Source organism: Mesoplodon bidens, assembly GCF_964165515.1.
Source record: "Mesoplodon bidens genome assembly, chromosome: 7".
Lineage (NCBI taxonomy): Eukaryota > Metazoa > Chordata > Mammalia > Artiodactyla > Ziphiidae > Mesoplodon > Mesoplodon bidens.
Genome location: NC_138164.1, coordinates 8220728 through 8283871, shown reverse-complemented (window position 1 = coordinate 8283871; position 63144 = coordinate 8220728). Strand labels below are relative to the sequence as shown.

The following is a 63144-nucleotide window of genomic DNA, read 5'->3' as shown; positions in this document are numbered from 1 at the left end:
GTTGGCTAGGTATAGGGTTCCAGGTTGGGATTAACTTTTCCTTAGAATTATTTTTGAAGGCATTGGCCCATTGTTTTCTGTCTTCTGAATGCTGAGAAATGCAATGATATTCTGATTCTTATTTTTTTTGTATGTGTCCATTCCCTCTCCCTCCCTCCCCAGACCTCTTAGTATCTTCTCTTTGTATGTAATATTTTGAAATTTTCCCAATGATGTGTTCAGAAGCTGGATACTTTAAACTTGGAAAAGTCAAGTTTGGAAAAGTATGGGAAGTATGGAAAAAGCATGGAAGGTCAAGTTCTTTTGTCTGGGAAATTTTCTTGAGTTATTTGTGGATTCCCCCGACTCCCTTTCTTGTTGTGAAGAATAAGTTACTTGGATTTTGGACTTCCTAGATTAGTCTCCCAATATTCTTATATTTAATCCTGTTTCCCATCTTTATTCTTCCTTCTGGAGATTTCCTAAACTTTTTGCTCCTAACCTATCTATTTTGTTTACTTTTTCTCTACTATCATGTATTTTTTTAAATATCCAAGAGCTCTTTGTTTGAATATTCCTTTGTTTGGACATCTTTCATATTAAAGGCCTTTTCAAAGTCTTGCTTGTTTGCTCTTATTAAAGAGTGGGACCCTAAAAAGCTGACTGGAAGGTCTGTTTGGTTTGGGGTGGGGTGGGGCTTATTGAATGTGGGCTTCATTCTCCTGTGATCTGGCTGCGTTGTTACATTATGAAATCCCTGATATTAGTATCTTTAGATCTTTTCTTCTATATAGGTAAGATTCCCTTGAGAAGGCTTTTATGTCCTCTGAAGGATACAAGCCAGGCTGCCAGATTTCTGGGAGTAAAGTGAGGAAAGAAGGCTCACAGGTTCAACCTTCAGTGCATCAACAATCCTTTTGGTTTCAGTTAGGTACCTAACCCTTAACTGTGCCTGATGCTCTCCAGTTCAGATAAGCATGCATTTACCCTCTCAAGTCTAGTACCAGCTTCAGGGAGGGGCCGTTCCTTGTATACACAGAGGAGAGAGGGGACCCAAGGATCTATTCACTTCATACATAGTCTTTCACCCTCTTTTAGCCCCACTTTCACCTCATTCAGTACCTGTTGTCACTAATTCAACTTGAGCCTTTAGGGAGTTCTGTGATGTAAACCAAATTGCTTTTCTGCTTTCCCATTGCTGGCTTTAGGATTCATCTTTCTTTCATCTAAATTACCATTCATCTATAGACTTTTCACTTTGCAAAAATTTTGTTTTTCATGTTCTGTGTTTGTGGGTTATTGCCTTTTAAACATTTACTATTTTAAAATAGTAAATTTAATATTTCATTATTAATTTATTTTAATATTCTTAAAATTTATTATTTTAGTAAGGTTTCAGAAGGGAACAGGTTTTTGTGAGCATCTATTCTTTAACTGATACTCTGCCTGAGATGTGTATGCCTTATTTTTTTCAGGTTAAGATACCCTTATTCTATCTAGACACAAAGGAACTGTGCCGGTCCAGTCCTCCTCTTCCTTTCTTCATATTCTTTGTTTGCAGCATGCAGTGCAGAAACTAGAGAAAATGGAGTAAACGATCTGGAAAACTTATACGAAACCTAAACAGTGATGTCACGGTTAAAAACTTCTCACATAAGCATTTCGAAGTGTTTTGGTCTTGTTTTTTGTCTTTTAAACAAATGTATGCATTTTTGTGTAACATATTTTACACTTATTTTACCAGTATCACAATCAAGAGCTAGTTATGCTTATTGTATGTGGCCCAGTTTTAAGAATTGGAGAATAGATGATCTTGCCTGCGCCTTGAGTTCCCAGTCTAGTTTACTGTTGAGAGGGAGTATCTATTTCAGTTTTTCCACATTGTTTTGTTCTCTAGCCAGTCCCTTTTTCAGAATTTACTTTCGCACCTAAACTGGTTATTCTGCTTTTAAAATTTGCATTGTAAAATGCAGCGTTTTTGCTTCTACCTGCCCGTTTCTTACACATTAAAGAGAGAGCAGGTAGAACTAAGCTATGCAGTTGCACTTCCTTCAAAAAGGTTGAGTGGAGGTATTGTTTTGGTGCCTGTTCGGACAAGACACGGTAAAACTGGTTATCCTGACATTACCTCCAGCTACAAAAGAGTAGCTTTCTTCATCCCGATGCCTTCCTACTCCCCATTACAGTGCAGCCAGTATTTGATGCTTCTCGCTCCCATCACAAAGTTCCTTTCATTCTAAACACGATCAATGCTCAACAGCCGTCCCTGGCTTCTCGGCTCCAGTTTTATCTGGGCCGCGCTTTAAAGTTACAGAGACAGCACTTATGGAGTGTGATCCTCGCTACCCTGCCACGCAGCGGGGCGAGGTGCTCGGGGGTCCGGGGCGGCGGCAGCTAGCCCCGCGGTGCTGCTCTCCCCGGGAGCGCGAGGACGGCCGGCCGGCCGGCCGAGGTCACACGCGGGGTCCCACTTCGCGTTTGGGCCCGGAGGTCATTCACACCGATGCACTCGGCAGTTCTTAAACCTCTTCAGCCAGGATCTCGTCCTGGTTTGCAAGTAACCCAGCCCCGGCCAGCGTGAGCCTGCGGGGATTGCAGGCGCTAGGCCCTGGCCGGCCCAATCTGCAGAGCAGCCGGCCCAGGAATGCGCGCCTCCTTGCTTTCCGGCAAGGGAGCGCGCGTTTGCGACAATGTGACGCCAGCAAGTTTTGGCGGGAAAAGCCCTGCATTTGGATTCCTGTGGTGGAGGGCAAAGGACGGCCTGGTGAGGAAGGGCAGCCGGTAGAGGGGGGGAAAGCGCCTGGAGCTGGCGTTCGGGGGCTACATGATTTAGGAGGGGCACGGCGAGAGAAAGTTCTCATCGCCGAGCCTAGAGGATCGGAGAGACTCCTGCGGAGGGGCGGTTTCGGAGGGTGGAGGAGTGGGGTGTCAGGCGGATCCCGTTGTACGGGGACTGGAGAGAAGACGTCCTCTGCTGGCCGAGAGCACCCGAGGTTGGGCCCCAACCGTCCGCGTGTCACCCAGCCCTTCCTTCCGCTTCTTGGGACAGTTTGGCTCCGCCCCGGGCTCCTCCTGGCCTTGGGGACGGGGCGGGGGTGGGAACTGGGAGTGAGCGGGTCGGGAGGAGCGGCTGCGGTCCTCGTAGCGATTATTTCCTCCTCTACTAGCCCGCATCCCCTTACTCTAGCCCGACGCTTCACCTCTCACCCCCTTCCCCAGTCCCCCACCGTAAAGCACTGGTCCCCCAACTCCTCCGCGCCACTGGTACGTTTCCTCGGCCGCCTGGAAGGCGGCGTTTCAGCCTTCGGTTTGCGTGGGAACGGGGCTTGTGAGTTACCAACGAAATGCCAGAGTTTAGAATACTTGCTTGTGCTTTAAAGACTTGGGTAAAATATGGATGAGGTGTAAGGGGAAACCAGGAGCTGTGATTCACCTTGAAGAATCACGGCAAGAGGCGGAGCTCAGTGGCTTTACAGATGATTGAAGCGTGTCCTCAACCACCGTCTTTTCTGGGTTCCTGCTTTTACAGCCGCGGGACTTAGTGGAGTCATGGCAGTGCCCTTTGTGGAAGACTGGGACTTGGTGCAAACCCTGGGAGAAGGTGCCTATGGAGAGTGAGTTTGAGTCCTTTTACCCTGACTTCACACTTGCTTTAGTTTTCTGTCTATTGTCTCCTTTGAGTACAAGTTGGTTGTTTTGGAGAACAGATCTTTGCATTTGAAATCTAAAACTTTGGGGAACTGAAGCTACACAATCTTTTGTAAGGGTTAATTTTTTTCTTCCTTTTAACAACAAAACAAAAACATTCTCTTCCTAAAGAGCTAGAGGAGACTTCTGAAGTCACTTTCTCCTCCCACATACTCCTTCCTGGGGTTCAAACATAGTGGTTAAATGAGCAAATGAACAGACTCTAGAGTCACGTTACTGGTCATTGTTTTGTGTTCTTAGGCAGGCTTCTTAATGTCCTTGTGTGCCTTTGTAAAATGGCATATCCCACAGGTACTTAGAACAGTTGCTGTAGACACATATAGCATCGGATTAATAAATGCTAGGTAATGTTATTACAATTAAATGAATAGAGCAAGAATGAAATCTTGCCGTTTGGGACATCATGGATGGACCTAGAGGGTATTATGCTAAGTTTAAATACGTCAGACAGAGAAAGACAAACACTGTATGATTTCACTTAATAGGTTGAATCTACAAAAGTAAACAAATGAACAAACAACAGAGAGACACAGAGTTAGATACAGAGAACAAACAGGTAGTTGCCAGAGGGGAGGATGGTACTGGGGAGGAGAGAAATACCTGTTGTACAAACTTCCAGTTGCAAAATAAATGAGTCTCCTGTATGAAATGTACAGTGTGGGGAGTATAGTCAAGAACTATGTAATATCTTTGTATGGTGACATATCCTAACTAGACTTATCGTGGTCATTTTGAAATGTATAGAAATATCGAGTCACTATGTTGTAACAGGAACTAACATAGTGTTGTAGGTCAATTATGCTTCGAAAACAAACAAACAAACTCATAGAAAAAGAGATCAGATTTATGGTTACCAGAAGCAGGGTGTGGGGGAGCAGAAGTTGGATGAAGGCGGTCCAAAGGTACAAACTTCCAGTTAAAAGATAAATAAGTACTAGGGATGTAATGTACAACATGATAAGTATAATTATCACTGCTGTATGTTATATATGAAAGTTAAAAGAATGAATACTAAGAGTTCTCATCACAAGGGAAAATATGTATTTTTTCGATTTTTAAAATTTTGTATCTATATGAAATGATGGTTGTTCACTAAACTTGTGATAATCGTTTCAGTGCTTTATGTCAACTATAGCTCAGTAAAAGTGGAAGAAAAACAAGTTAAATGAATAGAGCATGTGTATATGTGATGTGGCCTAGAATTGCTATTATCCCATTTTAGTTTATTAAGAATTTATTAAATGACTTGGATGTACAGCATAATGACTTCTTTGGAACACTAGCTATCATACTTCACATTTCAGAAAGGAGTAGTATCTGTTGAGAACATGGCAGAAACCATTCCCATGGTTTCTCCTGGGTGGAGAAACTAATAAAATAGTTTTGGATGAGTTATGTTTAACCTTTTGAAGTTTTAAAAGAAATATAATTCAAATGTCTGGAATATTATAACTCTTCCTTTTTCTTTTTAGAGTTCAACTTGCTGTGAATAGAAGAACTGAAGAAGCAGTTGCAGTGAAGATTGTGGACATGAAGCGTGCCATAGACTGTCCAGAAAATATTAAGAAAGAGATTTGTATCAATAAAATGTTAAATCATGAGAATGTAGTGAAATTCTATGGTCACAGGAGAGAAGGCAATATCCAGTATCTATTTCTGGAGTACTGTAGTGGGGGAGAACTTTTTGATAGAATAGGTATGGAAAAGATTGAAGATAATTCTTATGCTAAATAAGTTCTTAAATTTGTTTTTTAATTTTGGGACTGCTGCTTGTTCATTGTCCATTCAGACTTGCTTATGCAATAGTGAAATTGGAGTAAATTTTCTTGTTTTTGCAACTTAGGTAAACACTGAATACATATGTAGAATCATCAAAGAAACTGTTTTCCCAAGTTGTATAAGTGATTTGGGTTGGGATTGCTATTTTGTAGAGTTTAAGAATGATAAACTGTGGTCTTATGGTGAAGTATTATAATGTGATGTATTGTATGCATATGCAGAAAAAGTTTTTTTTCTTTGTAGACATTCTAGTCTCATGAAATCATTGCATACATTTACAGATCCAAAATAATAGCCAGTTGTTACATAAGTGAAATTGAGCATTTTCTACGATCGCTTTATATATATTAAGTAAATTCTGTGCTTGCTACTTAAATGTTCTGTGTAGATTCAAAGTCTTGATATTAAAGAACACTAAGAAGTACTTAAAATATATTCTGTGGATCTAAATTTATTATTTAGAGCTATTGTATTAGCAGTTAAAAAGTGATTATTAGAATCTTCAATATCTATCTCAGAAAAGAGTTGAGAATAAAAGAAATCAAAAGTTAATGAGGGAGATAAAAATATAAAAAGATAACTGACAACAGAACCTTTCTTAATAAAACTGTATTTCCTGAAGGAACTTCACAGGAATTCATGGTTTTGTAGTAGTGCGAGAAATTATATGAAGTTTAAATTTGTTGTTAAGTATTTAGTGAAATCAACTTAGATTTGTGTAGGCTTCCACTTTGGCAGTTACATTTCAGGAGTGGAAAAAATATTGGCATAGCATTTAGAAGAAATTAGGGGAGAATTTGAAAGATATCAAATAAATCATGGTTAGTATAAGCAGGGGCTTTCAAGCCATGGCTTGCATTCTTGATTTGGGTGATAGTTTGTTGTTGCTCTGTACTTTTCCCATGATGTTAATTTATTTTTGCCACTTAACACATGGGGAAATGTGAGTTATTAAGTACTATATGTACTAGTGGACTCCAGAATCTTTTCATTGTTAGCATTAGGTTCTCTTTGCTAAAGTACAATCACAAATGTTTAACTTTAGAATTAGGAGACTGTGTGGTCGATGACTGATTATATTTACCTGGTGAACTAACTTTCATAATTCTTATAGAGCCAGACATAGGCATGCCTGAACAAGATGCTCAGAGGTTCTTCCATCAACTCATGGCAGGGGTGGTAGGTACAGTTGTCTCTAACTTTTACTTAAAATTTGTCTTAGTGAAGTAAGTTACCCTATTCTGGTATGCTTTCCTCTGCTTCTCTTTTAGGTTTATCTGCATGGTATTGGAATAACTCACAGGGATATTAAGCCAGAAAATCTCCTATTGGATGAAAGGGGTAAGTTTAGCATTTTGTCGCTGCTACCTAATCATTTTAGTACAGCCGTACAAAGGCAGGGTCAAGGCTTTCCATTACCGAAATTTCAGGGCAAAAAATATGAAATTGAAATACCCTGGACCTTAGCCTTGACGTATTTGTTCCTTTTAATTTATGGCTTGGATAAAGATGCAGGGCTTTTAGTTATATTTTATGGGTGTCATAAAAACTGAGAGGGATGGATAGTGTTAGTGTTAGCTTATAGAATCAGGATCAAAAAAAGGTGACAAATATCCACTGCCTATGAGGCAGTGATTTTTGTCTGTTTTGTTTAATGTGTTAGAATAGTGCCTGTCAAATAGTAGGTTTTCAAAAATGTTTACTAGATGAATGAATTTAGCAGACCAGAGAGGTGGGTCAGATTTAACACATACTGGATTGTTACTCAATTCAGTATTTGGATTGAAAAAAACTAACGAAATAAGTACAGTTTAATGGCATGTCTTTGGCAGCAAAGAAGGTTTAAAGACTTACTAGGCAGCAGACTTCATATTAGTCACCCGTGTAATTTGATCATTGGAAAATTAAGGTGATAAGGTGAGAATGAGGAAGGCAGCAGTCCAGCACTTCTCTGGAAGGCCACGGCGGGAATAGTAGGCGTTTGGGGCAGTACTGTGAAAGGCATGTAGACTACTGAAGTACTTTTATAGGTGAGTGACCAGAATGATGAAAGGGCTAGAAACTATGTAAAATAAGGCATAATTGAGGAACTCAAGGGAAATTTGCTAATTGTTAAATACAGTTCTTCACAGTATGTGGGTGAAAACTATGTGGAGGCAATTTGGATTAGTACAAGGATGACCCTCATTAATGGATCTGCCCCAAAACTTAATAGGTTGCTTTGTTGTAGGTTTTTTTTTAAATTTAATTAATTTATTTTTGGCTGCATTGGGTCTCCATTGCTGAGCACGGGCTCTCTCTAGTTGCGGCGAGCGGGGGCTACTCTTCGTTGTGGTGCACGGGCTTCTCATTGCGGTGGCTTCTCTTGTTGCGGAGCATGGGCTCTAGGCACGTGGGCTTCAGTAGTTGTGGCACGTGGGCTCAGCAGTTGTGGCTCACGGGCTCTAGAGCTCAGGTTCAGTAATTGTGGCGCACGGGCTTAGTTGCTCTGCAGCATGTGGGATCTTCCTGGACCAGGGATCAAACTCATGTCCCCCGAATTGGCAGATGGATTCTTGATCACTGCACCACCAGGGAAGTCCCTGTAGTAGGTTTTTAACAGGAGATTCAAACACTGGATTATTAATTATCAGGGATATTGTAAAGGGAATTTAAACATTGCTTGGCTGGTTGGACCAAAGTACTTTTCACATCTTGTCCAACCCTGAGGTTTAGTGTTTCTGGCATTATCGTGCCCCATCATAAGTACCAGTGTATGTTCTTATCAGCCTTGTTCTACCTCTTTCTGAACTCTATAATTGACCTTCCTACAAGGGGATAAATTAAGCCAGCTTATATAAATAATGGAGATGTGAGTATGTAATATCTGGAATGTGAAAACTTTGTTCCCAAACTAAAAATACTGTTTTTTTTCTCTTTATAAAGATAAAAGTAATCATGAAATAAGATCAAAAGTATAAAAAAGAAAGTAAAAAATCACCAGAAATTCACCAGTCAGTTATAACCAGTGTTAATATTTTGGTTAATATCTTTTAGGTATCTTTTTATTAACCCATCTACTAACCTAGCTACTTAAGACCCTTCTTTGGTTATTTAGCCTTCTGCAAGTTGTTCCATAAAGTATGTAGCAAAAGTTTAGATATTCAAAAAATTTGGTGTATTGGGAAAAGGAACTGTAGAATGGTCTGTTGATGAATCCCAAGAAATGAGAGCACAAGCTGGGAGACTTCCCTTTGCTTCTATTTTTCATTCTGTGTCCATTACTTTTTGAATACTAATAGCTTTGATGGTATTATAATCAATTCTTCCCATTCCTCATATACAAATTAAGTCCTTTTTTTATTAAATAGGCTTCAAGCTACATAAAATCTTCTAGAAAGGAAGGATTGCAGTTAGGGAAGGGAAGGATTTATAGGAGGTTTCAAAGGAAATAGAGTGTACTTAAACTAGGTGTTAGGTGAGTGGATGTTGATGATAATTATTTTTCATATCTTGCATATTATATAAATAATCTTTTGTTTCTATTCAATAATAATATTTTTAAAAAAAGAAATAGAACATTGTCAATATAGTTGAAGTCCTCCTCTGTATTCCTTCCAAATGTGTGCCCCTTTCTTTTTCTCAGAAGTAACCACACTCCTCAATTTAAAATTTATTATATACAGTTCTCTAAGTATCATGTCACAGACATAGTGAAACAACAGACTCTAAGGAATACTGTGGTCATCCATTAGTATTTTCAGTGATTACTGCTTATAGGTAACTTGGAACTCTTAATCTCAGTGATTTGTCAAGATTGTGTCATATATAGCTGTTAAAAGGATAATTACAGTAGCTACCTCCCAAGTCATAGAAGTAAACATCAGTGGCTTACATATTATATTGGGTGGATGTAATTGATTTTTAAAGAATCAGTCCCCTGTTTTGGGACATTTAAGTTGTTTCTAGCTTTAAAAAATATAAGGCAGTGATGACTATTCTATAAATTAATGCACAGGCCAATATAAAAATTAGGTCATGTTATAATGAACATTTGTTATGGCACTTGCCATTTTTTCCATTTATACCTGATTCCATGTCAGTACATATAGATATACCTTGTGTTTTTTTGTTTGTTTTTTGTTACCTACATAATCTCATTGTACATGTGTACTATAAGATTTAATAATTTCTTTATTGATGGACATTTAGGTTATTTACAAACAGTATTATTATGGTACGGATATCCTTATGTTTGTGAATTTGTGGAAGTATTTTTGTGGGTATGGTCCTAGAAGTGGGAATTCCTAGTTCAAAGAGCATGAGTATTTCAAATTTTGGCATCTTTTGCCAGATTGCTTTCTAAAAAGGTTGTACCAGTTGATTCCTGATAATAGGGGAGTCTCCCCTATCTCTGAAGACTAGGTTAGATTCCCTTTCTGTAAGATCTTGTAATGTTCTATATTTTCGTAACCTCGACAGCAGTTGTTATTGTTAGTCTTCAGTAATTTATCTACCTACATGGCTAGCACAGTGTCATTCAGTTACGGTAGATATTCACTAAGTGTAGTTAAGTTCTGCCGATAGCTTGTGTGTGCTGAAGATGGGAAGTTAGAGTGGAAATTTGCTCTTCTGGTTTGTTTTCTGTACAGAGTTCGTCCTCCTTTTCTAAACTTAGCCACCTTGACAAGAAGTTCTGGTGGTTTGTGGGTCTTTAGTTTCGGTCCAGCCAGCTGGGTTTCTCCGCTGCTGGAAAAGTTGTGCCTAGTATGTTATTGATGCCTCCCTCCTGCCCTCTGCACAACCCGATGAGGGCATAGCTCTCTTTTCAGTGTTTAAGTCTGGAGTGCTCTTTTCTAGAAGGCCCTTTTGACTCCAGGATCTTTCTTTAATCTGGTTCATACTGTTTGTGTATTGACAATATTTGTCTTATTTAATAGAAGCCATGAAGCCTTTTTCTAGTTTTAACTATATGATGATGTCTTTAATTTCTTCTTTTTTAAAATTTCTTTTTGGTCATAACACCAGTGGTTTTCCAATACAACTCAACTCCTTTAAGTATATCTATTTACAAAACATTTTTATCCAGTGCCATCCTCTTTTCCTTTGGTTTAGATAACCTCAAAATCTCTGACTTTGGCTTGGCAACAGTGTTTCGGCATAATAATCGTGAGCGTTTATTGAACAAGATGTGTGGTACTTTACCGTATGTTGCTCCAGAACTTCTAAAGAGAAAAGAATTTCATGCAGAACCAGTTGATGTTTGGTCCTGTGGAATAGTACTTACTGCAATGTTGGCTGGAGGTAAGAGCTTTTTATTTATTTATTTATTTTTCTGCGTAATTTTTTTCATCTTTATTGGAGTATTATAATTGCTTTGCAATGTTGTGTATGTTTCTGCTGTACAACAAAATGAATCAGCTATATGTATCCATATATCCCCATATCCCCTCCCTCTTGAGCCTTCCTCCCACCCTCCCTATCCCACTGCTCTAGGTCATCACAAAGCTGATCTCCCTGTGATGTGCAGCAGCTTTGAGTTTTTTAATCATGATAAAATTCCTGTCCTTAGGAAAGCCAGGTTTCTTATACCAAAATAAATGAAATGAATCAAGGGGATCCATATTTATGTGATAGTATTTTAATATTAACTTATAACTAAGTTGGAACTTTTAATCCCAAAGGTTTTTAAAAATGAAGTATGTACAGCTGTTAAATGAAATATCACAGTAGCTCTCTCTTTTAAAATTCATGTGAATACTTTTGGCAAAGAGTAAGGCAGGAAGTGGACTATGTATCTTAGAAGTGCCTCTAAAATTTCTTAGAGTTAGCATTCTTAGTTTGGAAACCATATTGAATTAATTTGGAGGAAACTTTTACTGGATTTGTGTCATTGATTATTTTCCCTTAAAATTGTATAATGATTTGAACACTCAGAAAACTGGGACTTGTTTCTTTTTTAGAATTGCCGTGGGACCAGCCTAGTGATAGTTGTCAGGAATATTGTGATTGGAAAGAAAAAAAAACATACCTCAACCCTTGGAAAAAAATCGATTCTGCTCCTCTAGGTAACTGGGTTATTTTGATGTAAAGTACTGATTTCTTGGATAATGAAGCCTAGTGCTGTTTGAATTTTTTTCTTACATTTTTTTTCTTTTTAACTTTTAAATCATTATGTAAATAATCCATGATCTTTATAGATGAAGTAGAAGAATAATAAATTAAAAAATTGTAAAATCCAACCCTATAATCCCAGCACTCAGGAATAGCTTTTTTTTTTTTTTAACATCTTTATTGGAGTATAATTGCTTTACAATGGTGTGTTAGTTTCTGCTTTATAACAAAGTGAATCAGTTATATATATACATATGTTCCCATATCTCTTCCCTCTTGCGTCTCCCTCCCTCCCACGGAATAGCTTCTTTTAATGTTTTGATATGTGCTTCTATATTTTGTAGTAAAACTATGTATTTTTTATATATGTATATTATTTATAAGTATGTGTGTTTTCACAAAAAATGACATCCCACTATACATGTTATTTTGTAACCAGTTTTTTTTGTGTGTGTTAATGCTTTGTGAACATTTTTTCATGATGATAATTGTAGGTCTACATCACTGTTTTTAAAGACTGTGATGGTATTCTGCTATATGGACATGGCTTACTATACTTATCCAGTTCACCTTTTTAGAGATTCAGGATTTTTTCTAATTTTTCACTGCTGTGAAAGAGATATGATGATCATCCATATAACTTAATCTTTGCACATACCTTTAAATTATTTAATTAAAGTAAAACCCCAGAAGTGGAATTGCAGGGTCAAAGATGTATACAGTTTTTAATTATTATTGTTTACTTTGCCAAATTGTTTTCCGGAAAGTTTGTACCATTTCATCACAGTCTAACTAGTTTACATTTAAACTTTTTTTTTCGGCCATGCTGTGCGGGATGAAGGATCTTAGTTCCCTGACCAGGGATGGAACCCGTGCCCCCTGCAGTGGAAGCGCGGAGTCTTAACCACTGGACTGCCAAGGAAGTCCCTTAAACTTTTTTTTTGACTAATCTAATAGGCCTACATATAATAAATGTATTCTGTTTTTTATTTTTATTTTAAATTTAGTACCAATGAAGTTTTATATTCATTGTATATTTATTAGCTTTTAGTCTATTTTTGTGAACGTGTCTATTTTGCTCATTTTTGGTAGGAAGTTTTCTTTTTACTTTATATGAGGTTTTTGAAAAACATTAATGTCATTAGATCTTTGCATTTGTTACAGATATTTCTGACAATTTATCATGTATTTTTATTTTGTTTATGCTATTTCGACATGCAGAAGTTTTATATATATTTTTTAAACTTAACTTTTTTTTAAAGTAGTTATTTATTTATTTACTTACTTATTTAGGCTGCACCGGGTCTTAGTTGCGGCATGCTGGCTTCTTAGTTGTGGCATGTGAACTCTTAGTTGTGGCATGCATGCGAGATCTCGTTCCCTGACCGGGGATCAAACCTGGGTTCCCTGTGTTGGGAGCATGGAGTCTTACCCACTGGACCACGAGGGAAGTCCCCAGAAGTTTTACATTTTTATTTATTTAAATCTAGTACCTGTCCTTTGTGGTTTCTGACTATATTATCATATTTGGAAAGGTCTTTTCTACCCTCAGCATTAGAAAAAAATTACCTATGTTTTCATTTATGTTTTTAAGGCCTTATTTTTTTCATTTAAATCTTCGGTCCATTAGAAAATTATTTTGGTGTTGGGAGATGAATGAATTCTTTATCAGTATAATTAAGGTACCTTAGGATGATGGTTGCTTTTATTACCGACTCTTAAAAAGTTATTGGAGGGACTTCCCTGGTGGTCCAGTGGCTAAGGCTCTGTGCTCCCAATGCAGGGGGCCTGGGTTCGATCCCTGGTCAGGGAACTAGATCCCACATGCATGCTGCAACTAAGAGTTCACATGCTGCAACTAAAGATCCCGCATGCAGCAGTGAAGATCCCGTATGCAGCAGCAAAGATCCCGTGTGCCGCAACTAAGACCCAGCACAGCCAAATAAATAAATAAATAAATATTTTTAAAAAAGTTATTGGAAAGTAAATTTCCCTTATAAAATTGTGTGAATGAGGACTTAATATGACATATTGGAACAGTGAAGTTTGGTATTGAAAATGGATAAGAGGGGTTTTTTTTGCTATCTTTGTATAAATATCATCAAGTGAAGAGAAACATTCCCACCTAGCTCTTGTTCTATTTATTTGCAAACAACTGAGAGTCAGCTCTGGGAAGAATATTCAAAGATATAGACAGTAGCAAAGAATGACTGCATGAAATTAAAGCAAAAATTCAGTAGCTTTATTCTTTCTCTTCCCCAGAAATAATATTTGGACATAAGGAAAGCAATAGAGGATGTGTGTTCTACGCCACAAGCTGTAGGCTTTTCTAATCTATTTGAGTCTTTTATAAATGTTGTCTTAATGTTTTGTTTTCAGCTCTGCTGCATAAAATCCTAGTTGAGAATCCATCAGTAAGGATTACCATCCCAGACATCAAGAAAGATAGATGGTATAACAAACCACTCAAGAAAGGTAATATCCTTAAAATACAAGTATTTTTTTTTCTGTGAAAAAAAGGTACTTGTAAAGTCAGTATAAGTCAACAACACAAAAGAGCTGTGGTCTCTGTCCTCATGAAGATTATAATGTCTAGTACAAAAACCAGAAAGAGAAAAAATAATTTTAAGCTCATTAATAATTATAAAGTGGAAAGTCAGGGTAGTACAGCTAAGAATTTGACCAAGTCTTAAGTGACAAAGAACACTTACCTTGCTGAGGAAATCACGTTAAATCTAAGATTTGAAGATTAAAGGGGAGCTAGCTAGAAGAGTAGTAGCAAGATGAGTGGCAGATTCTGAACATGGAAGCAGCATCTGGGATGTCTTGGAGGTTAGAAAGTGGTGCATTTGAGGAACTAGAGAGAAGGCCAGTATGGCATGGACCATGTCTGGCTTGTTCATCATTGCATCACCTGTGCTTAGCATAGTGTGTGGTCCTTCATAGGCATTCAGTAAATGTTTGCTGAGGAAATAAGTGAATGGAGAAGGGAGAGAGGGAGAGAGGTTTGAGATGAGGTTGGAGAGGTAGATAGCAACCAAACCATGGAAGACCTTGTAAGCCATGTTAAGGATCTTGGGCTTTAACCGAAGGCTGTTGGGAAAACCTTTTGAGCGACTTTAAGCAAGGAAATGACATGCTTATGTGTTTGGTTTTGAAAGATCTTTCTAGCTACTTTTTTTCACTGTTTTTGATCCTAGATGTGAGAAGATGGTAGGCTGGACTAGGTTAGTGATAGCGGGATTGGAAAGAAGAAGTTGATTCCAGAGAGATTTAAGAACTAGAGTTGATAATACTGGTGACTGTTTATATGTGGAAAATGAAGGAGAGTGAGGAGTCAAAGTATGTCTGCTTTCTGGTTTGAACAGCTGTGTAAACGGTGAAACCATTTACTTGGATGTAGCTCAAAAGGAAAAACATTTGCAGGGAAATTTTATTTGATTTTGGACATTTTATTTGAATTTGAGAAGTTAAGTAAAACTGTCTCTCATAGGAGTGTGTGTGTGTGTGTGTGTGCACGCGCGCATGTGCGTGCTTGTGTACATGCATGTGTGTAACTCAGGAAACAGGGCTAAGCTGGAGATGTTGATTTAGGTGCTTTCTGTAAATAGATGGTGATTTAAGCTGTGGTAGTAGATTAAATTGAGTATATGAAATCTTAAGGAATGCCAGTGTTTAAGTGGTGGGTGGAGGCCAGAGAAACAGAAAAGTAGCCAGAGAGGTGGGACATCAGAAGAATGTGGAGTAAATTTGTCCTGTGGATTCCATGATATGGCAGTTATTCATGATCTTGGCAGGAACAGTTTTGGTGGAGAGTTAAGAATAAACTCTAGGGCTTCCCTGGTGGCACAGTGGTTGAGAGTCTGCCTGCCGATGCAGGGGACACAGGTTCGTGCCCTGGTCCGGGGAGATCCCACATGCCGTGGAGCGGCTGGGCCCGTGAGCCATGGCCGCTGAGCCTGCGCGTCCGGAGCCTGTGCTCTGCAACGGGAGAGGCCACAACGGTGAGAGGCCCGCGTACTGCAAAAAAAAAAAAAAAAAAAAAGAATAAACTCTATTGTATAGGGATTCTAGTGTAAAAGAGAGTTAAGCAGAGTGTACACAGCTCAGTAAAGAAGTTTGGCTGAGAGAACAATAGCTAGAGGTGAATGAGGAATTTTAAACTCTTCCCTGAATGTTTCTTTTACCTTTCACCTTATTCTAATTGAAATCCAGCTCTCCCCTGAGGACATTGCTTCTTCTCAGGTGGTAGGTGTTTTCTTTCTTGCACCCTCATACCCTTGATCTGGGAGTGGAGCAGGCATCCTCCTTGTTCTTTGTTCACATTCCTCCGCCCTTCATTTTGAATCCTATTATCAGACTCTACCACCCACTATTCCCTCGTAATAATCACCTTCTGAACCTCAAATTAAAATTCCTGCCACATTGTCACTCTCTCCAACACAGCTCTTGACGTAATTTTTGTCTTGGTTCTTGGTAATTTAAATATTCATTTAGATGGTCCTTCCACTGTCATCACCTCATATTTCCTTGACTTTCTCTCCTCTAGCGATCTTGTCTTCAAGCATCCTGCTTGGACCACCAGTATATTTTTTTCTGGTTTCCTCCCTCTAGTACCCTGACTCCAGCAACACTTTGACCCCACCTGGACTTGCAGTCCATTAATTCTACTACTTTTTCACTATCTTTTATCTGCTCCCTTTTTGGTCCCAAGTTCCATCCTCACTATTTTAAATCTCAAGGTTAGTCACTGTAACGACTTCTTTACATTTATCTTCAACTTCCTTGCCCATTCTCTCTTTTTAAAAAAAATTTATTTATTTTATTGATTTATTTTTGGCTGTGTTGGGTCTTTGTTGCTGCGCACGGGCTTTCTCTAGTTGCAGCGAGTGGAGGCTACTCTTCATTGAGGTGCGCAGGCTTCTCATTGCAGTGGCTTCTCTTGTTGCGGAGCATGAGCTCTAGGCGTGTGGGCTTCAGTAATTGTGGCACGTGGGCTTAGCAGTTGTGGCTTGTGGGCTCTAGAGCACAGGTTCAGTAGTTGTGGCGCATGGGCTTAGTTGCTTTGCGGCACATGGGATCTTCCCAGACCAGGGCTTGAACCCGCGTCCCCTGCATTGGCAGATGAATTCTTTTTTTTTTTTTTTTTTTTTGCGGTATGCGGGCCTCTCACTGCTGTGGCTTCTCCTGTTGCGGAGCACAGGCTCCGGACGCGCAGGCTCAGTGGCCATGGCTCACAGGCCTAGCCGCTCCGCGTCATGTGGGATCTTCCCGGACTGGGGCACGAACCCGTGTCCCCTGCATCGGCAGGCGGACTCTCAACCACTGCGCCACCAGGGAGGTCCATTGCCCATTCTCTCTTCATCATACTTACTGAGCAAGTCTACGTAACCTAAGTTTAATACTGTTTTGTACCCACTCTACACTTATACCTCCACAGCTGATTGCAGCTGGAGAAAAATATGCAGCACTGTCTGCTTTAAATTCAAGATCACTGATCTCAAGTGGGCCCTTAATCCTTCCAGGCAATCATAATGCATTTCCCCACTTCTTTCACAATGCTACTGTCCTAAATCACATTTTTATACCTTTCATTTTCTCTTCAACTTCTGATACCTCCTTCTCCATCCTCACTCTCAGTTGGTGGCAATACTTCCTATTTCGCTGGGAAATAGAAGCAGTAACAAAGGAATTCTCACAAACTCCTACCACCATCTCTACCCACCTGATTAACTGCCTCTGTGCTCGTATACTCTGCTTTCTCCCGTTGCTCTGGGTAAATTGCTCCAGATATAAACCAGCCCTTTCTCTTGTGCACTAGACGCAGTTCTCTTTTGCTTACTCAGTCTAGCAATTCTTCTCTGTTTCTGCTTCGTTATTAACTCTTCCCTCTTTACTGGATCTTTCTTACCAGCATAAGAACATGCCGTTTCTCCCATCTTACTGCCTGATAACATAGTAGGCTTAATAAAATATTTGAATGAATGGATTAATAAATAAAAAGGTTGGTTAAACTTAAGCATGTTTAAATGGTTTGGGGGTAGATCCAGTTGAGAGGAAGAAGCTCAAAGTCTAAGAGAGAGGGAATAAAAGAGTATCAAGGTCCCTGAGGAGAAAGGAGGGTACGGGCTCAACTACAAGTAGAGGGATGGACATTTGATGGGAGGATAGAAGGGGAGAGGATGGGTAGGAATGCAAGTAAGTTAGCAGATTTGGTAGTGGCAAGTTGAGGGAGTTTCTAGTGACTTTATTTTCTTTGTGAAATGGGAGATGGTGTCATATGCTAAGTAATGAGGTCCTGAAGGGTGGTCTTGGTTAATCTGACAGGAGTATAGAAGTTTTGAAAGAATCATTGTGGAAAGGGAGAGGAAACTGACTAGAGAAATGTAGGACTAACTGTCTGGGTTGAGGATCCAGCTGAGGGTAGTAGCCATGAATTTATAGTAGCATCATATTCTATATAATGATTATTTTAGGTAAAGCTTTTCTAGAGGAGCAAAGAAGATTGGGTAGAGCAGATTCATAATGTTCATTGTCATCATCACAAATTATTTTTTATTTTAAAAAGTTTTGATGCTTTAGCTGGGTCTCTCAGTCTTCATCGAACATTGTTCTGTTACTGTAAATGGTACCATTAAAATTATGGCCTGCACTTGGAACATACTTACAGGTCAGGATTTATGAAATGTGTAGTTTGTACAATTTGGCAAGTGAGTCCTACTAAGTTCCTAACGGCCACGTTTCTCATAAAATCATGTAGGAAGAGCCACTATTTGTCGTATAAGTATTTTGTGTTAAATAAATGAATTTAGATATGGTTTTACTTCTTCAAGTTGTCAGCTGGGTTAATTTAAAAATATCTGCATAGAAAACTTGAAAGCGTTTTTATTTATGTTTTCTTTTTTAGGGGCAAAGAGGCCCCGAGTCACTTCAGGTGGTGTATCAGAGTCTCCTGGTGGATTCTCTAAGCATATTCAATCGAATTTGGACTTCTCTCCAGTAAACAGTGCTTCTAGGTAAGACTGATGAATAAAAGATCAAGTAGTTGTTGGATATAATAGTCCCCATGAAAAATAATACATGTATATATTGTTTTCTTATGATGAATATAATGTTTTTCAGTGTGAGAATGGTAATGTGATATAAGAAAGGCCTGATGAATTTTATTTAAAATATACTTTTCTCCATATCTTAATGCTGCAGTGAAGAAAATGTGAAGTACTCCAGTTCTCAGCCAGAACCACGGACAGGTCTTTCCTTATGGGACACCAGCCCTTCATACATTGATAAACTGGTACAAGGGATCAGTTTTTCCCAGCCCACATGTCCTGATCATATGCTTCTGAATAGTCAGTTGCTTGGCACCCCAGGATCCTCACAGGTAAGGTTTTTCAAATAAATAATGGCAGCCCTTTATTTTTTATTGTCTTAAAGTCTTTTTTTTCTTTTAATATATAAATCTAAGAAATATAATATTAAAACTTGATACAGATTTTTTTTGTTTTTTGTTTGTTTTTTTGGCCACATCATGGCACATGGGATCTTAATTCCCCGACCAGGGATAAAACCCATGCCCCCTGCAGTGGAAGCATGGGGTCCTAACCACTGGACCAGCAGGGAATTCCTAGGGGAGACTCTGATGTATAAGAATCTTAAGTCAGAGAAAAAAATTTTCAGACCAAATAGCTATGATATAACTGCTTTTGGTGATAAATCTGATGATTTATTCAGCTTTCCTCTATTTGACATGTAGAACCCCTGGCAGCGCTTGGTCAAAAGAATGACACGGTTTTTTACCAAATTGGATGCTGACAAATCTTATCAATGCCTGAAAGAGACTTGTGAGAAATTGGGCTATCAGTGGAAGAAAAGTTGTATGAATCAGGTATGTTTCATTGATTTTCGTTATATTTTTTTCCTGAAGAAAAATTTAAATATTTGAATAAAAAACTATAATTGTCAGTATATTTTAAAAATATACAGTAATTAGTTTAATTTGAAAAAGAAACAGTTGAAACTGAAGAAATTTAAGTAAAATGTTCTTTATCTTAAGAAATAATATATCTTAAAAGACTTCTGTAAGGTTATTAAAGACACTAAGAGACTCAAGTCATTTTCTTTAAAACTATGTACTATACTTAAATTGTAACAGTTAACAATCAACTCCCTTCTATGAAAGATGTATCCATGAACAATCCCACATTTCCTCCATCTTCCTGCTCACATCTACCAATTTTTGTTGTTTATGTTATTATAGCATTTTTATAACATTGACATTCTAACCTGTCTTTAGGCTTTTCACAAATCTTAATATCATGAAAAACAAAGAGAGGAATATTTTGTATTAAAGGAGACCAAAGAGGCTTGATAAATAATGCCATGCATGATCTTTCATTAGATCGTGGATTTAAAGAAAAAAAGCTATAAAGGATGTTATTGGAACAGTTGGGGAAATTTGAATATGGGTTTTATATTAGATAATGTTCTTGAATCAGTGTCAGATTTTTGGTGTGATGATAATATTGTGGTTTGTAGGAGAATGTCTTTGCAGGAGGCACATGGTGAAGTGTGTGCCGTTGATAACTTAGTTTAAAAGCTAAAAAAAAAAAGACAATCACATAAAAAAAGTCAACATGCTATCTAGGTTGATGAGGCCAATAAAGGGTTTGTGGTTATTTATTGCACAATTCTTCCAGTTTTTCTGTAGATTTGTAAGCTTTCAAAATTAAAAGTTAGGGGAAAATATTATAGTGCAGAAATCTGAGGCCAGCCTGATTTTCCTCTCACCTGTATAGATAATTCACTCTTTTTTTTTTTTTTTTTTTCTTTCTTTTTTGGCGGTATGCGGGCCTCTCACTGTTGTGGCCTCTCCCGCTGCGGAGCACAGGCTCCGGACGCGCAGGCCCAGCGGCCATGGCTCACGGGCCCAGCCGCTCCGCGGCACATGGGATCCTCCCAGACCGGGGCACGAACCCGTATCCCCTGCATCGGCAGGCGGACTCCCAACCACTGCGCCACCAGGGAGGCCCCCCACTCTTTTTTTTTTTAGGTAGATTTATTGAGATAAAACTCATATACTATAAAAAATTATCACTTTAACCATTTTAAAGTGTACAATTTAGTAGTTTTAAGTATATTCACAAGATTATGCAACTATCACCATTTAAATATAGAACCTTCCACTGCCCCCCAAATAAACTCCATACCAATTGGCAGTCATTCCTCATACCTTCCTCCCTGGCAACCACTAATATACTTTCTGTGAACTACCTATTCTGGACATTTCATATAAATGGAATTGTATAGTATGTGACCCTTTGCATTTGTCTTCTTTTACTTAACATAATATTTTCAAGGTTAATTCATGTTGTAGCACTTATTAATACTTTATTCCTTTCAATGGGTGAATGATAGTCCATCGTGTGGATAGACTACATTTTGTTTATCCATTTACCCATTGATGGACATCTGGGATATGTCTACTTTTTGGCTAAACTTTTCTCCTTTGTTAATAAGGTATATTACATTAATTGATTTTTGTATTTTGAGCCATCTTGCATTCCTGGGATAAATCCCACTTGATCATGGTGCATAATTCTTTTAGTGTGTTCGATAGATTCAGTTTGCTAGTATTTGTTGAAAGTTTTTTTGTGTTCATAAGGGATTTGATCTGTAGTTTTCTTGTGATGTCTGGCTTTTGTATCAGGGAAATACTGACCTCGTAGCACAAGTTAGGAAGTATTCCCTTCTCTTCTATTTTTTGGAGAATTTAAGAAGGATTGATATTAATTCTTCAAAGGTTTGGTAGAATTCCCAGTGAAGCTATCTGGTCCTGGACTTTCCTTTGTTGGAAATTTTTTGATTGCTGACTCAATGTCTTCACTTGTTATAGATCTATTTCCTCTTGAGTCATTTGTGGGAGTTTGTGTGTTTCTAGGAGTTTGTCCATTTCATCTTGGTTATGCAATTTGTTGGCATACCATTTTTTGTAGTATTATAGTCCTTTTAGTTTCTGTAAAGTTTGTAGTAACATCCTACTTTTATTCCTGATTTTAGTAATTTGAATCTTTTTTTTCTTTTTTTTTTGGTCAGTCTGCTAAAGGTTTGCCAATTTATCTCTCTCTTCTCCTTACTATGTTTATCATTTCCTTCTTTTGGATTTACCTTGCTCTTTTTTTTCCTAGTTTTTTAAGGTGGAAGGCTAAGTTGTTGATTGGATATCATTCTTTTTTAGTGTAAGTGCTTATAGGTATAAATGCATGTCTGGGCACTGCTTTTGCTGCTTCCCATAAGTTTTGATGTTTTCAGTTTTTTTCATATCAAAGTATTTTCTAATTTCCCTTGTGATTTCCTTTTTGGTTATTTAGGTATGCCGTTTCATTTCCACATATTTGTGAATTTTTCAAAATTCTTTCTGTTGTTGGTTTCTAATTGCATTCCAGTGTGGTCAAAGAAGATATTTAGTATTATTTTAATTATCTAAAATGTACTGAGACTTGTTTTGTTGCCTAACATATTGTCTCTACTGGAGAATGTTCCAGGTGTGATTGAGAAGAATGTAGATTCTGTTGTTGTTGGGTGAGGTGTTCTGGGCATATTTGTTAGGTCTAGTTGCATTATAGTGTTGTTCATGTCTTTTATTTCTTTGTTTTTCTTTTTTTTAAATTTATTTATTTTTGGCTGTGTTGGGTCTTCGTTGCTGCGCGCAGGCTTTCCCCAGCTGTGGCGAGTGGGGGCTACTCTTTGTTGAAGTGCGCAGGATTCTCATTGTGGTGGCTTCTCTTTTGTGGAGCACGGGCTCTAGGCATGTGGGCTTCAGTAGTTGTGGCATGCGGGTTCAGTAGTTGTGGCTTGTAGGCTCTAGAGCGCAGGCTCAGTAGTTGTGGCGCATGGGCTTAGCTGCTCCGTGGCATGTGGGATCTTCCCAGACCAGGGCTTGAACCCATGTCCCCTGCATTGGCAGGCAGATTCTTAACCACTGCACCACCAGGAAAGCCCTATTTCTTTGTTTATCTTTGTCTAATTTTTATATCCATTATTGAGAGTGGAATGTTGTACTCTTCAGCTGTTATTGCTGAATTCTATTTCTTACTTTAACCCTGTTAGTTTTTGCCTCATAAATTTTGGAGTTTGGATTCTAGATAAATATATGATTATAATTGCTATATCTTCTTGATCATCTTAACATTATATAATGTCCTTATTTGTCTCTTGAAAAAATTTTTGTTACAGTCTTTTGGTAGATGTTAGTATAGCCACTTTAGTTCTGTTTTGATTATAGTTTGCATTGTGTACCCAACAACATGGATTTATAATTATTGCCTTCTGTGGCTGTCTTTTTAAATCAGGTAGGGAAAAAATAGGTGTTACAAGCAACAAAACTGATTATTATTGTCATTTGTATTTACCTATGTAAATTACCTTTACCAATATTTTTTATTTCTCCATGTGGATTTGAGTTGCTATCTAGCATTCTTTCATTTCAGCCTGAAGGACTTCCTTTACTCTTTCTTTTTTGGGCAGGTCTGGTAGTTTCAAACTCTATCAAACTTTAATTATGAATGTCTTCATTTCTTCATTTATGATGGATAGTTTTGCCAGATACGGACTTCTTGACAGTTTTTTCCTTTTAGCTCTTTGTGTCATTCCACTGCCTTCTGGCTTCCGTGGTTTCTGATGAGAAATCAGCTGTTAATATTATTGAGGATCTCTGTACATGATGTGTCACTTTCTCTTGCTGCTTTCAAGATTCTCTCATTGTCACTGTCTTTCAACAGTTTGAATATGATGTATCTTGGTGTGGATCTCTTTCATTTTATCCTAGTTGAAGTTCATTCAGCTTCCTGGATGGGATTGTTTTTCATCAAATTTGGGAAGTTTTTGGCCATTATTTTTTCAAATGTTTATTCTGCCCCATTCTCTCCTCTCTCTCTGAGACTTACATTGTGCATATTCTGATACACTTGATGATGTCCCACAGGTCTCTTAGACTCTGTTCATTTTTCTTCATTCTTCTTTCTGTTATTTAGGAACAGTCTCTACTGACTTCTTTTTTCCTCTGTGGGGGCCATATTTTCTCATTTTTCTGTATGCTTTATCCTTTTTTATTGAAAATTGGACATTTTGAATATTATAATGTGACAACTCTGGAAATAGATTTTTCCCTCTTCCCAGGGTTTGTTATCATTGACAATTGATGTAGTTTTTGATTGTTTAGTGATGTTTCTGATCAAATATTATAGTGTCTGCCTTCTTTGTTGTGTGTGATCTGTGAAATCTTTGTTCTGTTAGCTCAATGGTCAGCTAATGATTAAACATTAAATTCCTGGAACCAAAAGCTAGTTTTTGCAGAGGGGTTCTGTGTGCGTATTGGGGCATGCCATCAATACCCAGCCAGGCAGTTTACAGCTCTGCGTTAGCCTTCACTTCCTGCTTGTGTGGTGCCCCATGGTCAGCCAGAGGCAGAGCTTAGAGCCTTCTCAGACCTTTCTTGAGCATGTACAGTGCCCTGGGCATAAGTATAGGCTTTACAGTCCCAGGAATATGTGAGAGATTTTCGGAACTCTTATCCCTCAAAAACATCTCACTCCTAAACCTTTCCTTTCAGCCTTTTTAGGTAATCTGTTTGTCCCAACTCTTCTGCATTACCCCAGTAAGCAAGGGTTAAAGCATTTGCCTGTAGGTACTTTTGACAGATGCTCCCCAGGTGGCAACTTTAACACAAGTCCTGTGTAGTTAGGCAGGCAAAATAAAGACAAGTGTGTTGAGCAGGTCTTCCAGGAAGGTAGAACAGCTTAAGACAGTTTATGAATGAGGTTTATTCTTGCATTTGTACCTCAACCTGGAATGTGGATGGTTATTTTCAAGGCTACTACTGAGCTGAGGAGTGGAAGTTGGGAATAAGGTAGTTACAGTGTGAGAAAGCTCATCTGTTTTATATGAGTGCCCCTGTGTTGCTGCAAGCTTTTTGTTAGTTTTCAGTGTTCTGAAAAAGTTGATTCTGGGCTTCCCTGGTGGCGCAGTGGTTGAGAGTCCGCCTGCCGATGCAGGGGACACGGGTTCGTGCCCCGGTCTGGGAAGATCCCACATGCCGCAGAGCGGCTAGGCCCGTGAGCCATGGCTGCTGAGCCTGCGCATCCGGAGCCTGTGCTCTGCAAGCAGAGAGGCCACAACAGTGAGAGGCCCGCCTACCGCAAAAAAAAAAAAAAAAAAAAAAAAAAGTTGATTCTGACAGTTTTTGCCAGATTTTTCATGGCTTTTGTGGAGTTAATGGGCTTTTGAAGTTTCCTAATCTGCCATTTTTACCAACATTACTCCTCAATTAATTCTTTCTGCCTGAATCTTTGGAGAATTTTCTTTGTCTTTGAAATTTAATAACCTACTTCAGATGCGCTGAGTGTCTTGTGTTTTCCCAGAACATAATGTTGTTCCAGTGTTGCACTGTTGTGGTACACCTGTTTCTTTAATAGTCATTTCTTGAAGTTAGAATTATTAAAAATGTTGTTGTAATTTGGGCTGGGCTCAGCTAGGCAAATCTGCTGATCTTGCTTGGGCTCATTCATCCAGCTGGAGTTGATGGCTTTTCTGTGGTCCAGGACAGCCTCATCCACGTTTGGGGTCTTGGTGCTGGCTGTTGGCTGGGCCTTTCTTTCCATGTCACTCTTCTAGCCTGAGCTTCTAAAACACTGAAAGTGGAAGTTGAAAGGCCTATCAAGACCTTCACCGTCTTCTGGTTGCTGCTGCAGCTTTTTACCCACAAATCTGGCCTCTCTTTTTCTTTATGTTTTAATAATCTTGTTTTTCCTCTCAGTCCGTTTTTATTCTCTCTCTCTCTCTTTTTCTTTTCTTTTTTTTTTTTTTCATTTTTTTGCCATGCTGCATGGCACGTGGGATCTTAGTTCCCCGACCAGGGAACAAACCCAAACCACACTCCCTGCACTGGAAGCATGGAGTTTTAACCACTGGACCACCAGGGAAGTCCCCCGTTTTTATTCTCTTCAATTGTTTCTTCTTTCGGTTGTATCTTGGTAAAATACTAAATTTATTTTGTTGCTAAGAGTTCACATAGACTCAGTCCCCGATAACGGAGCTGCATCCTGTTTACAGGTCGTTCTTGTTGGACACACACATACCCATTGGGAGAGGAAAGTCCTAGGAGGAGTGGGATTTTCAGCTGGCACAGCTCCTATTATAAAAGCACCTCTCAAATTTTTATCCCAGTAGTATCACTGAACTAAGATGATAGTTTTTATTTAGAGTATTTTCTGCCCACACATCTGGTTTGACCTTATTTTTATTGTCTTAGGTTACTGTATCAACAACTGATAGAAGAAACAATAAACTCATTTTCAAAGTGAATTTGGTAGAAATGGATGAGAAGATCTTGGTCGACTTCCGGCTTTCTAAGGTATGTAGAATAGAACACTTTTTAAAAGAAAAAACTTTGTTTTGCTGTTTTTAAAGAAGTATTACATGTTCATTTTAGAAATTTTAAAAACACAAAAAAGTATAAAGAAGATAAGAATCAACTAATTTTATCATCCAAAGAGAACACAGGTTTATTTTTGATATTGTATTACAATAACCTTACTATTACTTATAATATATCCTCCATGGAATTACTCTTATGTGTAGATTTTTTTTAAATGGCATTATATTTATAAATATATGGTAACTGGTGTTTTAAATTTAATATTATGAACATCTGTTCTTGTCATTAGCTATTCTAAAACAGTTTTTTCAAATGACATTTTCCTTATAAAAATTTTTGTTTTTTGTAGAATGTGTAAATAAATAACAAATAAAAAAATAAAAATAGTCCTAAATTACTTTTGTCCTTAAAATAATTACCCTTAATATTTTGTAACATTCTAAGCTTTTTCTTCATAAAAATTATGATTTGTCCAAATGTTTGCACATTATAATTAATGAACCTTTATCTGTTTGTTACAAGCTACTCTATAGTTAATACTCATATACATGGAGTTTTGTTCACATTTCTGATTCTTTCTTTAGAAATTATTGGTTCTGAGGTTACAGTTTTAAAGCCCTTGACGTATAAGACCAAAATAACATTTTCTCTGTTTACCGAAAGATTGTGTGTGGCTCTAAATGAGGTTGGAGGAGTTGGTCACATTCTTTATGTTGGAGATTTGCTGCAGTGCTATTGTCCAGATGCTTGGTATGGAATAAATTAAGATCCTAGTGTAGAGAAACCCTTCTCATAACTGAATCACTGGCTCTGTTTTGGCAAGACTTAAAGCATAGTCGTGTAGCTTATTTTTACTTTATAAACGCCTAGTGCCTATGAAAAACAATGACATAGGTCCAGAGATACCAACCCTTGGAATGGACAGGATGCCATTGTTTCTGCTCTCTGGGCCCAGGGTGGTGGGAGCAGTGATGGGCCCAAAGTCAAGTCAGAATTATTTATGTAGCCATTTCTTCTACCAAGATATTTTGTATTCGTAAGAGGGCCGGAAGATAACTGTAGCTGGACATATCCATGGATGTTTGTCTCTACTTACCCCTAAAGAAAGTTTGATTTTATGGCATAGTCTCTTTTTCTTGTTTTTTTGACATTAGTTTTGGATATTATTCCTAATATAGGGTGATGGATTGGAATTCAAGAGACACTTCCTGAAGATTAAAGGGAAGCTGAGTGATGTTGTGAGCAGCCAGAAGGTTTGGCTTCCTGCTACATGATAGATCCACTGGCTCTGGGATTCCTGGTGAATATAGTGCTGCTATGTGGACATTATTCTTCCTAGAGAAGATTATCCTATTCTGCAAACTGCAAACAGTAGTCCCTGAAGAGTTGTCTTCCCTCTAGCCAAACAATTTCCAATTCTTTTTGTATGTTCTTCATACAAATAATACCTATATCTTAACTGTAAGTAAAACTTTGGGGAAGGGATAGATAGAATTCACTAGATATTTCTTCATCTGCATTTAATGTCTGAATTTGAGACCCACCTGGTGGAAACCAAGCTCTGGGGATACGTGAGCTTACCAGCTTTTATACCAACATAATGAAAAATGATACTCTTGTCCCATTTTTACCAAAACCTTGGGTTTCATCCAAAAAGTACATATTTCCTCCACTTTGACTTAATTACATGGATGAATTAGTAAAAACAACCTTGTGATTTTGGGACAGTAGATTTATCAGTCTGTGAAGTGAAGTCAGCTTCAAAAAATATATCCCCAAAATGTGTACTTATATTTTTAAAAGGGCCTGACCAGGTGTATAAACCTGGTTTTGAATTATAATTATTAATTAAAATTGCAAGTAGATATGTTTTTTCTGGTGTAGGTAATAATATATATGATTGGTCTTTCAAGTAGAAGTTGAGCATAACCTCTAGTGCTTAACTACCTTTACTCAAAATTACTGTTGCACATTTTAAATATTTTTCTATATTATTTTCTACTTTCACAGCTATATTTTAATTCTTTATTACAGAAATAAATTCTATTTTGAAAATGAATAACTAACTCTGTGAACTTATTGGTGACTAAGCTTCTAGGTGATAAGGCATGAAAGAAGTGGGGGAAGATGTAAGGAAGCTATAATGGACATAGATCTGATTCCTGGCTTTTTTTTTTTTTTTTTTTGCGGTACGCGGGCCTCTCACTGTTGTGCCCTCTCCCGTTGTGGAGCACAGGCTCCGGACGCACAGGCCCAGCGGCCATGGCTCACGGGCCCAGCTGCTCCGCGGCATGTGGGATCCTTCCAGACCGGGGCACGAACCTGTGTCCCCTGCATCGGCAGCCGGACTCCCAACCACTGTGCCACCAGGGAAGCCCTCCTGGCTTTTTTTTTACCTATTAGTTTTAGTAAGACCTTGTTCTTTCAATAAAATTTATATTAATTTTTGAATGTTAGATTGGGACCCAGTATTCTCTTTTCTTGGTAACTTATAAAAATTAGTCACTTATCTTAGTCTGAAGCCGAGAACAGGGAATTCCCTGGTGGTCCAGTGCTTAGGACTCCACACTTCCACTGCAGGGGACATGGGTTTGATCCCTGGTCAGGGAACTAGGATCCCACATGCCGTGTGATGTGGCAAAAAAAAAAAGAAAAGGAAGCCAAGGACATGAAATTTTATAGAGTGTATCATATATAGTACATCCTGGTAAATGGTATTACTGCAGTATACCCATAGGAGGAATAAGATTGAACTTATAGGCGGCTCCTAAGAATTGAGCCAGTACATTCTCAAATATGAAAGAAATTTTGTTCCTGAGAATTGTCAGCCAGCCATTAGTAACTCTCAAAAACAAAGTTGTCTCTGGCTTTGACCTATCCCCTGAGCTCCAGACTTTTATAGCCACAGCCTACCTGAAATTTCCCCTTCATTAATAGTCATCTCATGAACAAAAACAACTTTTGATCCCTGTCCTCCAACCTATTCCTGCCTAGCTTCCCCCATCTCAGTAAATGTTATATTCACTCCCTAGTTTTCTTAAGCCAAAACTCTAGAAATCATCCTTGACACGGTTTTCATATTTTGTATTCAATTCAGCAACTCCTGTTTAATTCAGCAAATGTAATACCTCTAATAGTACCATTCTAATCAAAGCCATTGTTATCTCTCTTTTCATATTTCTTGTCCTTCAGTAGTTCAGAAATGCAGTCAGAATGGTCCTTCTAAAATGTGAATCAAGTATCCCTTCCTGCTCTCAACTCTCATAGCTCTTTGTCACACTTCAAATAAAATTCAGAATATTCTCTACGACCTACGTGGCTTTATGGGATATGTTCTCTTTGGCCTCATCTGCCACTTCTACTTGCTCATCCCACTCTAGCCACCTTTGGCTTTGCTCTTCTGCTCACAACATAGGTACATTCTCACCTCAAGATTGTTGGGGTGATCATTTCGTTTGCTCTTCCCTCTGCCAGGAGTACTTACCAAAGTATTTGTGTGGCCTGTGCTTCACTTTTAAGTCTTTGCTTAAGTGTCACCTCCTATGCAAAGTCTTTTTCCTGACTTACCTAATATATTACCCCACCTCTGCCACGCTGTCTCCTTTATTTTTCATCGTAGCATTTATTATCTGACATTATGGGGTATTTTTATTTGTTTATCTATTAAATGTCTGTTTCTCCCATTGGAATATGTACTATATAAGCTCCTTGAGGTCAGGAACCCTATTTGTCTTATTCAGTTCTGCATCCCCAGCACCTAGAACAGTGCCTGGTACATTATAGCATGTAATAAATAGTTAACAAAGAAATAGACATTCAGTTTATTTGCTCTACCTTCAAAATATGTCTGGAAGCTGAACACTTCTCTCCATTTTTATTGCTACCCCTCTAGTTCAAGCTCCTTCGTCTCCTCCCTGAGTTTCTTAATAAAAACTAATGTCTTCCCACTTCCACTCTTCTCATTTCCCACCTGTACTCCCTCACCCCCTACCCCAACATCTTTGCTTTACATAGGTCCTAAGTTATTTTTTTTTCTTGTAGAGGTAAATTGTTCTGTGACACTCCCTTAAAAGCTTCCAATGTCTTCCCACTGCATCAAGATGAAATCTAAGTTCCTTGCTCTGGCTGACCTGGCCCTGCATGGTTCACTCTCTGTGTTCTTTGCTCACTGTACTGTAGGCAGAGCAGCCTTCTTTCTGTTCACTGAATATGCCAAGGCTCATTTCCCTTTCAGGACTTTAATATTTATAGCATCCCCAGCCTGGAACCCCTTCCAGTAGTTTGCATAGCAGATTTAGCACTCAAATCTTATCCCAAATGTTTCAGCTACCCCCTAATCACTATCACATTATCCTATTTTCTTCATAGAACTGATCACTATCTGAAATTATTTGTTTATTGTCTGCCTCTCCCACTAAAATATAAGCTTGGACTTTGTCATTCCTTTTCACCCCTGTATATCCTGTATATAGAGCAGTACCTGGAATATAGTAAGTACTAAATAAATGTGTTGAATAAATGAATGAATATTGAATAAATGAATGAAGTAGTTAAATATCAGATGAGGAAAATGCCACAGAATATTGTAAGGGGAAGGTGAATGAAGGGTTAGTAAACAAACTTTATCAACTATTGGACTTTTTGTAGAATGGTGGGAAAAGTTCAGTTCAGATTGACTAACTGACATTTATAATTATGTGAACACTGGCAGTTACCTCTGTAAAGAGGCTGATCATAGCTACCTTTTAGAGTTGTTTTTTATCTTAAATGTGCTAATGTATATGAAGAGTGTAATATACTGTGTTGCATAAAAAGGTAATCAATAAACATTAGCTGCCATAATTTTTCAGCAGTGTTCATTATGCTATTGGGAGAAGGTATTTACTCCCATTATGAAAAGTAATAGCTGCTTATGAATGAAAATTTGCAGAGTGTGGAAATGTGGGGAGAAGAATTTGTAGCAGCTAAAACTTTGATGAAAAGATCCATTATGCTGTGTGTGTGTGTGTGTGTGTGTGTGTAGTTTGGTGTGTGCAGTGTGTGTGATTGTGGAGATAAATATAAATACATAAAATATGTACAGCTTAACAAGCATTTGTAAAGTCAGTGTCTGCTTAACCACAATTCAATTGAAGAAAGATCATTTCGAGACACTCAGCAGCCTCCAATGTACCTCTTCCCAATCATAACCTACTCCTTTCCCCTGAAAGTAATCACAAAATTTATTTTTATAGTAATCCTTTTGACTTACTTTAGTTTTCTCAGCTATTTATGAACTTTTAAATGATACAGTTTAGTTTTTCCCTTTTCTCAACTTTTTTTTTTTTGGGGGGGGGTACGAGGGCCTCTCACTGGTTGTGGCCTCTCCCGTTGCGGAGCACAGGCTCAGCGGCCATGACCCATGGGCTCAGCCGCTCCGTGGCATGTGGGATCCTCCCAGACCGGGGCATGAACCCGTGTCCCCTGCATCGGCAGGCAGACTCTCAACCACTGCGCCACCAGGGAAGCCCCTTTTCAACTTTATATAAATAAAATTGGGCTGTTTGTATTTTTTGTCTGCTGCTTTTACTTTATATTCATGCTATTGTATGTATTGAAGTGGAATTGCTGGGTTTTAGGATATGCATATTTTCTGCTTCAGTAGAATAATGGCAAACTGTTTTCTAAAGTGATTGTACCAACTTATATTGCCATAGGAAAAGAATTTGCCATTGCTAGAAAAACAGTTTGGAATGATCTACTAAAGCATAGGAATTTTCATGGCAGCAGAACATGTTTCTAGGATTCCAAATTTTCACCTACATTTGATGTTGTCAGTGGAATTTTCACAAAGAAGTTGGTGTATAATATCTCAGTGTGTTGTTGATTTGCTTGTTCTTAAGTTTAAATGAGGTTGAGCAACTTACGGTGTGCCTGTTCCAGTCTTTTGCTCAGTTTTCTACTGCTTTTTCTTTTTCTTAATGGTTTCAGTTCTTTGTATGTTTAGCATACTAGTTCTTTGTTCTGTGTTGCATGTATCCCATTCTGTGGCTTATTGTTTCACACTTCATTTAAGATTGTAGTCTTGTAGTCCAAGTAAGACTTTCCTCTGGCTAGTAACTTTTGTTTCCTATTTAAACACTCATTCCCTACTTCAAGATCATGAAGATTTTCTTGTATGTTATCTTCCAAAAGCTTTATAGTTTTGGCTTTCACCTGTAGATCTACAATCTACCTGAAAATGATTTTTGTGTATAATATTAGATAGAAATCAATTTTTATTTTTTCCCTCATATGCCTGTCTAACTTAGCACTGGTTATTGAAAAGATTATCCTTTTTTCATTGCTCTTCATTGATACACATCTAGTGTTCAGATTTCCAATTCTTATTTTTTACAGTATGTTTTGTAACAGGATCCAAATAAAGTCCATACTAGCAATTGACTGGTGTCTAAGTTGCTTTTGGTCTGTAAGTCCCCCTTTCATCCTCCCTCTCTCTGATTTTTTTTTCTCCTTGCAGTTTATTGGTAGAAGAATCCAACTGGTTTACTGTATAATTTTCTTTAGTCTGAATTTGCTGATTGCATCACTGTGATTCAGTTTCTACATGTTTTCATCTGTCTTGTGTGTTTTCTGTAAATACAGACATTCAGAATACTAGTCCTGTGTCAATTATATGTGTTGCATATAAGTATTTAAAATCATAAATGTCCTTCTAAGTATCACTTTATTTCATGCCACAAATTTTCATGTGTTGTATTTTTGTCATCTGGCTCAATTTTTTTTCTAATTTCTTTATGATTTACTTTTTGACTCATGGATTATTTAGAATTATGTTTCTGAGTTTCCAAAGCTTTGGGAATTGTTTTTATTTAAAAACATTTGAGATACAATTTATATACCATAAAATTCACCTTTTAAAGCCTTAAGTATCTTTAAGTGTATTTACAAAGTTGTGCAACTATCACCACTATCTAATTCCAGAACATTTTCATCACTCCAGAAAGAAACCTTATATGCATTAATAGTCACTCCCCATTTTTATTTATTTATTTATTTATTTATTACTTATCTATTTTATACATATTACTGTATATATGTCAACCCAATCTCCTAGTTCATCCCACCACCACCCCGGCTTTCCTCCCTTGGTATTCCTACGTTTGTTCTCTCTATCTGTGTCTCTATTTTCGCCTTGCAAACCGGTTCATCTGTACCATTTTTCTAGATTCCACATATATGCGTTAATATATGATATTTGTTTTTCTCTTTCTGACTTACTTCATTCTGTATGACAGTCTCTAGGTCCATCCACGTCTCTACAAATGACCCAATTTCATTCCTTTTTATGGCTGGGTAATATTCCATTGTATATATGTACCACATTTTCTTTATCCATTTGTCTGCCAATGGGCATTTAGGTTGCTTCCATGACCTGGCTATTGTAAATAGTGCTGCAATGAACATTGGGGTGCATGTGTCTTTTTGAGTTATGGTTTTCTCTGGGTATATGCCCAGCAGTGGGATTGCTGGGTCATATGGTAATTCTATTTTTAGTTTTTTAAGGAACTTCCATACTGTTCTCCGTAGTGGCTGTATCAATTTACATTCCCACCAACAGTGCAAGAGGCTTCTCTTTTCTCCACACCCTCTCCAGTATTTGCTGCTTGTAGATTTTCTCATGATGCCCGTTTGAATAGGTGTGAGATGATACCTCATTGTAGTTTTGATTTGCATTTCTCTAATAATTAGTGATGTTGAGCAGCTTTTCATGTGCCTCTTGGCCATCTGTATGTCTTCTTTGGAGAAATGTCTGTTTAGGTCTTCTGCCCAGTTTTTGATTGGGTTGTTTGTTATTTTAAATATTGAGCTGCATGAGCTGTTTATATATTTTGGAGATTAATCCTTTGTCCGTTGATTTATTTGCAAGTATTTTCTACCATCCTGAGGGTTGTCTTTTAGTCTTGTTTATGGTTTCCTATGCTGTGCAAACGCTTTTGTTTCATTAGGTCCCATTTGTTTATTTTTGTTTGTTTCCATTTCTCTAGGAGGTGGGTCAAATAGGATCTTGCTGTGATTTATGTCATAGTGTATTCTGCCTATGTGTTCCTCTAAGAGTTTTATAGTGTCTGGCCTTACATTTACCTCTTTAATCCATTTTGAGTTTATTTTTCTGTATGGTGTTAGGGAGTGTTCTAATTTCATTCTTTTACATGTAGCTGTCCAGTTTTCCCAGCACCACCTATTGAAGAGACTGTCTTTTCTCCATTGTATATCCTTGCCTCCTTTGTCATAGATTCGTTTACCATAGATGTGTGGGTTTATCTCTGGGCTTTCTATCCTGTTCCATTGATCTGTATTTCTGTTTTTGTGCCAGTACCATATAGTCTTGATTACTGTAGCTTTGTAGTATAGTCTGAAGTCAGGGAGTCTGATTCCTTCAGCTCCTTTTTTTTTCCCTCAAGATTACTTTGGCTATTCGGGGTCTTTTGTCTCCATACAAATTTTAAGATTTTTTGTTCTAGTTCCGTAAAAAATGCCATTGGTAATTTGACAGGGATTGCATTGTATCTGTAGATTGCTTTGGGTAGTATAGTAGTCATTTTCACATGGTATGGTAGTCATTTTCACAATATTGATTCTTCCAATCCAAGAACATGGTATATCTCTCCATCTGTTTGTGTCATCTTTGATTTCTTTCATCAGTCTTATAGTTTTCTGAATTCAGGTCTTTTACCTCCTTAGGTAGGTTTATTCCTAGGTATTTTATTCTTTTTGTTGCAATGGTGAATGGGATTGTTTCCTTAATTTCTCTTTCTGAGCTTTCATTGTTAGTGGATAGGAATGCAAGAGATTTTTGTGCTTTAATTTTGTATCCTGCAACTTTACTAAATTCATTGATTGGCTCTCGTAGTTTTCTGGTGGCATCTTTAGATTTCTCTATGTATAGTATCGTGTCATCTGCAAACACTGACAGTTTTACTTCTTCTTTTCCAATTTGTATTCCTTTTATTTCTTTTTCTTCTCTGATTGCTGTGGCTAGGACTTCCAAAACTATGTTGAATAATAGTGACGAGAGTGGACATCCTTGTCTTGTTCCTGATCTTAGAGGAAATGCTTTCAGTTTTTCACCGTTGAGAATGATGTTTGCTGTGGGTTTGTCATATATGGCCTTTATTATGCTGAGGTAGGTTCCCTCTATGCCCACTTTCTGGAGAGTTTTTATCATAAATGGGTATTGAATTTTGTCAAAAGCTTTTTCTGCATCTATTGAGATGATCATATGGTTTTTATTCTTCAGTTTGTTAATGTGCTATATCACATTGATTGATTAAAGTATATTGAAGAATCCTTGCATCCCTGGGATAAATCCCACTTGATCATGGTTTATAATCCTTTTAATGTGTTGTTGGATTCTGTTTGCTTGTATTTTGCTGAGGATTTTTGCATCTGTATTCATCAGTGATATTGGTCTGTAATTTTCTTTTTTTATAGTATCTTTGTCTGGTTTTGGTATCAGGGTGATGGTGGCCTCATCGAATGAGTTTGGGAGTGTTCCTCTACAATTTTTTGGAAGAGTGTGGGAAGGATGGGTGTTAGTTCTTCTCTAAATGTTTGGTAGGGTCCATCTGTGAAGCCATCTGGTCCTGGACTTTTGTTTGTTGGGAGATATTTACTCACAGTTTCAATATCATTACTTGTGATTGGTCTGTTTATATTTTCTATTTATTCCTGGTTCAGTCTTGGAAGGTTATATCTTTCTAAGAATTTGTCCATTTCTTCCAGGTTGTCCATTTTATTGGCATAGAGTTGCTTGTAGTAGTCTCTTATGATGCGTTATATTTCTGTGGTGTCCATTGTAACTTCTCCTTTTTCATTTCTAATTTTATTGATTTGAGTCCTCTCCCTCTTTTTCTTGATGACTCTGACTAAAGGTATATCAATTTCGTTTATCTTCTCAAAGAACCAGCTTTTAGTTTTATTGATCTTTGCTATTGTTTTCTCTTTTTTTTTGAATTTTATATTTTAATTTTTTATACAAGTTCTTATTAGTTATCTATTTTATACATAATAGTGTATACATGTCAATCTCAATCTCCCAATTCATCCCACTGCCACCAGCCCCCTTCCTCCCTCCCCACCCCGCTTTCCCCACTTGCTGTTCATACGTTTATTCTCTACATCTGTGTCTCTATTTCTGCCTTGCAAACCAGTTCATCTGTGCCATTTGTTCCTATTTCATTTATTTCTCCTCTGATCTTTTAGATTTCTTTCCTTCTAACTTTGGGTTTTGTTTGTTCTTCTTTCCTAGTTCCTTTAGGTATAAGGTTAGATTGTTTACTTGAGATTTTTCTTATTTCTTTTTTTTTTTTTTTTTTTTTTTTCTTTTTGTGGTATGCGGGCCTCTCACTGCTGTGGCCTCTCCCGCTGTGGAGCACAGGCTCCGGACGCGCAGGCCCAGCGGCCACGGCTCACGGGCCCAGCCGCTCCGCGGCATATGGGATCCTCCCAGACCGGGGCACGAACCCGCATCCCCCGCATCGGCAGGCGGACTCTCAACCACTGCGCCACCAGGGAGGCCCTTTTCTTATTTCTTGATGTAGGCTTGTATAGCTATAAACTTCCCTCTTAGAACTGCTTTTGCTGCATACCATAGTTTTTGGATCGTTGTGTTTTCGTTGTCATTTTCTCTAGGTATTTTTTGATTTTCTCTTTGATTTTTCAGCGATCTCTTGGTTATTTAGTAACGTATTGTGTAGCCTCCATGTGTTTGTTTTTTTACGTTTTTTTCCCCGTAATTGATTTCTAATCTCATAGCATTGTGGTCGGAAAAGATGCTTGATATGATTTCAATTTTCTTAAATTACCGAGGCTTGATTTGTGACCCAAGATGTGATCTATCTTGGAGAATGTTCCATGTGCACTTGAGAAGAAAGTGTAATCTGCTGTTTTCAGATGGAATGTCCTATAAACATCAATTAAATCTGTCTGTTCTATTGTGTCATTTAAAGTTTTTGTGTCCTTATTTTCTGTCTGGATGATCTGTCCATTCGTGTAAGTGAGGTGTTAAAGTCCCCCACTATTATTGTGTTACTGTTGCTTTCCTCTTTTAGAGCTGTTAGCAGTTGCCTTATGTATTGAGGTGCTCCTATGTTGGGTGCATATATATTTATAATTGTTATATCTTCTTCTTGGATTGATCCCTTGATCATTATGTAATGTCCTTCATGTCTCTTGTAACGTTCTTTATTTTAAAGTCTTATTTTATGTGATATGAGTATTGCTGCTCCAGCTTTCTTTCGATTCCCATTTGCATGGAATATCTTTTTCCATCCCCTCACTTTCAGTCAGTATGTGTCCCTAGGTCTGAAGTGGGTCTCTTGTAGATGGCATATATATGGGTCTTGTTTTTGTATCCATTCAGCGAGCCTGTGTCTTTTGGTTGGAGCAATTAGTCCTTTCACGTTTAAGGTAATTATTGATATGTATGTTCCTATTACCATTTTCTTAATAGTTTTGGGTTTGTTTTTGTAGGTCCTTTTCTTCTCTTGTGTTTCCCACTTAGAGAAGTTCCATTAGCATTTGTTGTTGAGCTGATTTCCTGGTGCTGAATTCTCTTAGCTTTTGCTTGTCTGCAAAGCTTTTGATTTCTCCATCGAATCTGAATGAGATCCTTGCTGGGTAGAGTAATCTTGGTTGTACGTTCTTCCCTTTCATCACTTTAAGTATATCATGCCACTCCCATGTGGCTTGTAGAGATTCTGCTGTGAAATCAGCTGTTAACCTTATGGGAGTTCCCTTCTATGTTATTTGTCATTTTTCCCTTGCTGCTTTCAATAATTTTTCTTTGTCTTTAATTAACTTTTGCCAATTTGATTACTATGTGTCTCGGCATGATTCTCCTTGGGTTTATCCTCTATGGGACTCTTTGCCTTTCCTGGAGTTGGGTGGCTATTTCCTTTCCCATGTTAGGGAAGTTTTCAACTATAATCTCTTCAAATATTTTCACGTGTCCTTTCCCTCTTTCTTCTCCTTCTGAGACCCCTATAATGCGAATGTTGTTGCGTTTCATGTTGTCCCAGCAGTCTCTTAGGCTGTCTTCATTTCTTTTCATTCTTTTTTCTTTATTCTGTTCTGCAGTAGTGAATTCCACTATTCCGTCTTCCAGGTCACTTATCCATTCTTCTGCCTCGGTTATTCTGCTATTGATTCCTTCTAGTGTAGTTTTCTTTTCAGTTATTGTATTGTTCACCTCTGTTTGTTTGTTCTGTAATTCTTCTAGATCTTTGTTAAACATTTCTTACACCTTCTCAGTCTTTGCCTCCATTCTTTTTTCGAGGTCCTGGTTCATCTTCACTATCATTATTCTGAATTCTTTTTCTGGTAGGTTGCCTATCTCCATTTCATTTAGTTGTTTTTCTGGGGTTTTAACGTGTTCCTTCATCTGGTACATAGCTCTCTGCCTTTTCATCTTGTCTATTTTTCTGTGAATGTGGTTCTGGTACCACAGGCTGCAGGATTGTAGTTCTTCTTGCTTCTGCTGTCTGCCCTCTGGTGGATGAGGCTATCCAAGAGGCTTGTGTGAGTTTCCTGATGGGAGGTACTGGTGGTGGATAGAGCTGACTGTTTCTCTGGTGGGCCGAGCTCAGTGAAACTTTAATCCCTTTGTCTGTTGATGGGTGTGACTCGGTTCCCTCCTTGTTGGTTGTTTGGCCTGAGGCGACCCAACACTGGAGCCTACCTGGGCTCTTTGGTGGGGCTAATGACAGACTCTGGGAGGACTCACATCAAGGAGTACTTCCCAGAACTCCTGCTGCCAGTGTCCTTGTCCCTTGGTGAGCCACAGCTGTCCTCCCGCCCCTGCAGGAGACCCTCCAACACTAGCAGGTAAGTCTGGTTCCGTCTCCAATGTGGTCACTGCTCCTTCCCCTGGGTCCCGATGCACACACTACTTTGCGTGTGCCCTCCAAGAGTGGAGTCTCTGTTTCCCCCAGTCCTGCTGAAGTCCTGCAATCAAATCCCTCTAGCCTTCAAAGTCTGATTCTCTACGAATTCCTCCTCCCATTGCTAGACCCCCAGGTTGGGAAGCCTGGCGTGTGGCTCAGAACCTTCACTCCAGTGGGTGGACTTCTGTGGTTTAAGTGTTCTCCAGTTTGTGAGTCACGAACCCGGCAGTTATGGGATTTGATTTTATTGTGATAGCACCCCTCCTACCATCTCACTGTGGCTTCTCCTTTGTCTTTGCATGTGGGGTATCTTTTTCGGTGAGTTCCAGTGCCTTTCTGTCGATGATTGTTCAGCAGTTAGTTGTGATTCTGGTGTTCTCAAAAGAGGGAGTCTAAAATTTTTTATTGAAATATAGTTGCTTTATAATATTGCATAAGTTTTAGGTGTACAGCACAGGAATCCAGTTATACATACCTAATTTCCTTTTGATAGGAAGACCATTGTAGTGATGATGTGTCCTTCTCGATTATTGATGTTTGGATTTTTATTTACAATTCGATACTTCTTTGTCTACCATTTTTCAATTTGGCCCAACCAATTTTTGTTCTTTTGTTCTTCCTTTTTGGCCTTTATCTGAGTTAATCAAATATCTTAAATATTCCATTTTAATTTTCTATTGGCTTTTTAGCTGTACCTTTCTATATTTTAAAAATGATTTTTCTCTAAGGATTACTATATTTTATCACAGTTGAATTAACATTAATATTCACTACTTCACTTAAAAATAAGAACGTTTGAAAAGCATTGTTCCAGTTACTTCCTCTGTTCTTTGTGCTGCTATTGTCAAATATATTAGATCTATTTACATTAAAAATAATTTTAGCTTTCCTCAGGCATGGCTTTTAAAATTGGGAAAAGAAATAGTATGTATATCTTAAATTTTCCTATATATTTACTATGTCTTGTTCTCTACATTTCTTCTTGTAGATCAGAGTTTCATCTGGTATCATTATCCTTTAGACTGAGGAAATTCCTTTAACTTTTCTTGTGCAGGTCTGTTGGTTGTAAATTCTCTTAGTTTTTGGTTATATGAAAGTGTCTTTGTTACCTTCATTTTTGAAGGAAAATTGTCTTATTTATTATATTCTGCCTGAAAGTTTTGTTTTTCAATATATTATTTATTTTTGGCTGTGTTTATTCTTCATTGCAGTACACGGCCTTCTCATTGAGATGGCTTCTCTTGTTGCGGAGCATGGGCTCTAGGTGTGCGGGCTTCAGCAGTTGTGGCTCGCGGGCTCTAGAGTGCAGGCTCAGTAGTTGTGGTGCATGGGCTTAGGTGCTCTGCGGCCTGTGAGATCTTCCTGGACCAATGCTTGAACCTGTGTCCCCTGCATTAGCAGGTGGATTCTTAACCACTGCACCACCAGGGAAGTCCCATGACAGGTATTTTTTAATTAAAAAATTTAAAAATTGCTTTGAATATGTAATTCTCTTGTTTCCTGCTCTCCATTATTTCTGAGGAGAAGTCAGCCAACATCTGTATCGGTGTTCTCCTATTTACCTATTACAATGTTTCTTTTGTTTGGACCAATTTTGAGTTTTTCTTATTTATCTTTGAATTTTAGTAATTTGACTATTTTATGCCTGTTCTTCTTTATATTTATTCTACCTTCAGTTCACTGAGCTTTTTAGATGTAAGTTTATGTTTTTCACCCAGTTTGGGAAAATTTTGGCCATTATTTCTTTAGATGCTTTTTCTGTCTCATTATTTGTCTCCCGTTCTGGGACTTCAGTTACTTATGTCTTATATTGATTGATATTGTCTCATATGTCATTGAGGTTTTGTTAATTTTCTTAGTATTTTTTTCTCTGTTTGGGATTGGATAATTTCTATTGATCTCTCTTCAAATTTGCTGGCTTTATGTGGTCTCCAATATGCTGTTAAAGACATGTGGTGATTTTTTTTTTCAGTTATTGAACTTTTCAGTTCTAAAATTTCCATTTGGTTCTTTAGAATAGTTTCAGTTTCTATGTTGAGGTTCCCTATCTGTTTATTTGTATGACTCTACTTTCCTTTAGGTTCTTTTCCTCCCTTTAATTAATTAATTTATTTATTTAAAAATTTTTAATTAATTTATCTTTAAGTATAATTGACTTGCTGTATTCTATTAGTTTCAGGTGTACAACATAGTGATTTGATATATTTATACATTACAGAATGATCACCACAATAAGTCTAGTTAACATCTATCACCATACAAAGTTATTGCAGTATTGTTTACTATATTTCCTATGCTGTACATTACATCCCCATGACTTCTTTGTCACTGGAAGTTTGTACCTCTTAATTCTCTCCTTTAGTTTCTTGAACATATCTCAAATAGTTGTTTATTGCTTTTGTTCACTAATTTCAATGTCTGGTTCATCTTGGGACCAATATCTTTTTTTTTTTTTAATTTTCTTGGCTGTGGGTTACATTTTCCTTTTTTTTCTATGTCTAATAATTTTCATTATATAGTAGATATAGTGAATGATGCATTTCAGAGATTCTGGACTCTGTATGTTCCTCTGAAGAATATTGACTTTTGTTCTAGTAGGTAGTTAACTTGGGTTGACTCGAACTTCAAACTCGGTCTTCTTTGAGGTAGACAACAGCTAAAATCTCTGCTCAGTTCTTTCTGCTTCCGTGTGCTATTGCTGTTGAGCTTCTGGAGTCAGTGTCAGCCAAGAATCTGGTCACAGTTTATGCTCAAGGTTTGGAGTTTATCCCCTCTGTGGTTCCCTTCTTTCCAGGATTTCCCCCTAATATTAAAGCTGCTCTGCCAGCCCCAACCTATGTTCTTTGAACCCTCAAACCAGTAAACTGTGGATTTTTGCCACCCTATGATATGTGAATTGAGAAGTCCCCTGAGGCATAAAGCCACAGAACCGTCAATCTCACCCAGTGCTGTCCTGGTCTTTTTAGGGGTGACTTCTCTCCAGTTCCTTTCAAGGAACTTTCCAATAGTTTTTACATTTTTTATCCAGAGTTTATCTTTGTTATCTGAAGGAAAGTTAGTTCAACCAAACAAATCCACCCTTATTGGAAGCCAGAACTTCCCTACATTTAAATTGTAACAACATACTTGAATTTATTTCCTCAATATATATAGCTAATATATTTAGCTGTATTTAATATATTTAGCTAATATTTATCCCCCTCCCTCAAAAAAAGTATCTACAATGTTAGTAGGATTTTGTTTTTGTTCTTTTGTTTCTGGCACCAGGGATCCCCAATGTGCACTGATGTTGCTACCTTTTTAACATACAGTCTGTCAATTCAGGTGTGTTGTACATGATGCTTGCGGCCTCGGCTGACATGAAGCTGTTCTGGGAGGTTCGCTTATCAACTAATTTCACTTTGCGATCAAACTGTTCAGTTATTTGTCTCTTCTGGATTTAAAAATCTTTTAGTTATGCATTATATCAAAGTTATTGCTGTATGAGTGGAAATTAAGACTTGTTGTAGTTTTTATATGTCATAATATTTCTTCAAATAAATCTCTCCTATAAATCATAAAAAATACCTTGATAAAAAACCAGAGCAAAAACATTGATAACTTGGATTTTATCAAAATTAAAGACTTTTGCTCTGCAAAAGGCACCATTAAGACTACCCAGTTGGCTTCCCTGGTGGCACAGTGGTTGAGAGTCCGCCTGCCGATGCAGGGGACATGGGTTCGTGCCACGGTCTGGGAAGATCCCACATGCCATGGAGTGGCTAGGCCCGTGAGCCATGGCTGCTGAGCCTGCGTGTCTGGAGCCTGCGCTCCACAACGGGAGAGGCCACAACAGTGAGAGGCCCGTGTACTGCCAAAAAAACCAAAAAACCAAAAAAAACTACCCAGTTGATTTCAAGGGATTTTATCTACTTATTTTCTTCAGGGGCTTTTAAACAGAGGTGTGAAGAGCAACAGCTGATAGGAAATGGGCTTGTGTAGGACAGAGGTTTAATTTTGGTCTTGAAAGAACCATTTTGGCTAATATTCATCATGTGGTGGAAACAGCTCAGATTGAGATCATGCAGATTTTTGTTTTGTTTTTTTGAAGACAAATTATGATGACATTTTATAACACACAGAAGAACCTTCCTTTAAAATGTAAGATTTGCACAACCCTTTAGAAAATCCACTGAAAAGTTCAACTTTTTGTAATCCAGTGATTTTCAGCTAGAGCAGTGACAAATTGATTGTGTTTTAATCAGTCATAGGGATGTGTCATAGGTAACTTGTTACAAACAATATTTAAGATACCACAGTTTGGGAATGATGCATTTTTTATGAATTACAGACTGGTCAAAGTTATCCCCATAAATAACATCACTCTCCCTTAACATCTCAGACACCATCTAGAGAAGGACTATGTCTTTCATGGGTATTTTATTCTTCATGTGTGACATTGGGAAGGAATGTTAACGATAGAATTTTAGCACTGTTTAAAGATAAAAGATGTTAGGGAAGTAAGGAATCTAGTTTAAATGTTTTACTTTTTAAAAGTTAAAAGGGAGCAGAAATGTGCCAAAATGTTCCACATTGTCCTGTGGATTATTTTGAGCTAAAGGCATTCAAACCCAAGCAGACTCAAGAAAAGCTTTCTACCTCCTCCTTAACTGCCTAAAAGAATTTAGAAAGGGGATATGTATCAGGAAGAGAACTATTACCAGAAATAATTTTCTGTATCTAAAAGACTTAACAGATTTTTTAAAATAACTTTATTTTATTTTATTTATCTTATTTTTGGCTGCATTGGGTCTTCATTGCTGCTCACAGGCTTTCCTCTGGTTGCAGTGAGTGGGGACTACTCTTTGTTGCGCTGTGCAGTCTTCTCATTGCAGTGCCTTCTCTTGGTGAAGTACAGGGTATTGGCATGTGGGCTTCAGTAGTTGTGCCACACAGGCTCAGTAGTTGTGGCTCACAGGCTCTTGACCACAGCCTCAGTAGTTGTGGCGCACCGGCTTAGTTGCTCCACAGCATGTGGGATCTTCCCGGACCAGGGCTTAAACCCATGTCCCCTGCATTGGGAGGCAGATTCTTAACCACTGTGCCACCAGGGAAGCCCCCGGATTTGGTTTTGAAATCTGGCCCTTGCTCACTGTTGTTCTGTAAACATGGCAAGTTTGGAACAACATGGAGTATGAATAAACAAAACATTTCTATCAATACATTTCTATGCCAGACTTTCTTACTTATAAATTAAGGATGTTATTATCTTTCCTGACTATCTTTCTGGGCTCTTTTCTGAGGATGAGACCTGAAAACACTTTGAAGAACATAGCTTTAATACAAAATGAGAGGGACTATTATACTATTTCCACCTGCCCCTCTATGCTGAGACAAACCAATAACACTGTGTTTGAGAAAAAGACTTAATTAAGATAATTATGATCTGCTCTGTTTATGTAGCAAATAAATTAAAAGAAGTCATTTTATTGTTATAATTATGTTAAGAGTAGATACTTCACTGAAAACTCTCAAGAGCCAAAGAAGGGGTGAGTTCTGAACACCGTGATAAGTAGAAGTGGGTATGGTATCTACAGGAATGGAAAGGTTGGGGTCAGAGAGAAGGATCTGCAATATTGTTTTAAGCTCCTAAAAGGTTAACACCTACTTTGCATTCCTCTTCATGGTCCCTGCCCTGAGGAAACCCTTCACTTTGAGGAATATGGAATTGTTTAAAAATGCATCCACTTGATAGCCTCATCCACCAGAGGGCAGAAGCAGAAGCAAGAAGAGTTACAATCCTGTAGCCTGTGGAACAAAAACCACATTCACAAAAAGATAGACAAGTTGAAAAGGCAGAGGGCTATGTACCAGATGAAGGAACACATTAAAACCCCAGAAAAACAACTAAATGAAATGGAGATAGACAACCTACCAGAAAAATAATTCAGAATAATGATAGTGAAGATGATCCAGGATCTCTGAAAAAGAATGGAGGCAAAGATCAAGAAGATGCAAGAAATGTCTAACAAAGACTTAGAAGAATTAAAGAACAAACAAACAGAGATGAACAATACTATAACTGATATAAAAACTACACTAGAAGGAACCAATAGCAGAATAACTGAGGCAAAAGAACGGATAAGTAACCTGGAACACAGAATAGTGGAATTCACTGCTGCAGAACAGAATGAAGAAAAAACAATGAAAAGAAAGGAAGACAGCCTAAGAGACTGCTGGGACAACATGAAACGCAACAACATTCGCATTATAGGGGTCTCAGAAGGAGAAGAAAGAGAGAAAGGACACGAGAAAATATTTGAAGAGATTATAGTCGAAAACTTCTCTAACATGGGAAAGGAAATAGCCACCCAACTCCAGGAAGCACATAGAATCCCATACAGGATAAAACCAAGAAGAAACACACTGAGACACATAGTAATCAAATCTGCAAAAATTAAAGACAAAGAAAAATTACTGAAAGCAGCAAGGGAAAAATGACAAAAAAACATAGAAGGGAACTCCCATAAGGTTAACAGCTGATTTCACAGCAGAATCTCTACAAGCCACATGGGAGTGGCATGATATACTTAAAGTGATGAAAGGGAAGAACGTACAACCAAGATTACTCTACCCAGCAAGGATCTCATTCAGATTCGATGGAGAAATCAAAAGCTTTGCAGACAAGCAAAAGCTAAGAGGATTCAGCACCAGGAAATCAGCTCTACAACAAATGCTAATGGAACTTCTCTAAGTGGGAAACACAAGAGAAGAAAGGGACCTACACAAACAAACCCAAAACAATTAAGAAAATGGTAATAGGAACATACACATCAATAATTACCTTAACGTGAAAGGACTAATTGCTCCAACCAAAAGACACAGGCTCGCTGAATGGATACAAAAACAAGACCCATATATATGCCATCTAAAAGAGACCTACTTCAGACCTAAGGACAGAAACAGACTGAAATTGAGGGGGTGGAAAAAGATATTCCATGCAAATGGAAATCAAAAGAAAGCTGGAGTAGCAATATCCATATCAGATAAACTAGACTTTAAAATAAAGAATGTTACAAGAGACAAGGAAGGGCAATACATAATGATCAAGGAATCAATCCAAGAAGAAGATATAACAATTATAAATATATATGCACCCAACATAGGGGCACCTCAATACATAAGGCAACTGCTAACAGCTGTAAAAGAGGAAATCGACAGTAACACAGTAATAGTGGGGGACTTTAACGTATCACTTACACCAATGAACAGATCATCCAAAATGAAAATAAATAAGGAAACACAAGCTTTAAATGACACAATAGACCAGATAGTTTTTATTGATATTTATAGGACATTCCATCTGAAAACAGCAGATTACACTTCTCAAGTGCACATGGAGCATTCTCCAGGATAGATCACATCTTGGGTCACAAATCAAGCATCAGTAAATTTAAGAAGATTGAAATCATATGAAGCATCTTTTCTGACCACAACACCATGATATTAGAAATCAATTACAGGGAAAAAAACATAAAAAACACAAACTCATGGAGGCTAAACAATATGTTACTAAATTTCCAAGAGATCACTGAAGAAATCAAAGAGGAAATCAAAAAAATACCTAGAGACAAATGACAATGAAAACATGATGACTCAAAACCTATGGTATGCAGCAAAAGCAGTTCTAAGAGGGAAGTTTATAGCTATACAAGCCTACCTCAAGAAACAAGAAAAATCTCATACAAACAACCTAACGTTCCACCTAAAGGAACTAGAGAAAGAAGAACAAACAAAACCTAAAGTTAGCGGAAGGAAAGAAATCATAAAGATCAGAGCAGAAATAAATGAAATAGAAACAAAGAAAACAATGGCAAAGATCAATAAAACTAAAAGCTGCTTCTTTGAGAAGATAAACAAAATTGATAAACCATTAGCCAGACTCATCAAGAAAAAGAGGGAGAGGACTCAAATCAATAAAATTAAAAATGAAAAAATAGAAGTTACAACAGACCACAGAAATACAAAGCATCCTCAGAGATTACTATAAGCAACTCTATGCCAATAAAATGGACAACCTGGAAGAAACTGACAAATTCCTAGAAAGGTATAAGTTTCCAAGACTGAACCAGGAGGAAATAGAAAATATGAATAGACAAATCTCAAGTAATGAAATTGAAACTGTGATTAAAAATCTTCCAACAAAAAAAAGTCCTGGTCCAGATGGCTTCACAGGTGAATTCTATCAAATATTTAGAGAAGAGCTAATACCCAACCTTCTCAAACTCCTCAAAAAAATTGTGGAGGAAGGAACACTCCCAAACTCATTCTATGAGGCCAACATCACCCTGATACCAAAACCAGACAAAGATATCACAAAAAAAGAAAATTACAAACCAATATCACTGATGAATATAGATGCAAAAATCCTCAACAAAATACTAACAAACAGAATCCAACAACACATTAAAAGGATCATACACCATGATGAAGTGGGATTTATCCCAGGGATGCAAGAATTCTTCAATATACACAAATCAGTCAATGTGATAAACCATATTAACAAATTGAAGAATAAAAAGCATATGATCATCTCAATAGATGCAGAAAAAAGCTTTTGACAAAATTCAACACCCATTTATGATAAAAACTCTCCAGAAAGTGGGCATAGAGGGAATCTACCTCAACATAATAAGGGCCATAAATGAAAAACCCACAGCAAACATCATTCTCAATGGTGAAAAACTGAAAGCATTTCCTCTAAGATCAGGAACAAGACAAGGATGTCCACTCTCACCACTATTATTCAACATAGTTTTGGAAGTCCTAGCCATGGCAATCAGAGAAGAAAAAGTAATGAAAGGAATACAAATGGGAAAAGAAGAAGTAAAACTGTTAGTGTTTGCAGATGACATGATACTATACATAGAGAATCCTAAAGATGCCAGCAGAAACCTACTAGAGCTAATCAATGAATTTGTTAAAGTTGCAGGATACAAAATTAATGCACAGAAATCTCTTGCATTCCTATACACTAATGCTGAAAATTCTGAAAGAGAAATTAAGGAAACCCTCCCATTTACCACTGCAACAAAAAGAATAAAATACCTAAGAATAAACCTACCTAAGGTGAAAAAAGACCAGTATGCAGAATACTATAAGACACTGATGAAAGAAATTAAAGATGATACCAACAGATGGAGAGATATACCATGTTCTTGGATTGGAAGAATCAATATTGTGAAAATGATTATACTACACAAAGCAATCTACAGATTCAATGCAATCCCTATCAAATTACCAATGGCATTTTTTATGGAACTAGAACAAAAAGTCTTAAAATTTGTATGGAGACACAAAACAACCCAAATAGCCAATGCAGTCTTGAGGGAAAAAAAACAGAGCTGGAGGAATCAGACTCCCTGACTTCAGACTATACTACAAAGTGACAGTAATCAAGACAATATTGTACTGGCACAAAAACAGAAACATAGATCAATGGAAGAAGTTAGAAAGCCCAGAGATAAACCCATGCACCTATAGTCAACTAATCTATGACAAAGGAGGCAAGGCTATACAATGTAGAAAAGACAGTCTGTTCAGTAAGTTGTGTTGGGAAAACTGGACAGCTAAATGTAAAAGAATGAAATTAGAACTCTCCATAACACCATACACAAAAATAAACTCAAAATGGATTTGAGACCTAAATGTAAGACTGGACACTATAAAACTCTTAGAGGAAAACATAAGAAGAACACTCTTTGACATAAATCACAGCAAGATCTTTTTTGATCCACCTCCTAGAATAATGGAAATAAAAACAAAAATAAACAAATGGGACCTAATGAAACTTAACAGCTTTTGCACAGCAAAGGAAACCATAAACAAGACGAAAAGACAACACTCAGAATGGGAGAAAATATTTGCAAACGAGTCAACAAAGGGTTAATCTCCAAAATATATAAACAGCTCATGCAGCTCAATATTAAAGAAACAAACAACCCAATCAAAAAATGGGCAGAAGACTTAAATAGACATTTCTCCGAAGAAGAAATACAGATGGCCAAGAAGCACATGAAAAGCTGCTCAACATCACTAATTATTAGAGAAATGCAAATCAAAACTACAATGAGCTATCACCCACACCAGTTAGAGTGGGCATCATGAGAAAATCTACAAACAACAAATGCTGGAGAGGGTGTGGAGAAAAGGGACCCTCTTGCACTGTTGGTGGGAATGTAAATTGATACAGCCACTATGGAGAACAGTATGGAAGTTCCTTAAAAAACTAAAAATAGAATTACCTTATGATCCAGCAATCCCACTGCTGGGCATATACCCAGAGAAAACCATAATTCAAAAAAACACATGCACCCCGTTCATTGCAACACTGTTTGCAATAACCAGTTCATGGAAGCCACCTAAATACCCATTGACAGATGAATGGATAAAGAAGATGTGGTACATATATACAATGCAATATTACTCAGCCATAAAAAGGAATGAAATTGGGTCACTTGTTGAGATGTGGCTGGATCTAGAGACTGTCATATAGAGTGAGTAAGTCAGAAAGAGAAGAACAAATATCGTGTATTAACACATATATGTGGTATGTAGAAAAATGGTACAGATGAACTGGTTTGCAGGGCAGAAATTGAGACACAGATGTAGAGAACAAACATATGGACACGAAAGGGTGAGAGAGGACGTCTGGATAAAGAGTTCTTTCCTATGGAGCAAGGCTAATGTTGTGGGGTTCCTAGGTTTCTGGGGGCCTAGGTCAAGCACCTGAAGATACTGCAGATGTTGGATGCAGTCAGCCAATTACCTGGGAGACCATGAAGGACAGGGGTGTTAAGGAAACACAGAGACCACCTCTGTGATTGAAGGGAAGAATTTTAAGATCCACAATATTTGTGTGGATCTGTGTACCCTGAGTGGGCACATGGGGGCCTCCTCACCCAGCACCAAAAGCACCTGTGCCTCCCTGATAGAGCCAACATCAGGAAATCAATGTCCCATCATTCATGTAATCAGAAGTCCACCCCTAGCCTCCCTCCAGTTCCCCTGTGGGTGAAAGGTAAGAATGGAGATACAAGAGGGAGAGAAAGCAAATTGTGTCAGTAGCTGAGTAATTCTAGCTGAAACTGAGGGTGGAAGATTTTAAACTTTGGACAAGACAAATTTTAAACTAGAGATGACAAATATCTAATGAACCCACAAAAATTACCAGAAGGGATTAAGACACCTTTACTTGGCAAGTTCATGTTCTTTCACGCACTCAACCCCAATCCATGTGAGTTGGGGACACAAAGCCAAGTTGCTGTTAATTATTAAGATAAAAACTATCTTTGCTTCTATATCCCTGAATTGAGATTCCTTGTGACATATCATTTACACCTACTTTACGGAGTTGTCATGAGTATTCAATAAGATAAACTGTGAAGTGCCTAGTCCGTTGCTCAAGTGCTCAGCTAATTTTAGTATTCCCTCCTCCTGACCTTGCATTTGGAATTACAAAACTCTTAGCTGGTCATTCTGTTCTGACCACTGTCTTCTACATTTAATCCAGCTTATTAGTGGCTGTCAGACAAATATCCTTAAGTACAACTTTCATTTTATTAAGTGTAGCACCAAGCAGACAATTTGATTATTACTTTTTAAAAAAATTATTACTCTTTGACTAAGTACCTGATTTAGACTGAGTAACCTAGAGAAGGGTGGTGAGCAGACTATAATGACTAAGTTATTAATCCTAGCCAAAAGCTGAATTACAGGATCTTTGAGGCCTAAGTCCCCAAAATACTCTAGCTCTGTAAGAATCCTGCAAATATATATATATATATATATATATATATATATATATATATTGTGTGTGTGTGTGTGTGTGTGTGTGTGTGTGTGATTTGAAGACCTTACAATCAATAACTTTCAAAAGGCTAGCATTAGAATATGTTGATAAAGGAAAGGTAAAATTTACTAAGGCTTTAAGGAATTTTTAATTTTAAAAAGTTGTTACAGAAATATCATCTGCTTGACTGATCCTTCAAAAGTTAACAGAAGTTTTAATAAAGAAATTTCTGATATGGAAGGGAGGCTTGAAAAAGCACACTAATTTCTTTGTCATGCTTATAGTTTATGACTCACTGCCTCACCAAGTGGCTAGCACATACTACCATCTGGTAGCTATGTAGCTATGTTTCTGAGTCAAATTTGAAAGTCTAAGAAAGCAAAAGACAAAATCTCTGAGAACTGACTTTACAGAAACACTTTGTCATTTAACAGACAGCTCAGAGCTCATGACCTCTCACTTCTCCTGTAGGAGGAAGGAGGGAACAGAGCCCACCCTGAATGGGGGTCTTGAAAGAGGAAATACAGGCCACTGGATGGATAGACCAATGAAAGAGGGGCTTGTAAGGTCTCTGGCCCAGAGCCACGCTGTGTTCTCAGATGACTTTCCAGGCATACCACACTCCTATCTCCTCATGTCTCTCCTTCTACCTTAACTACACAAGGATCCCCTACACTCAGTTCACAGGGGCAAACCTTCACTGGACCTCTGCAGAACCCCTAGACCAATCTCATTTCACAGAGCACCAGATACAAGGTCAAGTGGCTGAAAGTATTAGGAATGAGACTGTGCTAAGCCAGTCTCTGATGGTGAAGCCATAACTAGGAGGAACCCACCACCGGTTCAGTAGCTCTCAGAGTTGAACTTGTTCAGCTACTCCTAATTCTGAATTAGATTGGTTTGGGTAAGTAAGATACTGGCCTTCCTTCTTCAAGGGCTGAAATGCCTTAAAGGTGCCTCTTACATGTCCACCCAGAGCCAAGACAAAGAGGACTTACCTCTGGCAGATCCAAGCAGATACAGACTCACTAGTAGAAGACACTTCTTCATCTGGATTTTGGGAGAGAGGCCACCCTGGTGTGGGGCACCCAAGAGCTGTGAAAAAAACTGTGAGCAGAAGCTCCCAGTGCTGAGCCACAGAGTCTGGGATTCTAGAACCTCAGAATCAATCCATGATTCATCACAATGGGTTGTGCTCTGAGGTTCTTGATCAGGCAGGTTGGACCTCTGGCAACCCATGGCAAGTTGTACTGTGAAGGCTCATGCACCATGGTATATTGGGGCTCTCTGCCCTACCTTAAAAACTCATATTACCAAAATAACCGATATACTCTATGTAACAAATTTTAAAATCTATCTACTCTCTTTTTAAAGTGTTCTTGACAGTGAGGTATGATTAGCTGGTTATTTTTTGTTTGACTCTCTAAATCAGCCTTTTTTCCTTTTGGTCCTGGATGCCAGAAGGATGATCTCTCTTGAGTTGATCACCTGAGTGCTGGTTGGGGATGGCTTTAGATTGTGTTTAGCCAATGGAAGATTGGAGAAGAGCACACACACACACATGGATGGAGATTGACATATTTATTCCTCCTGTTACCTTCCTGCCACAGTCCTGACACTGGCTGGGTCTTGATGTGACAGGTTTTGAAGGGTGTCCTCTCTTCCATGGCTTCAGCTCTCCACCAGGCTATGGTTACATGTTTTCCTTCCCCTGCTCCCTCAGGCTTAGGAATGATGATGATTTCTTGCAGTTGCTAAATCTGGATGCCCCAACTCTATTTTTTTGTTTCCTTAACCCTGCTCACTTCTGTTAACAGTATTTTCACAATGGCCTATATCAATCATGGCAGGAAACAGATGGCAAACTCAAATGGGTAACAGGAGAATTTACGTGATATGGGCATTGAAAAGGGATCTACAAGACATATTTGAAAGCTGTGCCTTGAGCTGTAACTGCTGAGAAGATGGATGCAGTGAAGCATCCACCTGGTATTAAGCTAGAACTTTTGGGGGATTGGGTGGCAGAGCTACCATAGCCCCCATCTCCTCCCTCTTCCCTGCCCACCTCTTTTGGACCACTTTGTTACATGTACCACTGAATGCTGAATCTAGAATAGATGTATTTGTCCCTCTTATAATTATTTAATGATTGCCTCCCCCATTTGACTTTTTTGAAATACATGTAGCAGGCAAGTGTGATGACTTTCTTTTTTTAATATTTATTTATTTAATCTATTTATTTTCCTTATTTATTTATTTATTTTTTTTGGCTGCATCGGGTCTTAGTTGCAGCACACAGGATCATTGTTGTGGCATGTGGGATCTTTTCATTACAGCCCACTGTCTGCTTGGGTTTCTCTCTAGTTGCGGTGTGCAGGCTTCTCTCTAGTTGGGGCGTATGGGCTCCAGGGCGTATGGGCTCTGTAGTTTGTGGCACATGGGCTCTCTCATTGAGGCATGCGACCTCAGTAATTGTGGTGCACAGGCTTTGTTGCCCCACAGCATGTGGGATCTTAGTTCCCCAACCAGGGATCAAACCCGCGTTCCCTGCATTGGAAGGTGGATTCTTTACCACTGGACTACCAGGGAAGTCCCTTCCCCATTAGACTTTAAGCTCCTTGAAAATGGTGTTCCAGTCTGTCTTGATCACTGTTGTATCCTCACTACCTAACAGCATGCTTGACACATAACAAGTGCATTTTTCCTGCATGAAGGAATAAATGAATTATCTTTTCTGGACCTCGATCTACTTCATGGAGGAAGATGTATAGACAACCCCTAGAGTGGGCTGGCTGAAGATTCTGGGTCAGAGGGAGAAAGCAGGACCTCAGGGATCAGAAGTTGCAGAGGCCTACCCTACTTGGCTTGAGTTGGAGGACAAAACTGGGATTTCCAGGTCTGCGGCTCAACTCCTCTGGAGGAAAGAAAGGCATGACACAGAATGCTGTCAATAGTTCCTTTTTTTGATGTGGAGTGAGTTAGGAGAAAGAGCTGAGATCACATTCAGTCAGACTTTTGTTGATAGAAGCAGTGGAGATTAGTGGAAAGGAAGAGGTGCTATCTATACCACCTACCAGTTTGAAGTTTGCCAGCAGTTCGCTTTGTAATTATCAGACCTTTCTGGGACATCCCTGCCTCACGCCTCCCCAGGAGTGGCAGTAGCAACAGATAAGACCTTAAAGCCTGAACGTTCTCTCCTTAAACCTCATCCTCCAACTTCTTCCTCCTTCTTCTTAAGGTTGGCTTTACAGAACTATACCCCAACCCCACCCAGGCTGGCTTTCACTAGGCTCTACTTTGGAAATCTTCTCCCTGTGTCCAGTAGTCTGGCACTTCAAAGTCCAACCTGTGAGTATCTGAGCTCATCATAGAGATCCATCACCCATGTGGTGATGGGAGAATTCACTATGGAACTTGAACAGTTCTGGAGCTAAGACATCCAGAGGTTTTCCAGTTCCTGCCTAGATGAGTCAATGCTCCAATTTCTAACGCCCCAAATGAACCAAAGAACTAGCCAACTCAGCCCCTGTAATGTTTGTGACCTGGTTAAAAAAGATGAACTGAGTCAGAGTCTTCTCCTAGAAATATGCAGTTGGAACACAGAAAGACAGAGAAAATTAGCTATGGGGAGCTGAGTTGAAAGGTCATTTAGACTCATGTGCTGAGACCACTATTTGGGGCCAAACGGGGGATAAGCAAGCTGAGAAGTCCAGGAGAAAGTAACAGAGAGAAAAGAGTACAGCGGAGATGAGAGATACCAGGCCTCATTCGGTTTACCTTAAATGATGGGGAATTAGACAGATATACATGTCAGAATACACACCACTCAGACTGGGCTCCATGGAGACCTGAACACAGTCTGTGACCTGAAATAGTTCTGGATACACAGCAATTCTAGTAATAGCTATCTGGTAGACCTTCTTTTCTTCTAGTCTTCCTGCCTATGTTCTTACTGCTCTTGTTCTAAACTGGCTTTCCTCTACTCTCTATGATGTGACTTTCACTTACTTATAACGCCTACTGATTCATAACATTTTTCTTTTTTGAAGTATAGTTGATTTACAATGTTGTGTTAATTTGTGGTGTACATCAAAATGATTCAGTTATACACATGAGTACACATATATATTCTTTTTCATATTCTTTTCCATTAGGTTTACTACAAGATACTGAATATAGTTCCCTGTGCTATACAGTAGGACCTTGTTCTTTATTTTATATATAGTAGTTTGTACCTGTTAATCCAAAACTCCTAATTTATCCCTCCATCTCCCCACCCCATTTCCCCTTTGGTAACCATTAAGTTTGTTTTCTATGTCTATGAGTCTGTTTCTGTTTTGTAAATAAGTTCATTTGTATCATATTTTAGATTCCACATATAAGGGATATCATGTAATATTTGTCTTTCTCTGTCTGACTTATTTCATTTAGTATGATATTCTCTAGGTCCATCCATGTTGCTGCAAATTGAAATATTTCATTATTTTTATGACTGAGTAGTATTCCATTTATATATATATACATATATATATGTATATATATATATATGTAAAACATCTTTATTCGTTTATCTGTCAATGGACATTTAGGTTGTTTCCATGTCTTGGCTATTGTGAATACTGCTGCTATGAGCATGTGTCTTTTTGGATTAGAGTTTTCTCTGGATATATGCCCAGGAGTGGGACTGCTGGATCATATGGTAACTCTATTTTTAGTTTTTTAAGGAACCTCCATACTGTTCTCCATAGTGGCTGCACCAATTTACATTCCCACCAACAGCGTAAGAGGGTTCCCTTTTCTCCACACTCTCTTCATTTATTATTTTTAGACTTTTTAATGATGGCCATTGTGACCAGTGTGAGGTGATACCTCATTGTAGTTTTGATTTGCATTTCTCTAATAATTAGCAATGTTGAGCATCTTTTCATGTGTCTATTGGCCATCTGTATGATTCATAACTTTTGCTCACTCAGAGTTTCTGAATGTTCATTACTTCTGCTTACTCATGACTTCTGTTTATTCACAGCTTATGCTTACCCCTGACTTCCCTGACATGTGCCTTTGTCTATTCTTTGGTCCTAATAGGCATTCTTGACTCTGACATTCAGTTTTCAAGAGAGAAAGTCTCAATGGCTTAACCTCTCATTCTCATCCCTTTTGCACAAAATTCTAATGTCTTTCATGCAATTCACAGTGGCCAGGATGGAGGACTATGTGATTCCTAGCATGGTGATCTATGTTAAGAAACCTAGAAAGGGGTCAGAGCTGTGGTAACCATTCTGAAGTTTCCTGAAAGTCAGAGGGGGCACAGTAAAATGGAGGGCACGTTTCTTCACCTGTGCACTGCTACTGCCAGGGGAAGGCATCAAGACCTTGCACAATCTGTCCCCCCATGTACTTTCTCTGTCTTGTCTTTCCGCTCCTCCCCTTCCCTTTCTCTACCTTCATCCCAAGCTCCATCACAGGCCACATCCATACACAACTTCTAATTATTCTCTGAATATGCAATGCCTTCTGCATTTTCATGGTTCCCCTCCTCCCTTCCTGAAACTGTACTTCTCCATCTGGTCTTCCTGATAAGAATTAATTCTTAACTCTTCACACACTCCCTGAGAAGTCTTAATCCATGTCAATCACCACCTACCAATTGAAGACTCCCCAAATCCACCAATCTGGCCCATAGACTCCTCTCTTTTCAGTTCAGACCCATATATACAACTACCAGCTGGACATTTCTATCTGGATATCCCAGAACATTTGAAACTCAACATTTGTGATACTGAATTCATCATTTGTACTCCAGCTCTGTTCCTGGGACTTTTAGCTTGGTACGGGCATATCTTGTTTTACTGAGCTTTACTTTATTGTGCTTCTCAGATACTGCCTTTTTTACAAATTGAAGGTTTGTGGCAACCCTGCATCAAGCAAGTCTATTGGTGCCATTTTTCCAACAACGTCTTCTCACTTCATGCCTCTATGTCACATTTCGGCAATTTTTGTCTTATTTCAAACTTTTGCATTATTATTAACTTTGTTATGGTAACCTGTGATCAGCGATTTTTGTTACTCTTGCAAAAAATTACGACTCACTGAAGGCTCAGATGATGGTTAGCACTTTTTAATCAAAGTATTTTTAAATTAAGAAATGTACGTTATTTTTTAGACATTATGCTATTGCATGCCTGCTAGACTACAGTATAGTATAAACATAACTTTTTTATGCACTGGGAAACCAAAAAAATGCATGTGACTCACTTTATTGCAATGTTTGCTTTATTGTGGTAATCCAGAACCCAACCTCCAAGGTATGCCTGGGCAAGTCACATGATGAAAGTTATGTTTATACAGCAGAAACCAACACAACCTTGTAAATCAGTTATACTCCAATAAAAATTAATTTTAAAAAAGCCTTCTCAATTAAAAAGAAGTTATGTTTACACTATACTGTAGTCTATTAAGCATGCAATAGCATTATGTCTAAAAAATGTATATACCTTAATTTAAAAATACTTTATTGACCAAAAATCCCAACCATCATCTGAGCCTTCAGTGAGTCATAATCTTTTTGCTGGTGGAGGCTTTGAAATACTGTGAGAATTAGCAAAATGTGACACAAAAACATGAAGTGAGAAAATGCTGTTGGAAAAAGTGGCACTGATATAGACTTGCTCAATGCAGGGTTGCTGCCAACCTTCAATTTGTGAAAAGCAAAATATCTGCGAAGCGCAAGAAAGGGTGGGAGTGTGGCACAATAAAACGAGGTGTGCCTGTAACTGACTTCCCCCTTGCCCTCACCTCCATATTATGTCAGTTTCACCTCAAACTAGTGTATCAGCTCCTCTTTATTCCCACCAGCATAACCCAAGTTCAGGCTCTCATCTCCTTTCCCCTGGACCACTGAAACAGCTTCCTCTCGGCCTCTGTTGTCCTCATCAGAACTTTCTTTTTTTCTGTTGCCAAAACTGACTTCTAAAACTAAAATCCTGAGTAGTAAAGTTCTGCAGAAACTCCAAATAAGGGTCTCTCAGATCAGAGCTTCTCTAGCTTCAGCTGCCATAGCCTTACATCCCCACAGGAGCTCAGCCTGCAAACAGATGGTTAGACACTTCTGCACCATACTTTCAAGACAACACCTTCTCCATCGTCAGGTTGCATGAACCCAAAAGGAGCAGCCTGTTCAAAGGTGGGGAAATCTTCTGTTTGGCTGGCCATATAATATTTGTCCCTTCTGTAACAAATCAAGTCAGGGATGGGAGGAAGGATATTATCACTGGGAATTGTGTGAGTAAAAGGATACAGCAATTTCTACCTTTCACTTGACTGGCTTTTCATAATTGTGACTCGACCAGTGGTGGGCTGAGAGCTGGCTTCAACTGGCTTATGAGAGCTGAGTGTTATAGTTTCAGGAATTTTACAAATTGGTGGTTGAACACAGGTATTAATAAAAATTAACATATAAACTGAAAAATTATATTACAAACAAAGGTAAATACTCAAAACCTCATCACTCCTTATTTATTTTACTACATTTTACTATTAATCTGCACTGTTAAGGTTATTTAGTTCTGTTGTATCTGTGTATTAGAAATACTGTAAAATGATGTGCACATCTCTTAACTTAATTCAGTGACATCAGGATGGTAGCTTGAAATTGCCATTGACACCATGTAAATCTACAAATTCTACAAATCAGGACTCTCCCCACCCTCCTTCACCCCACAAGCCAGTTGTTAAACATTTATCAGCACACCAGTGGTCTAAACCCATGTACTTATAACCTAGGAAATTTGATGATCGACTTCTCTTCAGAACACTGAAATCTTGCAAACTTATTTAGCATAGGAACTCATCTATGACAGGGCAACTGCTAAAAGCTTTTAAAACTAACAGCCTGGAATTCTGCTGTGACTGAAGCCAGATGGGGAATGATAATTGAAACTAATGGTGGAGACCAACGTATACAGTCTTTTGTGCTTCTTTTGTAAGAAACAGAGAAGTGTTTCTTAATCTTAAAAAAAAAATGCATACCATTTTTGGGTAAACATATAAAATCTTACTCTACCCTAAGGAGGTCCCCTTTAAACCTCCTTGATGGTGGCTGAGAAAGGGGTTGACTGCTTTCTGATACCTCTATGGGCTAAGATGATTTTGTCAAGCTTTGTACAGTTTGCACTAAGAAAGCAATCAGGTTTTACTTTCTTTTATAAAGTGTATTATAGTAACTGTATTCATATATTTATTAAATGACACGTCCTCCCACCCTAAGGTTCAGACATGGTCTGTCCCCACCCATAACTCATGCACCATACATAATATTGAGTCCCTCAGCACTCCTCGGGCTAAAATGGGTCTTCTCTATCTTTTCCACAGCAGGAAGGACTGTGAACAGAAGCTGGGGTAGTCCCTGGCCACGGTGAGGGGCTTAGACAGCTGGACTCTCTGGAAGGAGAGTCAGGGAGAAGCTTCAGGGAGTGGAGAGAAGAGAATCCCTGGGGACTGGGCTAGGCATCAGGGCCCACCCTCCTCCCCTTAGAATCCCAGAGCATTCTAGGACTAGGACTAACTGGGAGTCCCAGAAAAAAACCACTAAGTAAAAACCTTATTCTTAGCAGATTATACAAAATTATTTCTGAGGAAACACATCCATTCTTGTTCATGATGTGGAGCTGGTGCTAGGGACCTTCTGAGTCTAAAGGAGGCATATCTGGCAGCAGGAATACAGTCCTCAGACACTAATTTGGTGGCTCTTGGGACCCAGAAGGCATGCCAGGTTTCCCTGGCAAAGTCACAGGGTCAATGGAGTCTGCAGATCGGGGTTTCAATCTGCCAGTTATCCTCTTTGTCACCTGGGACTAACTGCTTCCTTTTAGTTTTCTCATCGATAAAATGGGAGGTATTAATAACTACCATATAGGCTGTTGTGTGAGAATCAAATCGAATAACATTGTTCAAATATTTAGCACTGTGTCTGGTACATAGCAAGCTCTCAGTCAATCATGCTCTTTTGGGCTGAAGTAGGTGACACAACCTCCTCAGACTTCAGAGCTGGGCTGGGGAATAATTATACCCCTATGGAATAAGCCCTCCGTTTTAGTGGGTTTCTTGTTCTTAAGCTGGGATTGAAGGTTAAAGCCAAGGGGAGGGGGTATATGTTCATTTTTGAAGTCCAATGTTTGGGTAAGGGGGGACCCCGGATCTGGGGTGGGCCTAGGGCTGCAAGGGAGCCTGAAGCCACAGGTACAAAACTTTTCCCTCCAGATCAGTGTTTTTAAATTACATTCGTCAAGCAGTGTAAACAAACAAAAATCTCTAGTCTGTAGTGCAGCCTGCCTGAAAGATAAACCCAAATCTGCTATTTTGTGTTTAGTGCTTTACTGAGCAACAGTCTAGGCAAGTATCCACTTCTTCTAATTTTTCTTTTTTTTGTCATTTTATTTCATTTTTTGGCCGCGCTGCGCGTCATGCAGGATCTTAGTTCCCCGGCCAGGGATCAAACCCGTGCCCTCTGCAGTGGAAGCGTGGACCGCCAGGGGAGTCCCCTAATTTCTCTGAAATCAAAAGATTTCAGTATCTGGACTTAAATCTTATTCAAGGAAATAGTGCCCGAAGTACGGAAGATCACGGTGCGTGCCCCACCCCTCCAGGGTTATTAGCTCACCTGGATCTCATAAATGCTTTGGCCGAGTAAGGCAGACATGATTCTCCCATTTAAAAGCTAGTTAAAATGGGAGCAAAAGAAGCCTTGAAAAAACGTGGCTCCCTCAGCAGGGCAGGTGGAGGTGAGCAGAGCCTGTGTAGCAGGAACGTGGGGCTCCCATCGGGCCCTTGGCTCACTCCGCATCCTGGGGAAGCCCAGCCCTTCGCCTCGGCTCCCATTGGCTGCCGTGCCTGCTGGGGTTATAAAGCCAGATCCTCAGGGTCCGGGCGCCTGCAGCTGCCCTACCTCCTGCTACTGCCTTGTCCTCGTGCGGAGATGGGGACGCGCCTCCTGCTGCTGCTGCTGGGCCTCTCCTTGCTGCTGGGCCTCCTGCAAGGTGAGCTCCTGCCGGGCATCTGGGAGGACCGTGGGGACTGGGTCTAGGTGAGGCAGACCCACAGGGGCTGTGGATAGATGGGCATGGGGGAGTGGGGAGAAAAGCACAAGGACCTAACCCGAGCCTTGGAGGTGACCCCAGCCTCACCCCACCCCTCTCTTTCCTCCTCCACCCCCTCTGTCCTTTGCGTCTTCCACTTTGGGCCCCACTCTGCTCCTCTTCCCTTTCTTCTTCCTCCTTCCTCCGCCATTTTACTTCAGCCTCTACCTCCCTCCCACCTCAGTTCTAATCCCTGATACTCCCCCATGCCTCAACCTTTCTTATTGAGAGCCCTCCATCTGAATTGAAAGGGGACAAAGAAGGTTCTTTGTGGGTGGTGCATGTGGGCTGTTCCCAGAAGGAGGAGTGATCACGAGCCCTAGAAGCGGGGTCAGTGAAGGGCTTGACCTCATTCCTCCAGCAGCACAGCCCATCCCTGGGAGGACAGGCAGAGCCCTCTGTGCTCAGGTGCAGACCCTGTGCCTAGAGGCGCACACGCCTCCTCCCAGGTGTAAGCCAAGCACGGAGAAATGACCTGCTTTCAGCACATTCCTCAGGCGCTGGGAGCTGGTCAGTGTCCAGGCGAACCTGGGTCACAGGTGTGCTCCCTCCTGAGCAGCCGGGACGCTGGGCCGGAAGAGCCTTATTATTCTGCTTTGACTTTCCAGCTCTAGAATGTCTCCAGTGTCACCGAGTCAACGCCAGCGGGGTTTGTGAGAGAGGGGAAAGCTTCTGCCGGGCTCAAGACAGCCAGCACTGCTTCCTGAGGAAGGTCTACGAAGGTAGGTGGGGCCTGAGAAGTCTCCTCAGTGACCTTTAGCCTGATCTTGAGGGAGTTGGCCCTCTCAGGAGCCCTGGGGGCAAAAGCAGAGAGTGTGGGAGAGTGAGTTTGTTTTCCTAAAAAGTTGGAAAAGAGTCCTCTGGATCTGGTGCTGCAATGCCACTGGCCCTTGACTGTACCAGTAGACCTATCAGGAGAAAAAGTGCTTGCTGAGGGGTCCCTGGATCCTTGGGTAGTCTCCATACATACTCAGGGAGGACAGGAATTGGACTCTAAATATTCCCCTGGAGCTTGTGTGTGGTAGCAGTTTTGGGAACGGGAGGCCTTGGTGCCAACAGGATGAGAGGCTGGGAGAGGATGGCCCACTGGGGGCCCATGGCAATCAGCATGGCTCTGATGTCCTTTCCTACCTGGCTGCCTGACTCTTCAGGACAATGTGCTCTTTCTCCTCATTAGTTGAGGCGCTCATTCTTTTTTTTTTTTGGCCGCGCTGCGACATGTGGGAACTTAATTCCCCGACCAGGGATCGAACCCATGCCCCCTGCATTGGGAGTGTGGGGTCTTAACCACTGGACCGCCAGGGAAGTCCCGAAGGGCTCATTCTTTCAACAAAGATTTATTGTTTACCTCTTATGTGGCAAACACTTGAACCTGGAGGCCACAAACCAGAGATCCTCTTGTCTTTCTTCCTCTCCAGGTGACAGGTTCCTGTATGGATACCAGGGCTGTGGGGACGTGTGCCTCACCATGTCTTTCTTCAGACAAAATGCTCGAGTGGATTTTGTGTGCTGCAGTGACTCCTCTTTCTGTAACAAGCTTTAGAGACTTGGCCCTTCTTTGCCCTGTTCCATCGTTCGTTCAGCCCTTTCCTAGACTCCTGCTGCCTCAAAAGACTGGGCCATCTTTCCCCAGCCCTGTCCCAGCCCTGACACCTACTCAGCTACAGGTGTTGATGTTTCAACACCTTAACCCACCAGATAGATGCCTTCTCCTTCCCACCACCCTTGGTGCTCTTTCTTTCTCAGATTCCTATCTCCTTCGGTTGTTTTTTTTTTTTTTTTTTTTTTTTTTTTGCGGTACGCGGGCCTCTCACTGTTGTGGCCTCTCCCGTTGCGGAGCACAGGCTCCGGACGCACAGGCTCAGCGGCCATGGCTCACGGGCCCAGCCGCTCCACGGCATGTGGGATCTTCCTGGACCGGGGCACGAACCCACATCCCCTGCATCGGCAGGCGGACTCTCAACCACTGCGCCACCAGGGAAGCCCTCTAGCTCCTTCCCTTTGTCTCGGCTTTCTCTTCCCTCCCCCCACACCCCCATCATTGGCTGGCATATAGCAAGCTCTGCCTTCCTGTCTTCAACAAGTATTTCCTGATTGCTAAACTCTCTAATTAGGTGCTGATGATATAACAGTGAATAAGGTAGACCTGACCCCTGCCCTCCATATGTCTTCAGTTTAGTGGTTCCTTTACTGCCAGTCTGACCAGGGTCATGAGAGCTGCAGCATCTTGCCCCCCTCTTATTCATGGAACTTAGAGTTGGGAGG

General features: G+C 39.1%; 1 protein-coding gene across 3 annotated transcripts; it reads left to right on the top strand.

Annotated features, from left to right (window-relative positions):
- The first annotated feature begins 2690 nt into the window (after positions 1–2690).
- Positions 2691–28020, top strand: CHEK1 (checkpoint kinase 1). Of its 3 annotated transcripts, none has more exons than XM_081239027.1 (13): positions 2691–2743; positions 3509–3593; positions 5160–5383; positions 6581–6645; positions 6738–6807; positions 10561–10749; positions 11409–11513; positions 13939–14034; positions 18467–18575; positions 18763–18940; positions 19313–19444; positions 25865–25966; positions 27169–28020. In XM_081239027.1, exons 2-13 carry the CDS (start codon positions 3529–3531, stop codon positions 27262–27264), a joined length of 1431 nt encoding a protein of 476 aa, XP_081095153.1. In that variant the 5' UTR covers positions 2691–2743; positions 3509–3528; the 3' UTR covers positions 27265–28020. The 3 variants fall into 3 exon arrangements, with proteins under 3 accessions (XP_081095153.1, XP_081095154.1, XP_081095155.1); XM_081239028.1 differs by lacking the exon at positions 2691–2743 and adding an exon at positions 2753–2972; XM_081239029.1 differs by lacking the exon at positions 2691–2743 and adding an exon at positions 3100–3243.
- The last annotated feature ends 35124 nt before the right edge of the window (positions 28021–63144 follow it).

Coding starts and splice junctions, on each gene's coding strand:
- CHEK1 (XM_081239027.1), top strand. CDS start 3,529: ATGGCAGTGCCCTTTGTGGAAGACTGGGACTTGGTGCAAACCCTGGGA. Junction 5,384..6,580: donor AGAACTTTTTGATAGAATAG/GTATGGAAAAGA, acceptor TAATTCTTATAG/AGCCAGACATAGGCATGCCT. Junction 6,808..10,560: donor TCTCCTATTGGATGAAAGGG/GTAAGTTTAGCA, acceptor CCTTTGGTTTAG/ATAACCTCAAAATCTCTGAC.